General features: G+C 49.9%; 1 pseudogene; it reads left to right on the top strand.

Annotated features, from left to right (window-relative positions):
- Positions 1-12,700: 12,700 nt before the first annotated feature.
- Positions 12,701-14,070, top strand: LOC102018191 (annotated as a pseudogene).
- The last annotated feature ends 39,226 nt before the right edge of the window (positions 14,071-53,296 follow it).

Here is a 53,296-nt window from a genome sequence, read left to right as displayed (position 1 = left end):
AGAGAGAGAGAGAGATGTCATGCCCAGGGGCATGCAGCCAGGAAGCCACTCAGCCAGAACTTGAACCCAGGCAGAACCCTGACCCTGGGCAGAGTATGCGGGGCACCTGGCCTTGGCAGTGAGTGACCATAAAGGCAGTTATGTCTGCAACGCTGATGGCACTGGCGCTCTGTCATCAGAGCTAATGTCTGAGAAGAGGGCTGGCTCACACACATTGGCAATTTTGCTCAGACGAGGTCATATATCATATTCTCAAATGGGACTTGTGGCAGATTCACAAGCACCTCTGAGGAGGTGACTAATGGAGGTCCAGCCCCAGAAGCCAGACTGAATACAGAGGAAGAGATGCCCGGAGGGCTGATCTCCAGACGCTGGAGGAATGGAAAGAGCCTGGCGCTTGGAGTCAGGCTGGCAAAAGTGAAGAGAATGTAAAATCGGATTCTGCAAGTTGCAGACTATTCCTTCCTGCATGTGTGAGTCACAGAGAAGTGGTCATACTGAAGTTATGGGTGAGGATGGATGTGGGTAAGGACAGAGCCCCTGCCACTTGAAAAGTCCTCCTTTTGCTGAGTCTATTTTCACCTGGAAGCGAAACCATCACCTGCAGATGAAGTCAAGATGCATTGACCAGCATTGCTGCGTGGAAGCCACTCTCTGTGGGAGTTACGATGGACAGAAGTCATGTTGCACGGATGTTGTAATGGAAATCATGATGGACAGAAATCATGATGGAAGCTCTGATGAACAGAAGCATGATGGATGGAAACCATGATGGAAGTCATGCAGAACGGAAGTCACAGTGGATGGAAGTCACAACAGACAAAAGTCATGATGGAAGTCACAGTGCATGAAGCCATGGTGAATGGAAGTCACAGCACAGGTGATGGTGGATAATGTCACAGTGGAGGTCATAGCCAAAACCCTGATAGACGAGAGTCATGATGGGCAGAAGACATGATACAGAGAAGTCACAATGGGTAATAATCACGGTACACAGCGTCATGATGGAAACCATGCTGCATGAACTTTGTGATCTGGTCCTGCCTGTCTTTTCAGAGCTATTTTCCTCGGTCCCAAGCCTTCAGTTCTCCCTGGACCCTCACATGTTATAGTCCAACCACACCAAATTCTGGGGATCCTTCAAGCACATCAGGCCTCATGCTTTTCCACCGTGACACTGGCAATTTCCTCCCTTACCTCCTCTTTGCCCTCTGACTTTGCCAATTCTCAAGGTTAAGAATCATGAAAGTCCTTCAGTTGCATGTCGTTGTTCTCCCAAAGCACCTTGACCCTAACACCCCTGTGTTGCCTGCAAGAGTCATTGCTGCCTCCTCCCCTGAGTACTACATGTGGTAAGACTGGAAAAAGCCACAGGCTTCATCTGTGAGAAAGCAGGTGGATGTGTCTGCCACATACCAGTGGACCCATACAGCACCTTGATAAAATAGATGCACAGTCAAATACTCTACTTACCTACTTCGTAGGCTTGGAAGGCAGGATCAGGGTATGGTGCCTAGTACTACTTTTTTTTTTTTTCAAAATCCTCTTCTTTTCCACCTTGGTAGTCACTACCCCCTTAAACTACAAAAGCTCTTTATCCTTCATAAAATAGGTGCACATAATATCACAGTGCACTCTGACTAAGGGTGCTCAGGAGGAATGAGTGTTTCTCTGTCTCATGACAGTTCTTCTGGTAATGAACAGGGAAGCCAGTGGACCCTGAGACCCATGGGCAGCCCCTTATTGGGATATCCAGGCTTTATTTCAGTTAGTGCTGCAGGAAAAAGCATATAAGAAAGACGGAGACGGGCAGGCCTCAGAGACCAGAATTATCGGATCAAGAAAGAGCTGTAGAGCTGCTCGAGGTGAGGCACACAAAGGAAAACTAATTAACCCAAAGGAGTGGCTTCTTGGTGGAAACTGGAGCTTGCACACAGCCATCTGGAGGAAAACCTGCAGAGGAGGCTGTGTAAACAGAGAAGCCAGCAAGCGTCTTGGAGATTGGAGCCCGGCTGAGAACTCTGCTCTCCAGGCCACTGGACAACCCAGCGTCTGCTCTGCAGCTCCAGTGCTCTCAGCTCCATCTCTGCCTGAAGCAGATATGTGAACACCACACGGGGATACCCAGACACAGGTCAGAGGCCTAGGTGCAAGTCTCCCAGGGCGCCTGCTGACAAGGTGACCTTTGAAGCCACTCAGCCTCCTTGAGTCCCAACCTGGCTCTCTACCAACCACCATGCAGGATCACTGTGGGCGGAGGCATCTTGAGGGACAGCCCACTGCAGATCGCAAAAGTTCTGCAAGTCTGTGCTGCTGTGATGTGAACACAGCCACTCGGTCCTTGTGAAATATCCCTGTGAAACAAAGCCATAAGCTCCCACATCACTCATTGCTCATGACCTCAAGTATTTCTCCATTGAGTGTTGAACGAGCACCGTGATGTTTAGCATGAAGCGTCACAGGTTCATGGCTCTTTTATAATGCTCAAGAGGACAGCAGGATGCAGCGTAGAAGACAGGAGTTTTGGAGCTGAGAAGAGCCCTGTTTGAACCACCTGTGCCACTGAGCGATTCTTTCTAAGAAGGGAAAAGCACACCATGACTGGTGTGTGGAAAGTGCTGATGTAGCATCTGATAGGTGAGGCTGCAGACTCACTGGGCCACTCCTTCTTTTCCTTCTTTTCTCAGATGGAAGCCTCTGGTGGCAAAGATCATGCAGAAATGCCTCCCTTGCTAGTCCTGGGAAAATAACATTAGTAATGAGTGGGGTGACTCTTTACAGAGAATGAGACCCTGCGACAGAAACCACAACTTTGTGTACATAAAAAACAAACAAGGAGGTGAAATGACATCGAGCACTGGAACCATAGTCTGGTGGGTCCGTGGTGAGATCTGGTGCCCAGAATGCTGGGTCCTGTGCAGCTTCTTATCGTTCTGACCCGTGGTCTTCTTGTGACCCATCTCAGCCCTCCCTGAAGCCATGTCTCAGCTCCTGTGGTGACTTCTTGTTCATCTCTTCAGCTCCGTTATTTTGTCCTCTCACCCTGACATGCTTATCATACATGTGCTTGCATTTTCTTCTGGGCCCATGGCTCCCATATCTAAAGTGGAGCCCTGAATTCTGCAGTAATGTCCAAGGCTCAAGTTCTACTAGGCATGGCCTGTTAGACAGGTCCAGCTGCATATTCCACAGTGTATTAAATCCATGTGCAAAACCAAAATCCATCAGCAGTCCTCTTATCAGTGCCAGCCAAGCCTCCATCTGGAGCCAGCCCACACTCAATTTCCTCATCCATATTTGTGAACCTGCCACTGCCACTCAGGTTAGAAGCCCAGCTCCCTGCCACCCATAAGGCACAGCTCCCTGCTTCCAGGTCTCATTTCTTTAAAACACCAATGCCTACCCTGCTACATGCAGCAAAAAACACGAACTACTTTTCATAGCTTGTAAAGTCACCCACGGACAGATCTCTCTTTTCGCTGGAGCAGCAACTCATGCTATGCCCACCCCAGCTGTCAACCCTAGGAATGAGGAACTACAGGTCCCCTGCCTCTTCTGCCATCACTCAGACCCGGGACACTGTCCCCATAGCTTTTCCCTGCTCCCCTTCCCTCACTGGCCACTTCCTCCTGGGCTTCACCCCAACAATGGTCAGCAGGAAGCATCCAGGAACCCCTGTGCAGACTGGCTTCACTCCTACAGACATCTCCAGTCCAGAGCCCACCCAACCTAACTGTGGCATTAAAAAGTGTGGGGTTCTCCTCCAAGACCCACTCTTATGACTGACTGGTTCTGCATCTATTTCACATGCATTCTTTCCTCTTGAGTCTCTCACACACTTGAGAGCAAATTGCAGGTGGCTAGGGTTTGCTGTACTGGGTCAAGTGGATAAAAACTACACAATGGGCCAGAACTAGGGCTGTTGGCCAAATCCACAGGGCACTGTAACACTCTGACAACACCACATGCTGCCCAGCAGCCTTGGTCCACTTGTCTTACTCTGTGCTGGGTTATGAGCTCTCTGAGAAGGAAACCTGAGCTCCCATCTCTGCACCTTTGGGTACAATCCCGAATGTGCAGCCGCACATCTCTGCATGTGGATCAGCAGCAAAACTGTCACTTCTTCACTAGAAGTTGCCTTTCCTCTTTGCATCCTCCTGGAGACAAGAGGAGAATCAATTCCACCATCAGCAACACTTGATCTGGGGGCTGCCCTCAGTCCATTAGCAGAATTTCCATCTGTGCCACCTTCCTGCTGGGTGACTCGGTTCGGGCACTGGCATTTCCAAAGGGGTGGCCTCAGGATTCTGATCACAGCACCTTCAACCCACCCTGTCTCCTTCCCAGTCTACAGGTGCCAGGCTCAAAGCCCGAGAGTGACGACCACGTTGACCCCAAGGCCCGGTTCCATCTCTGCCCTGCATTCTACCCATGATTACACAATTAATATCTGAACACAGTTCACTCAGTGATGCTGAAGGCTCAATCCTTGCAGGATTCATTAGGCTTGGTTGCTCCTAGAATCCGCTTAATTTCCAGCCATGTCCTGTCCTATTGAAAAACAAAAATTATTATCTGTAACAATTACACAGTTCAGTTGTTTAATGGAAAATGGATTTGTCTTACTTCTCTTGCTAAACGTGGTTTCACCTTCAGAGGATGCTTCGGAGATCCCCATATGGCCTTTTGTTGGGACTCATCAGGTTTCCGTGGTTTCCAGCTGTGAAGTGGTCCAACTGGTGTGACTTAACCAAGCCCAGAACCCCTCCTCCATCACGAAATCCATCTCCCAGCAGGCTTTGGGGAGCATTTGATGTGCAACTTCACTTCTGATCAACTTGAGACAAGCTGTGGGAATGAAATATTCCATGGCCAGGTAAGTTGGGGAAAGGTTCAGTTAACCAGTTATATACATGTACAGAATCCAACACTTATCAAAGATTCAGTATGCAGTTGAATGTCTGGGCAGTCAGGGGAACTCAGGAGGCAGCTCTTCCCAAACTTTCCTGAGCCCAGAAGCCCTCCCACCCCATGGGCCAGCTGGCTGGATGCTGCTGTAAAACCCTTCTAGTGAGCATCCTGCTGAGCTTGGAAGGCTAGAGCAGCAGCTTTGGCCCTTCCTCCTCCCCCATGGCAGTTCTTGCAACAAAAGGGAACATCACATTCATTCATTCATTCATTCATTCATTCATCCATTCATCCATTCATGCTTCTTGTATTTCCTGATCAGCCTGCAGGGAGACTCCTCTGGAAGCTGCCCCTGAGTGTGTGAGTGTGGTTTATTCAGGAAGTGTTTCCAGAGGAAATTTGAGCAGGAGCAGAAAATAGAAAGCAAAAAGCCAAGCCCAGGGTGTCCTGGGCCATGCCTGTAGAGGGTGCTCAATTGCCAGGCAGAAGGCTCTGCAGGATGAGGCACACCAGCTTCCCCCAGGTACAGGGAGGGGCACCACATCTCTACCAGTGTGCTGTGTGAGGGTACAAGGGGTAGGGTATAAGACTTCTTGAGGATTTTTTTGGCTGCACCAGAGCAGGGAGGGCAGGTCCACGAGTCTCAGGGCAGCCTTTGGATAAACAGAGCAGAGACAGCATGAGGTTCCTGGGTACTGTCTACCCTGGAATCCAAGGTGGAGCAGGTCAGCCTCACCCTAGAATGATCATCACTTGCCTTGTCTCCTCTATGGCTCTGCTCTGCAGCTGTAACCTTGGGCTCCGCCATGCTCTTGGCCTTGTTCTGCCCTGCTCAGTGTCCCTCCTAGACAGGCCAAACTGCCTGAGCTTCCCAAGCCCCTGCATCTCCTTGGGTCACCTCAGCACAGAGTCTGCAGTGGGCGAGGCACAGAGTCTGTGTTTTTGAGGGAATGCAGGAATGAGGGTGAAATGGGCAGACTGCAGAGCATGCCCCATCCCTTGCAAAAGCCTTCAGCAGCTCCCTGGGACAGAGACACACATGCCTGTTGATTCCTAGCAGGTCCCAGAGATGGGACCCTGGGCTTCAGGTCCCAAGTCCCCATTTGCTGCACAACCCTGGGCCAGCAACCTGACATTGTATCTCTTCTCTCACCTGCAAAGAAGGCATTAAATGAGTCCATGCAGCCACAGTGCTTAGAAGAGTAAAACTTCCCTGAATGTTAGCATTATCATCATCTTAGTCAAACACCAAAAGCAGAGAAAGCAGTGCTCATGGACAGTGTAAGGCTTTGCCTGAGTCCTATGCATTTTCTGGAGGAGTACACATCCTCCCCTCAAGCTCTACTCTAGCCTCATTAGACTGCTGTGTTCAATAATTCAGTTTGAGGGGGCCCTAAAGTTACCAGGAAACCAAGATGAACTCATTTCATTTTATTAGCATTTCTCAGAAACCTACAGAAATGTGGCCAGAATACACGGGGCCACCCCAGGTCCTGAGAAGGGGTGGCCTTCTCAAGTCCATGCTGCTACTCTCCAGTCCACAGTCACAACCAACCATGGTCAGACTCTCTAAGTCACATCCCTGTCCCCGAGAGCACTTCCCAGGGAAGCTCTGGGGAGATTTTTCAATGAGAAGCAAGACACTGAGGAGGGATCTGCAGTCTCCAAGTCCCTAGGGGTGCTAGCCAGTGCCCTGTCCTGGGGGTCCCTGAAGGAGATGCAGCTCTCAGTACTAGCTCACCTTGCAGAGGAGCTTTGGAGGAGACACAGAGAACACAAGCAAGCAGATGGCAAGAGGAGCCGTTCCTCAGGATTCTGACAAAACCTAGACTTCTGAAGTCCTCTCAGAGGTGGCTTTAGGAGAACTCATGGTGGGGCCAGGTCCCACACAAGAGTCCATGCTTGAAAGGCTCCTTCTTACCAATGTTTTTGACTATATGTCAGGCACCCAAAACAATTCCAGCTGCTGGGAATCCAGCAGAGATCAGGACAACTCTCCACCTTCTCAGAGCTGACAACAACAAAATGAGAACAGGGAGGGGATGGGCAGCAATCCTCATTCAGCTCCCCATCTGAGTTGGTGGGAAGCTGTGAGGACCATGAAAGACAGTGACAGGGTGTGGGGAAAAGGCCACTCCCCTGAGTTGAAAGCTGAGATGGGGCCAGAGGGGAGAGCCAGCAGAACACCTGGGAGAGGCGAGGAACAGGAAATGACCAGGACTTGCAGGTCAGGAAGAGGACCCAAGGTCTCCCTGAGCGTGGGACTGGAGACCGGAAGTGTGACTGGGGACAGGAAGTACAACTGGAGACCAGAAGTGCTCTCAGCAGAACAGGGAGGGCTGCAACTTGGAGAAAGCTCGTGGCCTCAGGGGAGAAGGCTGGGGGTGGATGTGATTGAAACAGAAGAGTAGTTCCACATCCTCCAGGGCGTCCTTAAGGCATGCGAAGGTGGTTTACACCAGGGGCAGCTTTGCAGATGCAGAAAAGCTGACCATTTGAAATATTGGGGTCAGCAGACACAGCAGTGGTGGGTGGATCTGAACTTGAGAGTAACAAGGAGGTTTTTGTTTGCCAAGCCTACAGGATGCTGAGCCCGGTTACACAGACAAGGGCATGTGTCAGAGAGAAAGCCTGGCTTCTTTGGGGGCAAGAAGGTAAATGGCTCTGTTAATGCAGGAGAAGAATTCATTGATTTTTGGAAGTAGACACAGAAAAGCCATGGAAAGGCCACATGGCCTGGGGGCTGTTATGAGAGCAAGGGCAGCCTGGCTCCAGCCTCCGTTCTTTTCCTCCACTCCTAACATGTCATTGTCTCTCATGGGCTTCTTTCTCTTAAAAAAAACAAAAGCCACCTCCTGCTTTTCTTGGTTGTTGAAGAACACAGGTAGGTGGGTTTTGCGTCACATAAGATGTAACACACCCACTTCTAAAGCTACAGCTGTATCTAGCATGGACCAGTGACCTTGAGCACTGAGTCACTGTGTGAACTTGTGCCTCACCCTGGGCTGTGTGTCCACACAGAGATACAATCCCCATTAAGAGAGATGATGGTCAGCACTAGAGACCTTGAGACACAACAGTTGCGTTCTGGGGGACATGCTAGATACAGCCACAGCTTCAGGAGTGGGTGTGATACATCCTACGGCACACAAAACCCACCTGTGACCTTCAACAACCAAAAAAAGGGGGGAGTGACTTTTTTTTAAGAGAAACAACGACATGTCAGGGGTAGAGGAAGAAAAAAATAGATTCTAGGGGAACTAGAGATTTAATATGATAGAAAATGAAAAATCAGGACATGACATTGGGGTCGCTACTTGGCCCCTTCATACTTCAGTTTTCTTGTCTATGAAAAGAAGAGAGGAAAAAGTACCCCAAAGACCAAATTAAGTTCTGTACCCACAGCATTTAGTACATAGCACGGAGCCTGGCAAAGGATAGGCACCCACGTTATGCTGGCTATTTTTATGACTGTAATTGTCTATTTTATAATGCTCTTCAACAATAGTGAGGAAATGTTTTTGTTTTCCCCTGACAATCCTCAGACCTACAAACCATTGTATTTCTCAGAGAGCTCATTGAATAATAAATAACCAACCATGTACCCCCTAACTGTGAAGCCAGCTCTGTTTCAGGTCATTGATAATGAGGCAAGAAATTCAGAGCCCCTCATTTCAGAAGGTTCCATGGGAGAGTGCACATGGCAGGCCGGGGGCGCTCAGTTTCATCCTGGATCTGGTGTGGACACGGAAGTTGTCCCCACTGACTATGTCCCCAGAGGGCTGCTGTTCAGAGGAATAAGAGAGGCCAGGTTGATGAAGGACCTGTAGCCGCCCTGTCCTCTGATTGACAGGTAGAATGAAGCTAAGTCTCCATGACAACCCAGCCAGGTGGGAATTGTGATCTCCATTCACAGATGAGGAAGCCAGGATTGACTTAGGAAGCCCACGCAGAGTCGGAGTTTGGTAGGCGGCAGAACTGAGATTTGAGTCAGGAAGTTCAGCTGGAAGGCAGCAGAGTCCACCTCAGCTTCACACAGCAGCTTCCATGGTCTGTGGAAGTAACACTCTGGGTGACACAGAGTAGGGGATGAGGTGGCCCCTCACAGAACTGGACACCAGCAGGAGACACAGTCAGATCCTGGGGTGATGCACAGGGCGAGGAGCACAGAAACTGGAGTGGGAGGATAATTTTCAAAAGGAAAAGGTAAGCTTCTTTTAAAAAGAAATTGTGAGCCAGTCGTGGTGGTTCACATCTGTAATTCCAGCACTCTGGGAGGCTGAAGCAGGAGGATTGCAAGTTCCAGCCAGGCCTGGGGCTCATTGTGAAGGCCCTGGGTTCAATCCCCAATGCTGCAAAAGAAAAAAAGGGAAGAGAGAGAGACAGAGAGACAGAGACAGAGAGAGATTGTAATAGTACATGGAACGGACCCCTGAAAACATGTATTCAACACATAATGAGGTTCAGGTTCATTCACCCAAGAGGAGCAAGAGGACCCACTGGCCTTGGGCAAGGCTGAATACACCTCAGTCTTGGAAGCTTGGTGTCAAAGGCTAGAAAGGGGACTCTCAATTGGAGGCAGTGTCAAAAGCCAGAGTCACAGGCCCAGCCGGGGTGAATGACACAACCGTCTCACTGAGTGCTTCTCCTTACCTGGCTAACAGGGCTGGACGAGGAGAGCCATGCATACTCAGCTTCTCTGTGCAGAGGTATGGGGAGCCGTTGGCACATGCACCAGGCAGCCCATCTGCCTAGCTATATGCATGGTGCTAACACTCCCAATTACAGAGCCTGAGTTTGTGACCTTAGAAAACAAGCAATCACTGGGCAGCTTGCAGACCAATAGCAGAGCCACCAAGCCCACAAGAATTTCTTTGATAAGCAGAAGCTGTGGAAAGTGGCTGGACAGGTTCCCAAGTGCTGACCTGGGCCATCATATAATCTGTTTTCCAAACTCCATTCACAGTAGTTCCAGTGGGCAGCTCTGCCTCTACTGAACTGACCTGTGACAGCTCCTGGGTCCTGGGCAGCCTCACTTCACTGACCTGGTCTCCCTATAATCTCCGCATGGCAATGACCTTATTTAGGCGATAGGATCTTAGGACGAGAGTACCCAGAGGACGGCCATCTGAGCAGGACAGATAGCAAGTTGTCTGTCAGTGATGCCACGGGCCAGCTTCCCATCTCATTTCTTTTCTTTAGATCAGAAATAAATGATAAAAAATAGAGAAAGAAATGAAGAAGGGGAAGACCTCAGTTCTTGCAATACATGGGAGTTCAGACACAGCACACTTGGGTATCCTGAAGATGCAGAAAGCTCTCTATCTGTAAGAGAACAGCTCATGGAAGCACCTACAAGATGCAAAGCAGGCACTTCTGGTGTCTGGACAGAGGCTCAGAGAGTGGGTGAGAGTCATTTCTGCCACAGAACAGGCACAGCTGTGATCTGGGTGGCAGAGAGCCAGTGGGCACTCTGGGTGCTGCCCCAAGGAACTGGACGAGCTCCTTGCAATCTTCCTGCATGCCTCACCTCCACCCACCACCTGTGGACAGAATATAGGCCCTTTGGTTTGCAGGCGGCCAGGGAAAATATGCCTAGGAACTGCCCCACATCTGATGAATGACTGACTCACAGGCTTCTTGTTGGTGGTCCCTATAGAAAACAAAAAGTCAGTGCTTCTCTCAGAATGATAGCTCCTGGCATCTTTGGGGCTGCCCCCAGGTTGTCATGCCTGTGGACCTCACATGTCCCACCTTGAAAAAAATGAACAGACAAGCAGCTTCCAGTCTGACTATAATCGTCCAAAACTTTCCATGTGACCTGGGCTTGGCATATATGGAGACTAAAGCAAGTTCTTCCCCTAGGTGCTCATGGGGCAGATTGTACAGGCAAACCAGCTTGGAAATAAAAGGGGTGGACTGAAACAACCCAGGGCTGCAGTGTGGAAGGGTGGGCACTTCCTGCCTTGCAGAAGGCTCTCAGGCTCCTTGCTCTCAGCCAAGGGAAGAAGTGTGCATTCTGAAGCGCCTGTGTCCCAGGGAGAGGATGGTATGCTGCCACCCAGATCACAGCTGGCAGCAGCTCCTTCCCCAGGCTCGGGTGCCACAGGCCCTACCATTCCGCAGGGACATCACCTCCCAATGGCTGCCTCCTTTCTCCATGTCCATCCTGTGACCCAGCACACGTGCAGAGACACACAGCAGAGAGCTCAGCAAGCTCTCAGGACCTGCAGACCACAGGGCTTTGCATCCAAGACTTCCAACTGAGAGTCAAATACAATTGCACCCCTCAGTTAGAAGCCTTGTGTGTGCAGACACAGAACTGAGCCATCTGCGGTTCATTTCACGATTTATGAGCTGGAAGTTCAGCTGCACAGACCTGGAAAAGAGGAAGGGAAAGAGAAATACATGCTCAGAGCAGGATCCTGTAAAAAACACATGCCCAGAGCTGCCCTGATCTGGAATCAGAATTTAGAATCCAGCAAGGCATCCAGTTCTCAGGATTCTGGCCCCCATTCCAGCCAGGCCTCTGTCTCTAAAGCATTACACCTGTGGCCATTTATAATTAGGCCTCCAGCAAGTGGATATTTATCAACACCAGAAAAGCTTGAGCCCTTGTCCTTGGTTGGAGGAGATGGAGCAGAGGAAATTGTGTTCCCACAGATGGTGGGCTTGAGGCTTCCTGATAACCCAGACTGCGGTGGGTGGGGGCTTCCTCCCTCTCCAGGCAAGTCAGTGGTGAGACGGAGAATTCCCTCAGTTTTTCTTGGAAGGCTCTCAGGCTTTGCCATTTTCATATCCCTATTCTTAACAAGGCTGCTAATAAGGCCTGGCTTTAAAACATCTGGTAAGCTTTGTGCAAGACGCCAGTGTTTATGAATGCAGTTATTTCCTAGTTGAGGAGGATGGAAGGTGGAAATCCAACACCAGGTAGTGGCTAAAATGCAAAACCTTGTTTATTGAACCTGCTCAGTTAGGACACATGCTTGTCAGTGTCACTGGCATCCGCAGCCCCTTTCTTTCATGTCCCTCTCCTTACTGGCATTTCACAGTGACAGAGCCAGCCAGGGGAGGCACCTGCTGTTGCCCTACTTTGTAGACTGGAAAACCATGCCTCAGCCTGACTCTATGATTCCCACAAGGTCAGAGAACTGGTGCAAAGGAGAAGCTGGAGGCAGATCACAGCTCCTCTCAGGGGTCGCTCACTGCACAGTGCCACTGGCCCCCTTTGCTGAGCAGAAAGTGGTTGCCGCTTAGCAAACTCCTGGACCAACAAGCGCAGGGCACCTAGGAGCTCTGTATCTAGGGAGAGACACACAAGTATAAGGAGTGATCAAAATATATGGTCAGTGTTAAAAAAAATTTCTTACCACCACCCCTCCCAGCTTCAAACACACTCATCCCATCATTCTTGCCACTTTCTGCAGCAGCTCTGGAGTCCTCTTTCCTAAATATCTTTACCAGGTATGATCAAAAACACCATAAAGGCTGCTGCCCAGTGCCATTCCACAGATGGTCCTGCTCATGAAACATGACCCTGTGTCCTCATCTACCTTATCTGCTGGATCTAGCACTGTGTGAATTTTGGCTCTTCCCAAAAGTCAAAATAACCATGAAAGGTAAATATTTTCAATAGATTCAAGGTATCAAGGCAGCTAGGATAGCACAATCAAAGATACTGAGGAAAGAAGACTCAGAGCTGCTGCAGAAAGTGATAAGGACAGCATTTTTCGCAGTGGGTTTGCCATGAGAGAACAGGTGAAGTGAAAACCACCACTAAATCAAAACTGCCATGGGGAAAGAGAAGACTCATATTAACATCATCCTCATCAGACCCGGGGACTCTGGCAAGTCCACCACCACTGGCCATCTGATCTACAAATGTGGTGGCATCGACAAAAGAACCATTGAAACATTTGAGAAGGAGACTTCTGAGATGGGGAAGGGTTCCTTCAAGAATGCCTGGGTCTTGGATAAACTGAAAGCCAAGCATGAGTGTGGTATCACCATTGACATCTCCCTATGAAAATTTGAGACCAGCAAGTATTACGTGACTATCACCGATGCCCCTGGACACAGAGACTTTATTAAAAACATGATTACAGGCACATATAAGGCTGACTGTACTGTGTTGATTGTTGCTGCTGGTGTTGGGGAATTTGAAGCTGGTATCTCCAAGAACATGAGCATGTCCTTCCCGCCTACTCCCTGGGTGTGAAACAAATAACTGTTGGTGTTAACAAAATGAATTCCACCGAGCCACCCTACAGCCAAAGAGATACGAGGAAATTGTTAAGGAAGTCAGTACCTACATGAAGAAAATTGGATACAACCCTGACACGGTAGCTTTTGTGCCAATTTCTGATTGGAATGGTGACTACATGCTAGAGCTGGGTGCTAATATGCTATGGTTCAAGGGATGGAAGGTCACTCAGAAAGATGGCAAAGCCAGTGGAACCACACTGTTTGAAGCTTTGGATTGCATCCTTCCACCCACTCACCCAACTGACAAGCCTTTGCGGCTGCCCCTCCAAGATGTCTACTAAATTGGTGGTATAGGTACTGTTCCTGTGGGCAGAGTGGAGACTGGTGTTCTCAAACCTGGCATGGTGGTCACCTTTACTCCAGTCAATGTCACAACTGAAGTAAAGTCTGCTGAAATGAACCATGAAGCTTTGAGTGAAACTTCCTGGGGACAATGTGGGCTTCAACATCAAGAATCTGTCTGATGTTCATTGTGGCAGTGTTGCTAGTGACAGCAAAAATGACCCACTATTGGAAGCAGCTGGTTTCACTGCTTAGGTGATTATCCTGAACCATCCCAGCCAGATCAGTGCTGGCTATACCCCTGTACCGGATTGTCACACAGCTCACATTGCTTGCAAGTTTGCTGAGCTGAAAGAAAAGATTGATTGCTGGTCTGGTAAGAAGCTGGAAAATGGGCCCAAATTTTTGAAATCTGGTGATAATGCTATTGTTGACATGGTTCCAGGCAAGCCCATGTGTACTGAGAGCTTTTCTGACTATCCATCTCTGGGTCATTTTGCTGTTTGCAATATAAAACAGACAGTTGCTGTGGGGGTCATCAAAGCAATGGACAAGAAAGCTGCTAGAGCTGGCAAGATCACCAAGTCTGACCAGAAAGATCAGAAGCCTAAATGAATAATACCCCTAACACCTGCCACTCCAGTCTTAAACAGTGGTGGAAGACCTGTCTCAGAACTGTTTCTCCCAATTGGCCATGTAAGTTTAATAGTGAAAGACTGGTTAATCATAACAATATATCTTAAAACCTTCAGAAAGAAAGGAGAATGCTTTGTGGACCATTTTTTTTTTGTGTGTGTGTGTGGCAGTTTTCAAATTATTACTTTCTCAAATCAACACTTTTTAATGGAAACAACTTGACCAAAAATCTGTCACAGAATTTTGAGACCCGTTAAAACAAAGTTTAATGAAAAAAACGTGACAAGGACAGTAGGACGAGTGTGTTCAAAGCAAGGGGGAGGAATTTGAGGGGGAAGATTTTGAGGGGGATTCATGGATAATGCGTTTTTGACCAAAATAAACCTTTTAATTTAACCATTCACCATTGTTTTCAATCACACCTCCATAATGAACCTGCTTCCACCAAGCCCACCTGGTGGCCACCAAGGCCATTGCTGAGCACGAGGATAGATGTCGAGAGCTTTGCCTCCTTGTTCACCACTTCGAGACCTGCAGACACAAGGGCCCTGAGAAGCCATGCTCAGGGGCTTTGACAGGGCACCTGGCAGTGACAGCCTTTGAGGGATGACAGCACTACAGGAAGGACGTGCAGTGACGCCAGCTACACCAGCTCCAAAGGCATGGGTTGTGTTTTCTCAGACAAGGGAGGGCTGGTGAAAATCACCTGAGGATGCCAGGGCAGCCCGGTTGGGTGATGGCTGAAGTCACCCTTGCAGTATGGTGACCGCAATCACAGAATCCCAAAGCAACATGGCTGACACCTCCTTGGCCATCAGGATGGCCACCCTTGTGTCACATTTGAAAGCAGGATCAATGGTGGTGGAGTTGGATCCTGGGGCCATAGAACCAGCAAGTCGCTGGCACCTCTTGGACCCCACAGGGCTAAGGGTCTATTTGCTGCTCTCTTCTACCATCCTGCTCCTTACTAGGTCAGTAGCACTCAGAGATAACATGACCCACAAGATACTAGGCAGCCACCCAAAGGAGAGTACTGGATAGGAATCACTTTCTTTTCCTATCATCTGTGAAAATCCAGTGCTTCTACACCCAAACTGAAGCGAGGTATAAGAATAGAGCTATTGGTATCAAGGTTGACAAAAGCATGTGTCCTTTGTGAGACATGCACACTGCATCCAATTTGGAGACACTGGTGTTCCCCAGGGTCCCTCTGTGGCCTCAGCACCACTCCCAGCCCCTGACACCTTCACCCAAAGTGCAGAGCTAAGAGGAGATGGTGTCATGGGCCAGCAAGTGCTGAACAGCTCTCCACTACCCACTGCTCTTCAGGAACGCCCCTGCCGGTCTGTGGGGCCTGACCTTGACCAAGGAGGGCTTCTACAGATGAGGTGTGAGAAAATACTGCTTGCTGTGTCCCCAAGGAGGCTATCTGTGGGCTTGTGAGTCAGGCTGGATTCTTTCTAGTGCTCTATTTTGGGCAAGGCACATGGTGCTGACCCCCAACCTGGAACAGAGACACCAGAACCTACCACAGACCCCCAGCAACAAGTGTACCCCTATGGGTAAGGTTGTCCCTGTGTTTGAGCTCTTCTCTAGTGACAGGTTCCACTGTGAGAGTGGGCTTGGTCATGCAGCAGGTAGGAAAAGTCAAGTGACCAGTCCCAAGCACCACATTTGAGGTGTTCAGCCTGACTTGCTGGATCATGGAGTGATCTTGACCTCCTATAAGGGCAGATCCAGTCACCAGGAGCAGCCTTTGAAAGAGCTAGAATAAATACTCATATTAGTTCATGCATTTTATTGAAAAGAATCAAAATATGTAAGGGACTCCTATACCAAGAACAAGGCTATATTCATCCAAGGGTTCCTGCTGTGCTTCTGGGTCATAAAGAAAGATCAAAAACCAACACATAACCACCTACTTTTAACTCCCTTCTGAATCCACATAAGCGTGCCTTCCTTCTGTCCACTAGAAGGCTCAGTGCTAAAGCCTGGCCTCTGGAGTTAAACTTCTGGCCCCAAGGGTCCAGTACAGATTAATGCTTTTGATATCTTCTCAGTCTCTGCAACTCCACAGTGCACAATCCCCAGGGAGGGAGGCAAACACATCACCGACAAGATGATCACAGTGGAGGCTGCTACACAAAGAATAAGGTGCACAAACTTCACCACCATTTCCACAACTCTGGTCTGAGGTGAGAGGAAATCTTTCAGTGCAGCTCCCCTGGGAATCAACGTGCAAAATGTGATAAATCATTGCTGGCAGTGATGATACTGACATCACCATGGTCCACACTCTAATGCTGAACAACTAGGAAATATAAAGTGGCACTAAATTTTTTATTCTTAATAAAAATACTCTTAAGATGCCTCATTTCAGTTCACCCAGAGCACATTTGGAAGACGTTGGAAGCATCTCCTCCCTTGGTCACTGTATTAGTCACTTTCCCATTGATGAGAAAAAATCCTGACACCTACAACCTAAAGGAGAGGTTTATTTGGTTCATGTTTCCAATAGGTTCAGTCAATGGTCAGCTGGATCCAAGGCAGAAATGGAATGGCAGGAAGCATGGTGGAGAAAAGCTGCTCACTCCGAGGCAGCCAGAAAGCAGAGAGAGAAGGGAGGAGCTGAGGACAAGACTGCCCTTTCAGGTCACAACCCAGTGACCACCTCCAAGATTCCCACTAATAACACATTCAAATACTAATCATCATAGGTGAATCCACTGATGAATACAGCATTCCATGATCTAATCACCTTCCATAAGTCCCACATCTAAACACATGAGATTTTGGGGCGACAGTCTAGATCTAAACTGTGAAAGTCCTGCTGGATGAAGTCTCTGTCCTGCTTAGCATCTTGGGTTCTGCCAAGGAACCATTTTATGGTGTTATGGCTTGTATCTAGATGTCCCAAGCCTCATGTGGTCAGAGGTGGAGCTTTGCAGAGGTGGCTAGATCAAGAGTGTATGACCCTGGGATTAAGTGTGTGATGCTGGGATCAAGGGTGCATGGTTACTAAAGTAGTCCACTGGTTGGTCTGGCATAGTTCTGGGTGTGGATAATGGGAAGACCCTCCTTGGGTGTAAGCGCTGCCTTCCCTAAGGGTGTGTACCCTGGATAGAATATAAAGGAAAGAAAGAGGGCTGCTGGGCTGCCCTTGTTGTTTACTGCTTCCTGCTTTTGCTGCCTGCTGCTCACCATGAATTATTTCTCCTCTGCAATGTCCCTTCCATGTCACCCTGTTTTGGAGCCAGCCTACTATGGACTGAAACCTCTAAAATACCTGAGCCAAAATAAACCTTTCCTCTTTTAACTTTGGTTTTCAAATATTTTGTTTCAGCAACAAAAAAAGGTAACTAAAACACCTGGGGATTCTCATCTTCCTCTGCCTGCTTTTAGGACAGTCATGTGATGTTTCTGAGCAGGACACAGCCAGGCTAAGAGTGATCTCTGTCCTGTACCAGCTGCTATCCCCTACATCCCTCCTCTCTCTCTCCTTTTCCATCTCCTGAGGCCATAGAGCTGGGAGCAAAACCTTTCACATCCTGCTTCCATCTATGTCAGCCCAAACTCCTATCCACATTGGTGGCCAGACAGCCCTCCCTCATGGGGCTTTCCCATGGGCTATGGAGGCCAGACAGCTTCCCAGGCCTCCACCAACAAGGTGACAGCGACCTGTCCACAGTGTGCCAAACAAACACAGACCTAGACCTCACCAGTGTCCCTTGGTACCAGTTCACCCTCGTTAACACCTGCTGGTCACCAGGCTGACCATGAGGCAAGCCTGTCCCATGATGTGGCTCATGGGGAACCTGTGTCAGAATTCCCAGGGGCAGGTTGCTAAAAATACAGTTTCTTACGCTCCATCACAAAAATACTGTGCTCATCTCTGGAAGCTTGAGCCTGGGAATCCACACCTAAGTGGAAAGAGCACAGGTAGTCAGTATGGCCATGGACATAGGGCAGCCACAGTTTAGGTCCTCAGTGTTGGGGGTACCATGGGGAGAGAAGTGGGGACAGCTCAAGGTTAGGTCCTTGAGCCCAGCTGCAGACCAGCCAGTGTTTTCTTCACACAGTTGTACTGCTGGGGCAGGAAATGGAAAGCCACCACAGACTAGCCCAGTCTCTCCTCTCCCATTCATGGTGCATGCTGTAATACACCTGTAGCACTCTGGGAGACTGAAACAGGGGGGTCACACATTTGAGCTTCACCTGGGCAACTTGACTTGTGTTTCAATGTCCCTCCAAAGCCCAAAGTGGTCATAGGTGGGGCTTTTTCAGAGGTGGCTGGACCTAGAGTGTGTGATTGATTCAGGTGCAATGCTAGGTTTAAGGCTTCTAGGATTAAGGGTGCGTGACTACTAAATCAGTCCACTGCTTGGTTTGGTACAACCCTAATTGCGATATCTAGATAGAATATAAAAGGGGCAGGAAAAAAGCTGCTAAGGTCATTTACTTGCTTTCTTTGCTACCTTCTGCCCACCATGGACTGTTTCTCCTCTGTGATGTCCCTCTGCCGTGCCACTGTGCCTTGGAGCCAGCTGATTATGGACTGAAACCTCTACAAACTGTGAGCTAAATAAACCTTTCTTCCCTTAACTTGTAGGTATTGGGTGCTTTGTCTCAGCAATGAGAAAAAGTAACTAAGATAGCAACTTAGCAAGACCTAGTCGCAAGATAAAAAATAAAAATGGCTGGGGATGTAGCTCTATGCAAAAACTCTGGGTTCAATCCCCACCGCCAAAAATAAGAAACAACCTCATGCCTCAAACAGGCTTTGGCAGAAAGAAAAGAGTCAGTTGTCTTGGTTGACCTAGAACAATCATGGCTCAGCCCTGAGGTGGAGAGGAGTCAGCTTCCAGGAGATGGGAGCCCCGAAACAAAACTGGACTGGATCAGGTTGGCACAGGCTGAGGAGGGTGAGGGAATAGCCATGTGGTAGAAGCTGGCAGAGGACTGAGCCGTGGTTTCTGGGCACATAGGACCTCAGGAAGCCAGCTCAGTCTCCAACATCCAGGCTTGCTCTCTTGGGAGCTTCCAGAGGCTGCCCCAGTGGAAACAAAGGACAGACCAGATGGATGACCACCTACAAATCTCAGTGAATGTCCCAAGCCAGCACGTTGCTCCCACCCTGTCCTCTGGAACTGGCCAGCTAGTGCCCATGTCACCAAGCAGCAGCCTCACCCTCTGTTCTGTTTTGTCACACAATATGCGGATTGGACTCCAAACAACAGCTGATTTTGGATGAAAACACTCCTGTATTTTCAGATGAAATAATATTAATTTGGACAGTGAGCATCTGATCAGAATTCCTTATAAATATTTAGATCCAGTGCCTGGGGAAGAGAGAGGCCTAGCTAGTTGTAATTAATCACAGAAAATGCACTACTTACAGCAGGAGTATCATGGAGCTCAGGATCCTGGAAGGCTCCAGACCCTGCCAGCCAGCACTGGAACAAGGCAGTGACTCTGGGGGCTGTGGTACGATGGGGTGGCTCAGGAGCAGATGCCCTGACAGGAGACCTGCAAAAGGCAAATGCATCGTGGAAGGCTGTGATCCCTGTTGAGATCCAGTGTGGGCAGCTCTGAGCAGCTCAGAGGGGAGAAGAGGGCCAGAGCTGTCATTGCTGGGAAAGTCTGTAAGGCCTTGCTACTCCAGTATTGAGCCCTGGAAGGATTACATGGGTGCCAGACCTCTGGCCTCCACCTCTGCAGGAAGAAGAATCTGATTTACTAAATGCAATTGTGCATCTGGGGAACCATAATTGTTCTGGTTTATGTCTTGATGTCCTTCAAAGCCTCCTGCACACATAAGGAGGAGCTTTTGAAAGGGTGATTGGATTATGCGGGTGGTAGAGCTGACTTGGTGTTAGGACTCTAGTCCAAAGAAGCAGGTCACTGGAAGTGTGACCTAGAAGAATTTATGTGTGACCTGGAAGTCCTTTCCTGGCTCCTCCTTTGATTGCTCTGTGCTTCTTACTGCCATACCATGAGCAGCTCTCCTCCTTCATGTCTCTCTGCCATACCTGTCTGCCCCAGAACCAGCGTACTGTGAACTGAAACCTCTACAATCTACGAGCCAGAATGAATCTCTCTCCCCTTAAAGGATGGGCGTCAAGTATTTTGTCCCAGCAATGAGGAAAGTGACTAAGACAACAGTGTTAAGTGAAATAAACCAGACAGAATGTCAGACATTGCATGGCTTCTCTTATATGAGAAACCCAATATATAAATACATTAGAGAGCAAAATGAAGGAGAAATGGCAAGAAACAGAGAAGCAGACTCTTGGAGGTTGGGAAGGGAGCAAATGATAAAGTAGGGGGCTGATAATGATCAGGAAAGGATATGTATGTACCGACTCCTGCAAATACATAACTATATACAAACACACACTAATAAGCACATTAATGAAAAGACAGATAAAAATATGAAATAAGGGGCTGGGGATATACTCAGCAGCACAAGCACCTGCCTGACAAGTGCGAGGTCCTGAGTTCGATTCCCAGTACCAAAAAACCAAATATGAAATAAATGCCAGAGTGGCTAGTCTGGATAGAATTGTACCCCATGGCTGGAAGGAAGAAAATGTATGAAGTCTTCAACACAGCCAAGCTGCCTTGCATGAAATTAGGGAGGGTGTACAGGATGTGGGGACACACACAGGCCACCTCTGCAGGGACGAGCCCTGGGCTGGGGCTTCCCTGGAGAAGTGTGGGTGGGGGGCATGTGGAAAGGAGAAGAATGCATAAGGCAGAAGGCAGGTTTCATCACAGCAGCTGCAGTCCCCAGCACGGGACCAGCACATCCTCATCACCATCCTCATCTTCCTGACCCAGACTCTCCCCTGGCCCTGAGCCTCATTCTTCTTCTCCCCAGCCTGCTGCCCCAGTGCGTTTAGAACACCTACGCTCCTTCTCCTGCGTCCCTGGTTCCCCGGCCCTGCCATTCCCTTCCTCCAGCTCACCTTCTGACCTGTCACCACAGGACAGGCACAGAGCCAAAACATGAGTCCCACCACCCAGTTTAAAAGCTCTTCAGTGAAAAAGGCCAAGTCCACTGGGGTTCAGCATGCAGGTCCTTGAGCCCAAGGCCTCTCTCTGTGATGTGAGAACCCCACTTTTATACCTGGGTCCTCATGGCTTTTGGGTCACAGTTGTACAGTCACCCGTTCACTAAAACCTACACACAACCCCAAGTCAAGCCTCACAATTCCCTTGCAGTCACCGTGGACACTGACAAGCAGCAGTGACAGGAGCCAGAGGCACTGCTTCCTGGCAGAGGGCTTGGTCTCCACAGGCATTTGGATGAAATCGGCATTAGTGGGTACTGGGTAAAGAGTACCCTCTCTGAAAAAGAAAAAAAGAAAGAGTACCCTCTCTGGTGCAGAGGACCTCACCCAATCCATGTGCACTGGTCTATATCACGATGGGCTGGGCAACTTTAGAAAGAAAGGAGGTTTATTTGGGCTCACTGTGCTGAAGGTGGACATTTGAGAGGCCCCATCTAATAATGGCCTTCTGCTGGCTGAGCCCGGAGGATGCTTGGGTCATCACATGGTAAAGGAAGAAGTCAGGTATGTGTCCCTTCTGATCTCTCACCCTCTCCCTTTAGACCACTGGGATTTGGTGATGGGGACTCCACCTTGATAGCCTTACTGCCTCCTAATACTCCAAAGCCCTGCCTCAAACACCCTGGTCTGATTGCGTTTCCTCCCCAACACTTCCCTATGAGGAGTCAATCCAGTGTGAGCGTCTAAGTCACACCAGGGCACAGCCAGAGTCCCAACAGGAACAGCACAGGGTCCAGGTCCCTGGTGGGAAGGGGACTAAGCAGCTGGGGAAAGGAAAGGGGAAGGGGGATCAGCAACCTTCAGACATGAGCTGTGGCATCTGCCTTCTGCCACCCCACCCTGAACTCTCTGGCCGGCCTCTGCAGTTGATCAGACAACTTCTTAAAATCCTTCTGCACACAGACGCTCCTAGACTAATGGTGGGGTTGGGTCCCGAGGGACCCCTCTCATGCTGAAAATATTCTAAATATACCTCCGCCTTTAGCCGTGCCCAGAATACTTCTGTAGCTGGGCAGAGCCACCAAGCACAAAGCCTGCTCTCCATTAAAGTGGCAAATGTCTTGTGTAATTTATTGAGAGCTGAGCTGAAGGTTAAAAGATGAATGGGTGTGATATTACTCCATTCTAAAGTGGAAAAATCCTTAAGTAGAACCATCCCCCACTAGGGATCCTTTGTGTGTCTATACACACATCTCTCTGGCTCTGAGGCTCTGGGAAAGGAAGAGGGTGAGCCACCCCAGTGTCCCCCTCAGCAGTGTGCAGTCTGCGTTTAGTAACTCAGCATCTGTGCCATTTCATAGAGTAATGACTCATCTAAATGGCTTCCCTGGCTTTGGTGTCCCCACTAACCCAGTGGCTCTTGCCATTCATCTGAGTTTTCCTGTGCACCTCCCAGCCACCCAGTGAAGCCCACCAGACCCCCAAGTCCCTCGCTCTTGTCCCCGCACTGCCCTCTCTTCCACTGTCACATCCTGCACAGAAACAACATACATACATGTGGTACCATCCTCCCCAGCATTAGCCTGGGGCTGGTGAATTCTGTGACTCGATGACTATGTGACACTGGGAGAATCAGAGGAGAGGGGCCCACACGGGAGACAAGTCGCACCTCCCCTGGGATCCTCAAAGCTGTGAGAACTCTGCTGTGTGTGCGTGTCAGTGTGGTTAAGGGGCACTGACATCTCCCCTACAAGAGCCTACATTCTGCCCCAGTGCTGGAAACACTTGGAGAAGTTAACAGCAACGTGAAAACAGGTGTGCTGGCCTCAGGGTCCAGGCAGTTGGATGGTCACATAGGGACACTTTAGCTCTGCAGACTCATGAGGTCTTGGAGTGAGAGATTTGGAGAGAGATCTTCATGGGATCAGGGTCAGAGGTATCCGGAAACTGTGCATTTGGGCTATGGAGCCAAAGGCTATCGTGTGCTGAGGACCACACACTAGAGTGTCACCCTGGGTCTTGGCAGCATCAGCCCCATTTGTCCTCTCCAGATCTAACTCACTGGTGTCTCTCACTGCTCCGGAGAGATCTTGAGTCAGATCTGTGAACGCCTCCAGGAACAGCAAAGTGAGAACATCAAAGAAGCAGATTTGGGTTTCCTAGCTCATTAAAAATGACAAAGCTCTTTAACAATTCCCACTGTCCCCAAGTGCTAGTGCCTGTCAGCAGTAGCAGTGTGTGTCCTCCCTGGGGAGGGGAATGGCAGAGGAACAGGGAGGCAAGAACACCAGTGCAGCTACAGGACACAAACCAGAGAGGGGGTTGCTGAGTGCCCTGGGATCCTCCCAGTTCCAAGAACCCCTGAACAGACTTTAGTCCTCTCTCTCCTTAGAGAACATCTGTGAAACCCCGCTCCCTGTACACAGAGTCTGCACTGGGTTTGAACCGACCCAGGGTCTGTTGCCTCTGGGTACAAATTTCAAGAATGCTCTATTTATTATTTTTGTCATTTTTCTTCTGGAAACCAATGACACCCAGAATGGAGGTGTGAATTATGCTCCAATAATAATGTGTGTTGCAAAGCAAATCGTCTCAGTGTAACAAGGGATTAGCCCATGTACTCTTCATCTTTCCTGTCATTGGGAAAAAAGCAACTTAAAGAAATATCTTAAAGGAGGGGTTCATTTGGCTCACGATTTTAAAGGGTTCAGTCCATGGTCAGCTGCACCAAGAGTGCTCTGAGACAGAGCATCATGGTGGGAGGGTGTGGCGGAAGAACAAGGAAGCAGAGTGAACAGGGAGAGGAAAAGGGTTGAAGATAAGAATAAACCCCTCTGGGTCACATCCCCATGACCCTCTTCCTCCAACTGGACCTACCTCCTAACAGCACATTCCACTGTGTACTTGTCAGTAGATTAACTCATTATGAGTTTAGTGCCTGCATAATCCAGTCACCTTCTAAAAGTCCCAGTTTTGCCTGTGGAAGCTTTTGAGGGACATTTTTGTCTAAGCTACCACATCCCATCAGGAATAACCAGTTCTGAATATCAGTGGAAATAACAATCACAATCCAAATGATGGCCAAAGTTGCTGGTCTGAGATGGGAATATTCATAACAGAGAAATGGTCAGAGAGAAATGCCAGATAGTTTTCACTTACAGTGCCAGCTATGCCACAGCTCTCATTAAAATTGCCACTTGAGACAGACAGGGTGGCACAAGGGAATAATACCAGCACTTGGAGAGGCTGAGGAAGGAAGATCACAAATTTGAGCTTATCCCAGGCAATTTAGAAATTTTGCAAAACACTATCTCAAAATTTTTTTTTAAATTTAAAAAGGGCTGGAGAGGTAGTTCAGTGCAAAGGCCCTGGATTCAGACCCTAGCACAATCAATCAATCAATCAATCAATCAATCAATCAAGTTGGCATCCCAACAGGCCCTGTGGAGCAGTGGCTTCCAGAGAATATACCTCTCAAGTTGCACCATCTTGGCTAAATCTCTACCTGTGCCACTTCCTAAGAATTTGACTTTGAAACTTCAACACAGCTTAATGAACCTGTTCCCTGCCTGAAAGACAGGGTTCACAGGTCTCCTGAGGTTGCTGAGCTAATGATCTAGCCACAGTCATTACCAGTTGAGCAACAGACACAATCTGGCCCACAGCACATCTTACCACCTCTCCCTGCTCACTGAATGTGGAGGAACATTTCCAAACTGACCGTACCATCTGAGCAACTTGGTTGAAGATAAAAATATGTAATATAACAACCACTGTTCATTCCTATCACTTTGTTCTAAAACTCTGTTTCATTCTTTTTGTTTTTGTTTTGTTTTGTTTTTGTCTATGTTGTTGGTATTTTGCTATTGTTGTTTTTTTATTCTCTTTAAAATAAAAATTATTTTATTTTAATAAAAAGTTATTTTATTTTAATTAAAAAAAAAGGAAGAGGGAGGCCTTGTAAACACAGGTGGCAATATGTACTTTGCTACATCCCAGAGCCAGAGCATCTATGAAGAAGGAGGAGAAGGTGGACGCATCCCTGGGATCCTGTGTGTGATGGGGCACCTCCTCAGCAGTCCTGGTGAGCAAGGATAGCAGAATTATCCTGCCCACTAACTAGCTGACAATCCTGGGCTATACCTATGAAAAGTTCCTCAGAGGGCTATGAAAGTATTGGATGGGTTAATAAATTGGGTAGCATTTAGAATCCATGCTAATTCTCCAGTAATATTAGTCATCCATTTAGGTCAAGAATCAGCAAAGTGAGTACATATGTTAGTCTTTTTTTTTTTTTTCCTTTGACCCTGGGACAAAATACCCAACTCCCACAACTTAAAAGAAGGAAAGATTTATTTTTGGTTCATTTTTCAGCCTGTGGCTGCCTGGCTCTAATGCAGGGCAGTATGGCAGAGCTGCTCACATCTTGGTATCCAGGAAGTAGGAAGAAGAGGGTGGAGCCGGGGAGGGAGATACACACTTCCAGGTCACAGTCCCAGTGATCCACCTCTTTTGACCCACCTGACATCAAGCTAACTGTAGCACACCCTAATCCAGTCACCTTCCACAAACCTCACCTCTGTGTTTATGAGGCTTTGGGGCACATTCAGATAAAAATCATAACCGACCGTTTCTATTTGTGTAAACAAAGTCCTGCAACCCAGCTTGCTCATTACTTTTGATGACAAATGCAGTTTCTCATCACAGTGGAAGAGTCCAGTCATGAGCTCTGCAAGCTACATTCATTACCCAGATCTTCACTGAGGAAGTTTGCTGACCCCTAGTCTACATGCATCCCACCTTCTGTATCCTTTCCCCAGGAGGGTTCAGGATGGCTGGATGTAGTCCTAAGCCTGTCATGGAGACTGATGTCTCTTGCAAGTCCTCCAGGGAAAGGGTGGCTTAGGAGACCCTCAGGTGGCTAAAGCCACCTGCAAGACAGGATCCCACCTACAAAGGTGCTTTGAGCCCCTGGAGGCAGGGCCTCTGCTGTGCCTACCTGTGACCTGAATAATGAGGACACCAAAACACTTAGGCCCCCCTCTTCTCACCTTTTAATCTTTAGGACTAGGAACTAGAACTCCAGTCCTTAAATCTTAAAGAGTAAGTTCAATTATCACATAAACACTTAGTGCTAATTTTTTTTAGTTTTATCATCTTTTATGTCATTATTCCAATGAATTGTGTTGACAAACACTGAACTCTAGCTTCAAAGAATAAGGTGCTGGTTTTTGAAGTGTGGTGTTGTTTGATAACAAGATCTTCTCAGAGATCGCAGCTCTGGAGATGGGTTGGAATATTATTCAATCCTTATTTATACATAACCAACAACACAGATCTGTGTATTTAGAAGTAAGTGGACAGATAGACTATCTCATATCATATCATTTATAGGAGACAGCCTAAATAGCTACTGAGATACGTTTCTACATTTCTGATCATTCCATTTCTAAGTACTGCTGATAATTTATACTAAAAAAAGAACTCTTTGCTATTTCTCTTTAACAAAAGATCCTAAGGTTGAGATTTCTCTGGAGTCTCCTTGAACTATCTCTTGGCTAAGTGGCATGAAGATAATAGAAACTGCTTCTTGGCACAAGGTGTTTACAGTATGATGCTGCTGTCACAACTTTTCCTTTACCAAGGCTTCTCTTTGCTCACTTTAAATATGAGGTGGCCCCCAAAGATACATGCAGTGAGGGCTTAGTCCTCATTCAACAACTTGCAGAGGGATCTAGAGAGGTGATTGGACCATGAAGATGTCAAACTTATCATCCATGGATGAGTTCTTGGCTTAATGGCTGCCAGAAGTAGGGCTAGTTGAAGGAAGCAAGTCATGGAGAACATGACCTTGAGGAATTTATCTGATCATAGCTTCTTCCTCTCTACCTCTCCCTTTCTGCTTCCTGGCTGCCATACAGTGAGCAGCTTTCCTCCACCACTCCCTTCCTCCATGACTTCCTGACTCATCTCAGGCCCAGACACTGGAGCCAAGCAAGCATGGACTGAAACCACTAGAACTGTGAGCCAAAGAAAACTTTCCTCTTTTAAGTTGAATTTCTCAGGTATTTAGTTACAGTGATAAAGAGCTGACTAATTTAAGATGGTTGCTGACCTTCCTTTCCACTGGACCTCTGTCACCAGCACCATGCACCCCACTCAGGACCTGAAAGATTACTGCTTTTCATCTTCTAACTCCCCAATACTGACTAAGAAGTGTGCATAGGAGGAAGACCAAGGTTGGGAGCCAATCATGGCCACACAGTCATTTGTTTTCCAAGTCACAGCATGTGACAATGAAAGGTGATTGTTAACAATTACGTCTGGGCTGGGGGTATAGCTCAGTGGCACAGCTTCTGCTTGGCAAGCACAAGGTCCTAAGTTCGATCCCCAGTACCAAAAAAAAAAAAAAAAATGCCTGTGAACAGCAGGGTTGAAGCAGGCCTGCAGGGCTGGAGGAATGATCACCCTAAGTACATGACATGGGCAAAAAGCCAAAGACACAGGAGAAATTGCAGATCTGAATCTCCAGAAGAACATCAGCAAACCCAAAGCCTGAGTTGAATGTCTCCTTGGCATTTATGTAGCACCCTGAGCCTGCATTCACCATGAGACACACATCATTTCTATCTCATTTGTCATTGACTGCTCTCCCTAAACAACTATGGGCAAACTGAGGACAATTCTGCATTTTATAACTTCACTAGATCCTCCTAACCTCCAAAATTATTTGAGCTGGCTTGAAGATCTCTAAATAGTTGTGAACTCTTCAAGTAAATGCAAGTTGGATGGGAAGAAAAGAAATAAAAAACTGGGATAATATTAATACAAAACTCATTTAAGGTGAATAGTATTAAATTGTCAACATCCGATCCATTTAAACTTACAAACATGAAATTTGCACATGGTTTGATTCAATCTTTTCTTTTTTTGACAGAATCTTGCTAAACTGCCCGCGTTAGAGTTGAACTTGCGATCTTCCTGCCTCGGCCTCCCAGTTTGTATTAGGATTACAAGGTGCACCATGAATCCAGTTCTTTGCCCCTGCTTCCACAATGTCTAACACCATATCTTATACCAATTAAGTATTCAGAAAACTTGGAAGAAAAGAAAGGAGGGAAAGAGGGAAGGAACGAAGGAAAGAAGGAAAAGAAGAAGGAAGGGAGGAAGTAATTAACAAAATGATGTTGTTCTGTGCTGAGAAGATATAACTTTTTGGAGGTGAGAAAGGGTATCACACCCAGACAGAGGCCCTGTATTTATTCCATCAAGAGGGAAAGCTATATTATACAAAGGAAAAAACACTAAATTTAGCCAGTCACATTCTGATAGGATACCATGTAAAATCAAGTAAAAATAACCATGGTGCAATGCAAAACTGAGAGAAATACATTTGGCCATTTGACTGATTTAGGAGAATAACCTTACTTACTGCCCTAACAAATAACTCATCACAAGTATAACACTGAAACACACTCAGAATGTACTTCTGACCCATGTAATAGAACTTGGGGGTCAGCAGGCCAGTGGGGCATGGCTGTATGGCCTATATCTTGATGTTCCCCAAGCCTCATGCATTCATAGGTGGGGCTTTTGGAAGGTGGCTGTGTCATAGATGTGTGGTAGTGGATTGGCCAACTGATAGGTTTTGCATAGTTCTAGGTGTGGATGATGGATTTATTGAAGAGGAAAGACCCACCCTGGGTGTGGGTGGCACCAACCAGTAGGTTTGTAACCACGGAATAAAAAGGGAAAGAAGAAGTAGGGCGTACTACTTCCTGTCCACCACGCCATGAGCTGTTTCTCCTCTGCCAGGCCCCTCTGCCATGCCATGTTGCCTTGCAGCTAGCCAATCGTGGGCTGAAACTTCTACTAACTGTGAGTCAAAGTAAAGCTTTCCTCCTTTAACTTGTGGGTGTCGAGGATTGTATCCTAGCAATGAGAAAGTAACTAAGATAGTGGCCATTCAGGGCCCTGGCTAAAGAGGCCCCCAGAAACATAGGGACATGTGTGGTGCTCTCCCAGAGGTAGCTCAGAGCCATTTAACTCCTATTCCACAAGCCTCATGGAGTTAGGAGGTCTCTCCCACCACAGATGAGGCTGGGAACAGGGTTTAGGAAGAGAAAAGTAAGACACTGGGGAACAGCTCAGCAGATGAGAGGCATGGAGTCCTCTAGGGCTCCACCACAGGTGGCAAATGTATTTTCCCGATTCAGAGATGCACTTGATGAATATCCACACACCCTGATGAGACAGGTACACTGTATTAGCATTTTTCATGATCTGGGAGTTCTGGGTGCACAGTCATGGCTATGGACAGCCATGTGGCTGGGAGCACCTGGCCTGGATGGGCAGAGGAGCCAATCTAAAGCCAAAAAACTTGCACTGCATCCCAACACCATATTGCTTCATCTGTCATTCATTCATTCAACAACTGTTTATTGAGAGTCCCCCAAATTCTAGCTTTCCCAAGAGATCTTCTCTCAATGTTCTAATGGGCGTCTCCTCCAGTATCCATGCTTCAGTCTCATCCTTCTTGTTTTAAACACCCCTCTTTCCTGTGCTATTAGTCTTTAGGGGTGGGGGTTGCCTTGCTTATGGCTCTGGGAATGTGCATGTGACCTGGTCCCCACCATGCAGAGCTCACATTGCCCGCCTATGAGTGGCTCATTCAGGATAACCTGGCAACAGGCTGGGCCCTTGAGGTTCCTTCCCAGGTCCTTGCTGGAGGCCACTAGAGCTGAGCCACTTTGGTATCTGGGATATCTCTGCACCTGGGCATGTTTCCAAAGGTGGTGGGCCTGCCTAATCCTGTCTGCTGGAGGAGCCCGAGCTGGGAGGGGAGGGAGCTCCAGGGGATCAGTGTGTGACATATAGTTTCACCCTGTCTCTGAGGACGCAGTTGCAGAGACTGACATCAAAAACAAGTCCTATGGTACAGAGAGAAATGAGCTGTGATTTAAAAATACAATGAATGCTTAAATTTTTAAAAGTATTATGGTTTAAAAAAGCATACCGCCATACTGAAGATCTTTAGCTGCAGTGTCCTGGCTGTCCTAAATTGATTCAAAATGGTTCCCTTTTAAGATCATTTTGACTTTGGGGAAGAACCAGAGGTCGCATAGTGCCAGATGCAGTGACTAAGATGGATGAGGACACACCGTCGTGTTTTTATGAGCCTGCTCTTCTTTTGCATGATGCTCAGCAGCAGCACTCACCATACTTTTTATCACACTTTGTAAAGACCTTCAGGAAAGAGGACTCCAGAGCAGCAGCAGAAAGTGGCAAGAACAATGGGACAAGTGTGTGCTAAGTGAGGGGGAAGATTTTGAGGGAGATTCATGGCAATTCATCTTCTACTGCAGCACATTTTTTAAATTTAAATATTCACTGTATATTGTGATCATTCCTTGTGTAGATAAAAAAACACAAAAGCTATTCTACTGATACTGCCACAAGCTCTGAGAGAGGCATTGCTACTTGCCCTTTATCACCCAAGGTCCCTGCTTCTCATGCACCAGAGCCCCTGAGCATCTAAGGGCCACCAGCCAGACCAGGAGAACCTGTGGGTGCCTGGCAGGTCCAGCAAACCAGGAACAAAGCTGGCCGGGAGGGGTGGGAGTGTTAGAATCACTGGAAGAAGCAGAGGGTGCTTGGGGAACAAGGCTGGCAACACAGCATTAGAGAAGGTGTTGTTGAAGCCCTGTGAGCTCAGAGAGGACGTGTTCCCAGGGTTTGGGGCTGGGAGCACAATCCTGGTTCCAGGGCTGTTTTCCTTAGGTTGCCGCAGACTTCCGTTCAGATGGTTTTGTTACAGACCATTGTTCTCATTCCTGAATTTCACATCGAATCTTCAAACAACACAATAAATATGTCCCCACAGCTCTGCACAAGTATATAATCAGCGATTTCTGCAAATGTCTTCCCTTTATATATTTCTTATAACTTCCAGGGGTTTTTTTCCTAAGTTCTTTTGTAATAAAAAAAAAAAAAGCTATTTTTAACCAAATATAAATACCAGCCATTGTGCTGGTTTGAATAGAGTATTTTTAAATGGGTCACAAGGATTTTCCCATGGAAAGGCCGCCACTGGGTGTGCGGTCCCCAAACCTGACCCAGCTGACACTGTCCCTGTCTCCCTGCCTTGGTGGGTGGCCAGAGGCCTAGACAGCCCGTCAGCCCCGCACAGTACCCCCAAAGGCTATGGTGTCTCTTGGGGTCTCCAGAGCTTTCCCTCCCAAAGCACTGAAGGACAGAAGGGGCTTCCATCTATGGAAGAACCTTGCTGGATCCTTCCATTGTGGAAGCCACAATTGCATATGGCAGAAAATTTAGGGAATGAAGAAAAGAAAGTAAGAAAACCCAAAATGGCCTGTAATCCCAGTGTCCCCAAGTAGCTATAAACCTTCCTGATTCTTCTCCCTAAGCCACAGTGACAACAATGTGTGGGGTCATGGTTGGGGTCATGGTTGGGGTCACAGCTGGGGTCACACGCAAACCCAGCCCGCTGCACGTTCCTTAGGAGTGTGACCCTGCTCACCATGCAGCCCTGCCACTTTTTGCATTTCTTTAGTCCATGTTTATGGCATTCACTGTGGGGCGTTGGCACATGGACAAGACACAGCTCCTTTCTTTTTACATCCCTTCCACTGAGGCCCTTTCATCTTCTTTCCATCTCTTAGTCCCCTTCCCATCTGTCAGACATCTACCTCCCTATTTCCCATTGTGTATCTTTCATTGATTTATTTATACTTTGGGTTTCTCATAAGAGAAACCATATGATTTTAAAGTTTATGTGTCTGATTTAGTTCATTTAACATTATGCTCTCAATGTGAACCCATTTTTCTACAGATGACTGAAGTTTATCTTTCTTTGTGGCAAAGTAGTTCTCCATTGTGACTATATGTCCATCAACAGATAAATAGGTAAAGAACAGTTCTTCCAGAAAGATGGGCCTCAAAGATCAATGACAGTCGGCCCTACTGACTGAAGTGGGAATGGTGGTACTTAGTCTAGGGGATCACTTTGGATTCTGCTTGTGAGTGATTTTGGGGGGACATAGGGATCTCAGGTTTACTGGGGTAGCCTTCTCCCACAATGCACCCAGATTATCAGAGAGCCACATAGGAAGAGATGACCAAGCAGACACTAAGAGACAATCATGCACCTCATTCACCAGATCTGGCATCGTATGACTTCTGGCTGTTCCTCAAAGACAAAATGACCAGGAAAGGAAAATGTGTTGAACCCATTCAGGACACTGAGGCAACCGAGACGGCACAACTGAAGACCCTTGGGAAAGAGGACTCCAGAGCTGCTGCAGGAAGTAGCAAAGACGATGGGATGAGAGTGTTCCAAGCCAGGGGAGGACTCTGAGGGGATTCACAGCGATGTGCCATTTACTGTAATACATTTCTTTGAATTTAAACACTCACTGTATTCTTCAGTTCCATCACAGAAACTCCTGCTGTACAAATTGGGAGGAGGCAGAATGGCTGCAAGTGAGGAGTGCAGGGTCCTGGGGCTGAGCCTAACAGGGTCTTCCTAGAGTACCTCTTTTGAGCCTGTTTGCCACGTAGGAGCTGAGCAGCCCCTTCTCTTGGAGCTGGGGCACCATCACCCCGTCTCAGGCAGGGACATGCCCAGCAGTCCCAACCAGACCAGAGGGACCTCCCTTGTGATCCTGTCTTCCTCCCAGCATGACTGATTGCAGTTATGTCCCTGCAGGCAAGCACAACCTGTCAGCCAGGCCCCGTGTCAAAGCTGAGTGCCCCTGCCTCCCCGCAGTGACGTCCTGGAAAGCCCCCAGCCATATCACTCCAGCAGTTTTTTCATCATGTCAATATTTTCAATAAACAGCCCTTTGCTTGAGTGCTCTTAGGAATATGATTAACATAATTCCCCCTCACTTTCTCAAAATTTGATGTTTACAAGGGTATTTTGGCAAGAGCATAATTCGAGCTGACTGGGACATTCTGCAGGAACAATGCTCCTTTACGTGCAATATTAATATTGCTGCTAGAGTGAGCCACAGTGCTCAGCCATGCTAATCCTCAGCCACTTCTCTGGGGCATTAGGAGGAGAAACGCAGACATTTCCTGGAGGAACAGGAGCTCCCAAACTCTGGAGTTGCCAGCTGAGCCAATTCCTCCAGGAACTGGGTCAGGTTATTTATTTATTCTTCAAGTATCAGTTCATATTTCACTTCTTCCCGGAAGCCCTCTGGCTTCTCTGTCCACTCTGAGTTGAGTTATTCTTTCTCTTAGCCTCCATTGTACTCTTAGTATTTATACTACTGTGCTTATAATACTATAGTACTATAGCAAAATACATTAGTTGATCCAGGTTCTTCTTGTTGTAAATTACCGAGGCTTCTCAGCCTCAGGACTCCAGTGGCAGGATGGTGTCAGCACACGGCAGGCATGTAAGTGGCCTGTTCATGTAAGTAGCATTCATCCCCTGCCCCCTGCCCAGCCTTGCACCGGGCTGGGATTGATTCTTTACCAATAAAAAGAGCAAGACCAAACCATCCACAGGCAGCATGTCTGTGATGAGGTCACAGGGATGATGACTGTGACCTTTCCCTCCTGGGAGCTGATAGGGTCCCCTTCAGCTCTGCAGAGAGGGCTGCAGCTTGGTGCAGCCTGAGCCACAGAAACTAACATCCAGACGCCTCTGACCTGTACTGTTTTCATTTACGATTTTTCAACTTCACAATTGTGGGGAAGCTATAAGCATTCATTAAACCCTGCTTGGAATTCTGAATGTGGATCTTTCTCCAGGCTGGCGATATGTGATTCTGGGCTACAGCAGCAGCTCTCAGTTGGCCCTGAAATCACGAGGGGAAGCCATGGAGATACAGTGTGGGGCATTGCTGAGCTAGGATGTTAGGTAGGCTAGACACACCCAGCGCATTTTAGATTGTGGATACTGTCTATGATAGGGTGGGTTTATCAGGCTGTAACGTCATCATGAGGTCGGGAAACATCTGTCAAAAATGCTTTTGTTTGAACCCCTAAGCTGTGGTGTAACTCGTTATGCGACAACACTGACCAATGCAGTGCTCAACTGTTGATCCGAACTGAATCGAACCGAGGAGCACGCACTGCTTAGTTGAGGATCCTGAGAGTAACAGGCAGAAAGAGCGAGGGGAGCACACTCACGTCAACAGAGCTGCCCAAAATGGGGACACAGTGGGACACAAAACCATTCTTTGAAGCATAAATGTGATAGGTTTAGGACAGATAAAACCACGTCCTGATGACAAAATGTGCTGAATAAGGCCGTCACCTGGGGTCAAACATTACTGAGCTCAAATCCTGTCACGTAGAACACTGTGACCCTGAGAAAATACTTACTCAGCTTCTCTGGACTTTTTGGGCATATCTTTCAAATCCCAAACCTCAGCTTGCACTAGGAATGGCTTCAGGCAATATTTAAGAAATCTCCACCATTGACATCTAATTGCAGAGCTTCAACGAGACTTCGTTGATGCAAAGACCAATACAGCCTCTGCAGCTCTGGGGACCTCTCCACCCTCAGGGACAGAGTGACAGATCCCCATGGTGTCCATGACCCCATGTGATCCACAAGGACTGGCTCTCTGGACCCCTCTGGGCACACAGCGCTCACCAGAGATTATGTAGGCAAATGAAAAATATAAAAGTAAAACGGACTTCTATTTGCAACCACTTTTGATAAATTTGAGGATGAGAGACCTACACGATATCATTAACTACAAGCCCTTTGAGGAAGCATTAATGAGGGACCCTGTTCCCCTTGCCACCTCCCTCCAGAGATGAAAAGCCATGCTGGGCATAGCACACATCTAATTGAGAGCCGAGTTCCCAGGGGCTGTGCTTGTACAAGTGTCAGGCTTACACAGGATCCTGGGAGCCACCTTACCCAAATGCATCCCCACATCACTGTGTGCTACGGCATCCTGAGGCCCGCAACTTCTGCCCAAAGCACCCCTGAAGAGCCAAAACACCTGCAAGGACACACCTGGCCTGGGTCACCACCTGGAGGTGCAGAAGGAGGCCTGTCTTTGTTCAAAGACTGCCCCATTCTCTACACGTGTCCAGCCCCATAGGAAACCTCCCTCCTACAAATTCTCTGATTCTCTTAAACATCACAAATGGAACCTCACACTCACAAAGAAACAGCAGTCTATGTCCTAGTGATTCTGCAGTGCCATGGATTGTGCCGTCCTGGTGGCTGGGAGCTGTGGGTGTGGCTGTCACATGGACTCATGGACAGAAGTCACCTCTCCCAGCCCATCTAGTGTCATCCTGCCACCTTCAATTTCAACTGTGCACTGGATTTTATACCTACAAAGACTTTGATTACTTCATTGATAATGGTGTGATTAATCTTGAAAAACTACTCTTCTCTTTTACATTCAAGGAAGAATGGAGAGCCAACCTCTACCCAGATATAAGCCAAGTGAATAGAAGCCTCAGGGGTCTCAGTGGATTGATGCCTTTCCCATAATGCAGGACAGAAATTACTCACTGTGTAGAATTCAGCATGGGGTTGGCAGTGAGGCTTCTCCACCTTTTCATTAGCTCTTAGTAAAGTTCCTTTTTTTTTTTTTTTTTTGGCAATACTTGCAATTGAACCCAGGGCCTTTACATTGAGCTAAATCTCAATCCTTTTATTTTCTTGAGACATAGTTTTGCTAAGCTGTAATAGAACTTTTGGTCCTCCTGCCTCAGCCTCCCAAAGTGCTAGGATTACAGGCATGCACCACTGAGCCCAGGTGGCCAAGTCCCACTTCTGTGGATTTCTGGTTCAACCACAGCCCTGAAACGACGGGGAGGGCAGTGAACAGACACTGGATGCATCAACAACACAGAGACAGTGCACACCCACCCAGCTGGCCTTGGCTTCTCTGGCTGTGTCAAAATGAGTGTGGGGACTTGGAGGAGCAAACATCAGCAGTATCACACTCCTCAAAGCAGCTATACCCAGGTAGAAAGCATATGAGAACAGAGACGTGGCTTCACCTCAGAGATGAGGATCAGCTGCATCTTGGGGATATTGCAGGTCCCATGGATGCCCCACCCGATTCTGAAGGAAGGACTTATGCTGCCATTGACCCAGCCAGGACCCTGCCACTGGCTTCCGCTGCTGAGGGAGAGGCTCTGTCTGGGGGACGTGAGCGTTGGCTGCTCTGGAATTGGGTCTCCAGCAGTGCCCTTGAGGGGCGGGTGCGGGGTGGGAGATCCTCGGTCACGGTCCACATAGAGGTAGGAATGAGAGCATTGGCAGGGACCAACACCCTGACACCTCCATCCTGCTCTGGCCATGCAACTTTGGGATCCTTATTTTGTGCCTTGGAGCCTCCATGTCCCCCTCATAAATTCACTGGGATTCCAGTTTGGCAAGGAAGAGGGACACTTGCCTCGTCTTTGCATGTGTCCCTGCCCGTTACTCCCCTCATGACCAGCAGATCCATCCATGGAACATCAGCCCCTGACAGCGGTACGCAGTCATGCAGAATGGCACAGGAAGGGATGGGACCTGCCAGAGGGAACCAGGGCTTGGGTGGGCACTGTGGCCACACTGGCAGAGGGCAACCTTGGCCTTGACAAAAGTGTCACCTGACTGCATAGCATGACCTTGACTGGACTCAGAAGGGAGAGGAGGCTGGTGAAGGCGGAGCCCACGCTAGCACCTGTGAAGCCCGAGATCACACCTCTTTTGAGGAAGCCCGATAAGAGCGTGTTACTAGGAGCATAAAAATAAACCCCAACAAGCAATGCCTGGGTGTGCTAGCAGTGGACTCAAGGGGCAGTGCCAGAGGCTGGAAACAGTGACCCGTGCCAGGACCTCCGCTCGGCAGTGTTGGGTGCTGCTCGGAGCACGAACTGCTCCTCCACCTTTGCCAGAATTTGGAACCAACCAAGGGCCACAGGGACCCTGGACTAGTCAGAAGGAGGCTCTGCTTCCTGATCTGGACCCCAGATGGACAATGTGGAAACTGGCCTCCCACGCTGACCTGTTCCAAACATGAGCTGGGGACCAGCTCCTGGGGGAAGAGGGTAGGGGAACCCCCAAACCTCATCTCCAACTTGCAATTGGACAAATCTGTCACCCTTGAGAGAGGAGCAAGTGCAGTGGCAGGATCAAGGCAGACGGTGCATAGACGTCCCCCCCCATGCGTGAAGCCAGGGGCAGGGAGCCCGTGTTTCCCAAACAGGTGCACCTTGGGTTTCTGAACGATGGGCACCTGTAACTGCTAACATGCCCTCTGGCTGCAAGACAGACTTTAGACCATGTCCTGGGACCCCTCCACTTCTAGCTTCCTCTGTATAACTGGGGCCAGGTGCACTGGTGTAGGGGTCCAAGATTCCCCTGGGAGAGACAGAGGCAGGTGCGCTGTGAGGGGATGAGGTGGGGTTTCCCTGGCTTCATGCCACACCACTGCCCTCATCCACAGCCCAGGTCCAATGAGACTGACCTCAGCCTCAGCCACCCTGCACCTCTTCTATTGCTCCAGGCCGTGCAGCAGGAAGTCCAGGGCCAGAACTTAGGGAGAAGTGGGAGCTCTAAAATCCTACCTGAGTATGGTGAGCAGTGACCAGTAGCTCGTCCTGGGTACCCACATGCCACGGGGTGGCTCACTGCACAGACAGAGGTGGATTCTACCCCTGAACACCTAAAGCCAAGACAGAGGAGCCTTTAGCATGAGAATCTTGGAGGAATCTGCGCTGATTAAAAAGCAGATGGGGTTTTAAGAAAAACCTACACAGGCTCCAGGCTTCAGACGATTACAAACTGGTTTCATCTCATGTCACAGATCAGCCTGAAAATGTAAAACAGAATGGGATCATCTCTGGAACGAGGGGGAAGCGCAGTTGTCACAGCCTCACATGCGTAGGTGTGCTGCACACACATGCAGCCTGGGCAACCCTCGAGCAGAGACCCAGCTCCCCACATTCTCCATGCAGGATCTCACTAGGGCTCCGTGGTCCAAGGGATGGATTGGTCTCTACTGAATCTGGCATCACCATCAGCAGCCCGGCCAGGAGCAGCTCTCTGGGAACACTGGGATGGTCAAGTAGATTTCAGCAGTACTATGTGTTAAGAAACAGTGCTGCCCACCTGAGAAGGGCCCACCTGCTAACTAAGTGCCCACCAACCCTGGCGGACAGTCATGCTGAAGTGGAAGGCCTCTTGGAAACCATGCAGGAGGAATCTTGAGTTGCCCTGAGGCAGGCAAGGGCAGCCCCTTGCTCTTTCCCACAGTGGGGTTCTCTATAGCTGTGACTTCTGATGTCCTTTTGCCATCACACACTATAGGTTATCACTCACTCTGTGGTTTTCTATTCCTCCATCTCTGGAGTCCACCTCCTGCATGGTAGGCAGCCACTTACCTGAACCTCTTGGCCTCACACTGTGACAACTTTCTGGCTCACCTCATGCCCAAGGGGTGAGTAGGACACTCTAATGTGCCCAGACCTTGATGTGGGCCGCCAGAACCCAGGCCAACAGCAGGGACCATACCTGTCCACATTCATAAGTGCTCATGGGCAGCGCTGGCTCAGAGGGACACCTAGAAGCATTTCCAAATAGCCAGGATAATGCCACACAGAAGAAGGGAGTGCAAGTCTGCAGAGCCATAAAATTGGGAATTTGGGTGGAAAGCATAAAAAGCCAATTTGGGGAGTCCACTAAAGTAGCCCTTGACATCATGGAAGCTTCAGTGCCAGAACAGATCACAGGGCTGGCTTTGGGGATGCTGAGCTGCCTGGCAGGAGGTGTCCACCATGAGGAGAGGTGGCCAGCTGGCTGCACCGAGACCTATGACTGCCCTCCCCCTTGGGCTCCTTGGTCTCGGGCTCTGCAACCCTTCCTGCTCTAATGATCTGCTCCACAGGGAGCATTTCTGGATGCCTGTGGAACAAGTCAGTTACATTTTAGTAGTTCCTTACTAAAAAAAATATACTGGTAGACCTAAAATGAACTCAAGGTGCACAGATGTCCTCAGAATTCCTGGGTTTCCTAAAATTGCCCAGAGCTCATGACATCTCCTAGTTCCTTGGGATCTCATTGCTGGCTGGGGTTTTGACAATGCCCCTTTGTGAATTCAACCTGAGCACAAACCAAGATTACAGGAGGACGCCCAAGGTCATTGCTCCCTGAGGACAGACTTCAGAAGATCCGGCCTTGGTCCCAACCCGACCTCCCATGAACTAGCTGTGTGTCATCAGGAACCTTGCTTTGCCTCTCTGTCTCTGCTTCCTCTTCTGCTGCAGGAACAGACTGGTGCCAGGATGTGCTGTATTTCAGGAGCTCCTGGGTGACGGTGACAGGGATGTTTGGTGCGCCAGGCTGGAATCAGGGCTGCAGTTTGCTGGCGCACTCCTCCTAGCGCACTGCCTGCAGACAGCGCCCACGCTGCCGCGCACTGAGAGTCCTGGCCCCCTTTCCCTGGTTGCCATGGAGAGCGGAGAGCAGCTAGCCAAGCTCAGCAGCAAGGCAGATTCACAGCCACTTGTCCCACAGAGGGGAATCTGCAGGCTCTGCGCTGGCTCATTAGCCCTGGGAGCCACAGGCCAGGGCTCCCCATGGTCTCTCTGCACTGTCTGGGCCCCATCTCCAGTCCCTCCTCACCCTAAGGCCACCTCTGGCACTCCAGGTGGACCTGCCATTAAGGTACCTTTCATTTTTCTGTGTCACTCTCCCCCCACCCCAGAAGATCCTATCCTAAATCTCAGGTCCACATGACACAGCTGAGTAAGCCAGGTCACGTCCCAGGAGAGAGGTGAGGACAGGACAGCCCCAGAAGATCCAGCCAAGGAAAGGAGAGGAGAAAGCTCAATATCCACCTGGGGTGGCCAGTGCAGGCTCTGTACCTAATTCCTTGCATGCATTGCTTCCTAAACCCATGCGTGGACCCATGAACAGGTGCAGTATTATCCCCACTTTACAGAAGGACAACCTGAGGTTCAGAGAAGCAAGGCAGGCTAGGAAGATCCAATTCCTCTCTTTCAGGATGCAGGGGCAGGATTTTGTCCTCCCAACCTCCAGCCTTTTGTTCTGTAGTGCTGCCTCCCCAAGCCCTTGCCTATGTGAGGGTCCCAGGGACAGCAGGTACTGTCACTGGAAACTGGAAAGAGGGGCTCTGCAGGTGTGACCCCACATCATGACATGGTGGGCCCTGACACAGGCGTCCTTATCACAGAGGCAGAGGGATGCCTCACCACAGACCAGGAGGCCAGGTGAGCACAGGGGTGGGGCTTGGTGTGCACAGCCCACTCCGGTCATCAGCTGTCCCCAGAGCTGGGGAGGCAAGAGGGCTCTTTTCCTGCTGACTCCCTTGTGCTGGCCCATGAAACTAAGTTTGGACCTGTGGCCCCAGAACTGCTGAGAACACTGCATTTCTGTTGCTTGAGGCCACCAATGCAATGGTGATTTGTTAGAGCAGCCGCAGGCCCAGAACACTGGGGACAAGCAACCATTGGCTGGACCCTCCTAAACTGGGAGGTACGATGACCTTTTGTCTTCATAAATGCAAGCTGGGTAGGCAAGGAGGAGGCCCACAAAGGGGCCCGTGCTCTGGTCCCCACCACTGTGTCACAATGTCCCCAGCATTGTGCAGCCACTGTCACCGTCTGCCCTGGGTCATGGCCTGGGGCCAGGTCCTCTGCTCCTGGAGGACAGGAGCTGCCTCTTACAAGAAGACCCCTCAGACCATGGCAAACAGAAGTCTCCAGTGCCCAGCAGAGGGGCAGACAGGGAGCCTGCTGACCAAGGCTGCACACGTGGCCTTGATCTGTGGCCCAAGCTTATCTCAGGATGGCCACTGGCCATTCCTCAAATGGGATGCGAGCCTGCCCCCAGCCTGGCCCTTTACCACCAACTCAGGGGTCAGCCTGCCCCATCCTCAGTTGTGTCTGCGGTCACAAGGCCACCAGATGCAAGCCACGTGGCCACAGACCACCAGAAGCTCCAGGTCCAGGCCTGTTCCTCTCGACACCTCTCTCTTGGGCTTGCTGTGGCTATCTGCTCAATGCGTCCCATCGGGTTGTCCCTTTGTGTGTTTGTATCCTGGCCATCTCTTTTTACAAGGACATCATCATAACGCTCTAGGGCCACACTCATTTCACCCCATCACCTCCTCCAAGGACATCTCCAACAACTGCCACATCCTGAGGTCCCAGGGTAGGGACACAACAGGAAACATTGAAGGACACAGTGCCTCCCCTAAATGGCCTGGTGCTAAAGGGAGGTGCTGTTTTGCAAGAACCCCAAGGTCCCTGTCCCCACCTCCATAGAGAGGACAGTGGCTGGAAAGGGCAGGGATGTCCTAGGGTCAGTGACTTCCACCTGATTTCCCCTCCAAGTGAAGGCTGAGGCCTTTATAGCTGCTGCAGCCTTGGGCCCTGGGGTCAGGGGCTGCAGACCCTCATGAAAGCCCTGCTCTCCTGGTGCACAGAGGCTGCGCGTGATCCAATCCACCTATACCATTTCTTTTCTTCTTCCACTGAATGGACAGAATGGTTGGGACAGTCACTGCAGTGCACACTCAGGGCAGGTGGGGCAGGGGTGAGATCCCACGTTGGCTGCACCTCAGGGAGCCCCCAGGACTCCAGATCTGTTGTCTTTTCTTCATTGTTTTTTCAGACAAGGTCTGGCTGTGTAGTTCAGGCTGGCCTAGAATTCACAATCCTCCTGCCTCAGCCTCCTGAGTGCTGAGATTATAGGCATGTACCACCATGTCCAGCCAGATTTCTTTTAATGTCCAGTTTAATGTCCAGTTTGCTTTCTTGGATTGCTGGTCAGATGAAACCCCCATGCTGGGTCTCCAGAAGCCACCCCTAAAAGGATGGACGATGGGCAGCAGTCAGCCCTGGGAAAGGGTCTAGCCTGGGAGCACAGCACTTCCACGCAATCATGAAAATGTTAGGCTCCTTCTAACAGACAGAAAAGCAGTCTGGCTTTCTTTTTTTTTTTTTTTTTTTTTTTATCCACAAGCACATGGCAGATTCACATTCTGCCCACATCTGAGAACAGGCGCTCCAGGCAGCTGGTCTCCACAGGGCGCGGCTGGTGGCCCGGCATGAGGGAGGTGGGCATGAAATCCGCTGTTTGAAGAGCTCAGCTCTGTGGAGAGGGGGACACCGGCCTGGGGAAGCAGAGCCCCCAGCCTGTGCGTGTCTAGGGAATGGGACTCCAGTGTGAGGTTTGCACATCTCCTTCCCAGCGCCTTTCACACAGGGTGTTACAGGTCCCGGTCTACACAGATCGGTCCTCCGCCTTAAGTCCCGTTGTCTGATGGAATCCGCGGTCTCCTGCCAGGATGACCCGAGGCATCTCCGAACCATCTTACCCTCTGGAACTCTGCTCAGTTTAGACACTGTTCTGATGGGTAACCATTTCTCTTTCAAGCTTTGGTGGGGAGGGGAGGGAGTGCAGATGGACTGGCTGGCTGCAACCAGGACACATTCTGGAGGGAACCAGATGGCCACAGGGCCAGAGCAACCTCTGTCTTTTCACAATAGGACCCCATTTCTGTTCTAAAGATGCCTCATAAATGTACAGAAGTGATTGTCTGGACTGTCCTGCTTCCCCAGGAGGGAAAACCCTCCCTCTCCTGGGTTTGGAAAGTGGGTGGATGCTGATGCCATCCAAGAGGCCACCACACCAGCCTAGGGCTCTGGGGCACAGCGGGTGGGCCTGTGTAGGGGACAGGACACCACCTGCCCCACCCGGGCAGCACGTCTGGAAGGCACCCTCTGGGCAAGATGGAGACTTCCAGGGAAGAAGGGTGGGAGAGCCGGTGCCTACATATCCCAGCAAGCACACTGGCGTGCATAGAGTGACTCCCGGGCTCTTCCTGGCAGCACCTGCTCAAAGCCAGGGGCAGGGGAGCATGGCCTTGGCATTGGGATCCAGCAGAGACAGCAGCAAAGAGCTTGGCCTGTCCCTGATTTCATGGGGGCAGGTAGGGAGTGAGACCTCAGCAAGCTCACGGGGGTCCGCAGGGAAGGTTCAGATCAGATGGGCCTGAGGATACAGGGTGGAGTCCAAGTGTGAGTTCACCAGCAGGTGTCACGCAGGAGCCTGTGCCTCAGAGTGCTCTCCTGGGGCTCGGGTCAGGGCCGGCTGGCCAGGGCCCTGCTGCTGCCACTCGGTCTCTTTCTTCTCTATTTTTTGTTCTCCTCCTTCCCCTTCTTTTTCTTCTTTCTCTCCTCCTCTTCCTCCTCCTTCTCCTCTCTTCTCTCTCTCTCTCCATCTATCTCTCTGCTTTCTCTTGCCCTGCCTCTTCCACTTCCTGTTTTTACAACCCAGATGCATCCGGATGGTGCTCTGCACAGAATGAAGGGGGAAGCAGCCTGCTGAGGACCCCTGTGGAACACGAGGGCTCATCCCAGAGCCTGGAACCCACACAGACCAAGAGGACCTGAGGCCCTAGCCTGGTGTGGGTGCTGCTGAGGACAGAGGGTAAACAGGACAGTGTTGACAGGGATGGGGCAGCAGATGGCTCGGGCAACGCCCCATAAGGCCAGAGGGGACACACAGAGACCTAGCGGGCTGAGGCTGAGCCCAGGATTGTTTCACAGCCCCTGCTGCTCACACACAAGAAATGGTGCACACTCCACACACATGTGCACACTTGTACATCTGAAAACGCATGTATACAACACGGGCACAAGTGAACACACATACATGCATGTATGCATACACAAGTGCATGTGTGTGAATGCATACACATTTAAATGCATACATATATAAACACATGTATGTATACTATAAACTCACACTATCCACATACATGTAAATGTATGCACATATGCAGGCACATATATGCACACGTATGTACATGAGTGTATACACATGTACACATATATAAATGCACCTGTATATGTATATGTTAAGAGAGCCCTGCTGAGGGCAGAGATCTACAGGAAATAGGCTCTGTCTCTTCGGTTCACACCACCCAGGGGCCTCAGCCTCACACCCTCTCCCTAGCAGATCCCGTTTCTCTGCACACTGGAGATGTTTGGCTGATTCCTGGGACAGCAGGATTCACCTCCAAGATGGAAATTATCATCCCGTATGAACCATCATGTGAACAGCGTCCTGCCAAATACATGCCAGGCCTGAGCCCTAGGACTGTGGGCCCTGACCTCCTGTTCCCAGGCTGGCCCAGGTCAACACCACAGAGCGAGCAGAGGGCCGGGGATGCTGACTATGTCCCTGATTCATGTGTTTTAAACAATGTTCGGCCCAGCAGTTGGGACTGAGTTTAGGTCCAGAGGGCCCAGCCTCTGTGGGAAGGCCTTGCAGGGCCTTGCTTCCTTTCTCTATCCCCGCCAGAGCATGGTCTGTCCTGGCTCCCTTCTGCCCTGCACTGCGTGAGGACCCAGAGAGGAGGCCTTGCCTTCGCCGAGGACGTCTCAGCCTCCAGGACTTTGAGAAATACTTTTCTGTTCTGCATAAATTACCCAATTCTTGATGTCCTGTCACAGCTTCACAAACAAGGATGAGGTCAAAGCCACCACATCTGGAGAGAACTGTGTAAGGATAGAGGTCCAGGGGGCACTGGAGAAGCCCAGTGCCCTCTCCCAGAGGTGCTCTTAGAGATGCAGATTCCAGGCCCCAAGCCCAGCCTGCAATCAGCATCTGTATTTGAACAGGATGCTTAGGAGCTCATAGGTACACAGAGGGGTGAGAAACTTGAAGCCGGCTCCAGTTTCAGAGGAAGCACCCTGATCTAACGGCAGAGCAGAGGAGAAGAAACTTGGGTTGTGGGGTAGCCAAGACTTTCATGGCCACAGCTGGCTGCCACAGGGCAGAACCCCAGCCTGCTGGTCCTGTGTTATGGGGATTCTGAAGGAAGAAAGCACAGAGGAGGCTTGGCACAGCCTAGGGACTGCCCAGTCAGAGAGGTGGCCTCGGGGGGTGGCAGGGAGGACACATGGTCAGAGTGCTGAGTCCCAGGCTAGGACTTGGAGTGGGGAAGGTGCAGTTCCCAGAATCAGTTACTGAGAGAGGATGGCAGAAGGCAGTAGGACTGGTAGTTGTGGTACAAGGGCAAACAGGAGGGACGTGGCCATCCCCAGAGTGCAGAAGGTGAAGACAGCTCCACCCGAGGTGGCGAACAGAGGTGTCCCTTCGCTGTCTGACTTGGCCAGTCTGAGCAGAACCAGGTGGGTGTCACGGTGATGCCATGGCTGAGGTGGGCTGTGGCTGGCCCGTGGGGGCTGTGGAGAGGGCAATAAAGTGCCGTGTGGGTGGGTGTTGTGGGGAACAGCAGCGGTGCCTGGTGGGCCTGCCGGGCAGGAGGTCTGATGGGGAAGAACTTTGCACACGGAGTGCAAGGGTAATGGGAGGATGGCTTCCAGGTGGCTTGGAGAATGGATTCTATGTGTTATGTAGGGGAAATGGGCACAGGAAGACAGGGTCACCCAACTAGAGAGGGCAGACCAATCCCCGTATTCAGAAGGGATCGAGACAGTAAGGACACAGACCTGGGTCTCAGCACTGGTGGGTAAAGGGCCTCGGGGAGTGGTCAGGACCACCTTGGATTCCTGGATAGAGGTGGTGGGGACTGGGTCCTCCCCGAAGAGGGGCAGGTGTGGGATGACGTCAGGAAGGCCACATGCCAGGCATCATTCAGGGCTCTATGAGTCCGCCAGAGCCTCCAGCAGAGAGGACCCAGGGCCAGGGCAGCTGGGGTGTGGCCTACAGCGCAGGAAAGAAGCCGGGGCAGGAGACAGAGGCAGGACAAGGAGCAGGTGCAAAGAGACCAGGACTTGGGAACAGGAAGAAGGGGAGCCAGGGAGAGTGGTTGGAGCCAGGAAGCCGGATTGCCCTGGAGTGTGGACAATGGTACCTGCAGAAGGATCCCCTGATGGGTGGGAGAGGCTGTCTGGTGGCAATGGGAGGCCCTAGGAGTCCCCTCCCATGCAGAGAGCACTTTCCTTTCAGTTTCTCGACTGCCCTGTGGTCTAGAGCTTGGGTTACAGGGCTCACACTAAGAGAGGAGGACGCATGAGTGATACGGGCTCTATCCTGCCAGCAAGCAGCAGCTTTGCCTCAGCAGAAAGAACCAGAGAGAACCAGGGCCCCTGCTCACCCTCTCTCCACCACACCAGGACTGCACAGGCACACACACCTGTGCATGAGTGCTCACGTGCACATGCAAGCACAACCCATGTATGCACCTCTACATATGTGCATACCCCCATGCGTACACAATGACATGGATGCTTGTGTGCACACACATGCATGTCCGCCACACAGGTATGAACACACATATGTACACTCCAAGCATGCACACCTATATATGTGTGCTCTCATGCATGCATACAGTCACACAGGCACACACATCCATGTAAGCCCATCTACATTCATATGCTTGTGCATGCACACACACACAAACCCTACAGATACATGCACACACATGCACAACCCCATGCCCACCACACGTGTGCACACATGCACACACAGATACACCCACAACTCGGCGTCTACCTCAGAAACAGGGTGTCCCTGTCCCCCATGCCTCCTTCTTTCCCCCCGCCCCAGCTGCACCCTCGCGCACACACAGGGTCTCCCCAGCCCCGTCCTGCCTGCTGCGGGCTGCTCTCCTGCCATCTGGTCACAGAGGCTGATAAGCATGGGCAGGCCGCCAACTTGGCCCCAGCTCCACTTGGAGGCTGGACTGGCAGATAAATTGGTCCTGGAAGGGGGCGAGGAGGGGGAGCAGGAAGAGGGGGGCTCCCAAGGGAAGCTTTCAAATTCATCTCTCCGCCAAGTCGAGCTCCAGCTTCCCGAGGCTTGTCACGGCACTGCGAAGGCTGACAGAGCGTCAGCCGGGAGCGGGCAGATGGTGCTGGGAGCAGGGCGCGGGCCAAGTCGGTGGGCAGGGACCCATCAGAGTCTGCTGGCGCTCTGGCCGCCAACCTCAGGTGCCTCTAGAGGACATCCAGCTCATCCCGGCTCTTTCCTGACCTGTGAGTGGCACTGACCCGCATGTGCAGAGTTTCCCTGGAGGGGACCCAGGCCTGGCCCTAGGGCTGCCTCTGCACACTCTGCGGGTGATGGTAACCGCAGCCTTGCACAGATCGTGGCTGACACTGGTGGAAGCCTCAGAGGCTGGCACTGTGTCCCTCACAATGTCACTATGTCATGAGATGTGCACAGCTCTGCCTAGATGAGTGAGGTCTGTGGTCTCTGGTATTGCTGGGGTCACTTTCCTAAAGTCCTGAGATAAGAACCAAACCCTCCTAGGACTTGTGGTGAACATGCAAAGTCCTGCAGGGTAGAGACTGGCCTGGGCTCCCAGGTGTAGAATGAGGACCAGTGGGGAGCCCTGCAGATGGCCCCAGCCCTGAGACAAGGCATCCCTGGGTGCTGCCCGTGTGTGCTGCTCCTTGGAGCTGCCATAGAACCACAGGGCTTCTGGGAACCCAGGTGGAGCTCACAGTGCCCATGGCCAAGCCCCCTCAGCCTGTGCCATCTGTCTCAGTGGCACTGACAGCTGCACCTACCTGAGGTCTGAGTCAGGCTTGTGGGTAGCCTCTAGGAGGACAATATCCAGCAGAAGTCAGGGAAATGTGTATCAGTGTATGTGAGGACTTCTTGTCTTGGGTTTGAAACCCATATTACCCATTCCAGAACCCAAATTGTCCTGGTCACTTTCCCATCCACTCGGACACAATACCCAACACCAGCTACTTAAAGGGAGAGATTTATTTTGGCTCACAGTATCCAGTGGGTTCGGTCCATGGTAAGCTGGCTCCAAGGCAGGAATAACATAGTGAAAGGGCCTGGTGGAGGGGAGCTGCCGACATTATGGTAGCCAGGATACAGAAAGAGAAGGTGTATCTTCTAAAGCTATGCCCCCCATGACACAATCAGGCTCAGCTCCATAGTACATCCAGCTATAAACTCGTCCATGGATGAATGCACTGAGGAGTATAGCACCCCATGAGCCAATCGTCTCCCAAAAGTCCCCCTCAACAGAGAGGACAGTCTAGACCTCAGCCACAACACCAATTTTCTATACTTAGGATAACATGCTATGAAAGGTGAAAGTCGTGAAGAGTGAGTGTGTTTCCACCCTTAACTGAGCAACACGGAATGTTTCCTGTATGTGGTATAGGTTTCCTACAGTGAGTGCTTCCAGGGAATAGTAAACTTAGTATTCATGTAATACACTGTACACCAGCTCTATACATGCTCCCTTGTAATGCTGTAAAACCCAGGTGGAATGAAGAGAATAACTTTCTGCCCCAAAGTCCCTGAAACATTCCCAAAGTTCTAAGTCTTGAAGCCCTTTCATGGCTTTCTGGGTACCACACAACTCTTATGGTTACTAATTCAGTGAACAAATCCTAACCAAATAAAAATGTGCTCATTTATGCCCTTTGATCCAGACTAGCACACTTGTGCAAAAATCACTAGAAAATTAATGTGCTTGCTTGCCAAGGCCATGGTACCATGGCCAACACCCTGCCCCTTTCCACAGCTTCATGTCACAGAGAAATTCAGTGCTTGCAAGGACACAAACAGCGACAAACCACAACCATTCCTCAAAAAATCCTCAGCAAATTTGTAAGAAATGGTGTCATTGATGTGCACTTGAAGGCATGGCTATGCTGTGGAAGAGTCAACTGAGGCCTCCAGCCTTGACCAAACTTGCCTACAAATGTGGCTGCCATGGTTTGAAAGCTGGCAGCCTTCCTTTCAGAGTTCCTGTGTTGAAAGCCTAAGCCTGTATGATGGATTCCAAAGAGGGGCTTCCGGAAGTAGATTAGGTGGTGACATCAGAGCCTTCATGATGAGATGAATGCACTTGTCAAGGACCCAACACACTCCCAGGCCCTTTCCTTCTTGTGAGGACATGGGAAGACACCATCAATGAGCCAGCATCAGCCAACATCTTTGTCCCAACTTCCACCTCCAGAACTGCAGGCAGACATTTTTGTTGTTGACAAGCCTCTCAGTTTATGGGCGCTTTACAGCAAGGCAAACAAAATAAGACAGAAAATCCATACCAAGGCTGGGGCCTTGGTGCAACACAGTCTGAACATAAGGAAGTAGCTTTGGAAGTGGGTGATGAGACAGCGTGGAAGTGTAGAACTCTATTCCAGGCAGAAGTCTGGGCTGGACCCTAAGGGCAGTTCTGGTGAGGGGTCTGCTGGAGAGGGAGCTGCAAGAAAACCACAGCCTTCCTGGACAGCATTCAAATGGTCAAGGAAAGAAATGTGGGTGACAAAGGCCATTTGGAGGAAGCTCAGGTACAAGCAGGACTGTGCCATTGGGCAATGGGACCAAGAATACTCTGGTAGCCACAAAGTGGCGAAGACTTTGACCAAACTGTCTTCCTTCCTTCCTTCCTTCCTTCCTTCCTTCCTTCCTTCCTTCCTTCCTTCCTTCTTTCTTTCTTTCCTTCTATCTTTCTTTCCTTGCTTGCTTTCTTCTTTTTAGAAAGGGAATGACTCTTCTCTTTGTCTCACAAAACAGGTTTGCTTTCACCAGCCCACAGTTGGAGGGGAATTGGTCTCAGAAGGAAACACACCTGTAAATCTCCAGCGCATTTGATTGGCTGAGACTTTGTACTTTAGATTCTTGAGCTGATGCTGAATGAGCTAAGACTGTTGGAGTTATTGGGATGGAATGAATATACTCTGTGAGAGGAACAATAATGTATGCGGCTGAGGAACAGAGTGCTGTGATTTGAATGTGTAGATTCTTCCAAAATGTGTGTTGGGACTTCACCTCCAAGGTGTTGGTGTTAAGAGATGGGCTTTGGGGACGGGATTAAGCTGTGAGGGATCCGTCCACCACACGGGATGAATGTCCTTATAAAAAGGCTCCAGAGACTTTCCTGATCCTCACGTCTTATCTGCCATGTGGGACACACAATGAGGGACCATCTTGAAAGCCAAGAGTAGTCTTCAGCACTGCAGGAAATAAATTTCTATTAATTACAAGTCACCTAGTCCAAGGCACTTTGTTCAAAACGCAACTGGACTAGGACAATTATTTTTTTATGTATTTATACAAACAAGAAACCACTCGGTTCCCTAGGGTTCAAGTACGATTCGGAAGCAGGCAGTTTAACACTAGCCTTAGAAGGAAGAAGACAAGCAGGTGTCTCCCTGAGCTTTTAAAAAATCTTGAACTCTTGTAGTTAGTATATTGATTCCTCCGGCTAAGAACATACGTAACGTCATGAGCGAAAGAGAGCACACCCAGACTCCGTTCTTCCCCACGGGCTCTATCTCAGGGAAACAAACCACTCCATGCAGATCTGTCACAGGTCTCTGCAGATGTGACCTCAAATCTGTGCAGATATGGTCTCAGGTCCTTGTAGATGTGGCTTCAGGTCCATGCAGATGTGGTTACAGGCACAAATGCAAGAGAAGGAAAGCGCTTGTGCACCTATAGTCAGCATACTCACCCACACAGAGCAAAATGCGCGTGGCTGTGGCCCAATAAGTCCTCTCCAGGGAGCAGAGTGGACCAGTCAGCCTCAGCCACAGTCCATGCATCAGGTCACTGCTATGCATCGCTGCTCACCTGGTGACAGATCCCCCAGGAGACAGAATCTTCCGTCCGTTACTCAGGACTCAGGACATAGCGTGAGTCCTTTAGTCCTTTGGCTTCTGTGGTGATGTGAAGGTAGCAGCGTCTCCTCCCCTGCATGGGCAGAGAGGAGGAGGTGGGAGTGGATTGTGTGGGTCAAGGGGAGAATGGAAGGGGCAGGACAGGGAGACCCTGGAAGGGCACAATGTGAGCCTGTACCCACTTCCAGCATGACAACTTCACCTTGGCTATGGTTTGGCTACAATAAAATATCATATTTTAACCCATAAATCTGCCAAGGCCTTCCCACACCTTTGCCGGCTGAGCTCTCAGACACTGGGTGGAGGGCCAGAGCAGTTTACCTCGTTGTCCCCTCTACTCACGGCAGGCTGAGACAGTAGGATGTGTGCAGGGCACAGGGGAGACTGCAGAACCCACCAGAGGCACAGGCAAAGCCCTACTGCAGCCAGATTGGACCTGGTCCCTCTCCTGCGTGAAACTCCCACAAAACAGCACAAATAATGGTACAGCCAACTTTTCCTGGATGCATCAAGCAGGCATCAGATGGCGCCTCCGTCTCATGTGTAGAGGGTGTGGCACAGATGCCTGCAGCACCCCTTGTCACACAGTTCACACCCTGCGGAGGCATGGAGGAGGTGGACCCACCCCGAGGAGCAAGAGCACCATGCTGAACTTTCCGTGCCCACCCTCTGTCTCCCTCGCACATGGGCACACATTCCTTGTAGGCAGAAGTGACAGCCTGTGATGCTGTCCCACTCTCCCTACCTGTCTCTCTGTCTGGAGCACACATGCATGAAGGCACACGCCCACCCACATGCACACTGTCTAGGGCTGGTCCCTGGGGGTGTTAATGCACCCTCAAGACTGCTGTGTGCACAGTGAGGGTGGTGAGCAGGGAGGTGACCCTCTGCAGAGCCAAGCAGGACCTTACCACCTTGCCCAGCTTCCTTGCTTGCTTCACACTGAGTGGGTCTCAGAGAGAAACCCTTCTGTTCATGTCTGGTGTCCTCCTCTCCCTCACCCTCTCTGGATGGTGGTAACAAGATTCAAAGAGTGGGAGTCCCAGGGCAAATGACAGCCAGAGAACTGGGGGAAAGTGCTGGCCTCTGCCATCCCTCTGAATAGTAGCTCCTGGGACCCTTGTCCCTGTCTGGGAGGGGGATATGGCAGGTGTGACAAATTCCATCTCTGGAGTTCTCTCTCATCTTTCACACCCAAAGCCTCTGCAAGGGCTGTGTGAGTTCAGCGAGCCACTCCCAGGACCCCTGCACCCTAGGCTCTGCCTTGCATGTCTGCACACAGATGAAAAAAAGAGGAACTGTGACCCCCAGACTCTGCTTGGGATCCCCTAACCTATGAGGCAATGCAGCAGCTCTTGTGACCACTCCTGACTCACAACACTTGCACACTCACAACACCTGTATGCAGAAATATTTATACACACATGCACACTTGTACAAGGCTCACCTGTATGCATGCATACACTCTCATATACACCCACACAGACATACCTGCACACACATACACACACTCATGTAAACATATCCATGTATACTCATACACACAGGCATATCCCCAGGTATGTACACTCATACACACAAGCACACCTGAGCACACAAGAATGCACACTCATACACACACTCACTCACACAGAGGGGACTCTGTGGTAGAGAATGGAAGAGACAAGGGAAGAGACTAGGGAAGAGACAAGGGCATCCGGATAATTGATTTAGCATCGGCCTAGGGCAGGAACGTGCACAGGATGTGGGAAGTTCGGTTGGCTTCTCCGTCCCCAGAGAACACCTGGCCATCCCTTCTGCTGTTGTCATCCCGGGAGCTACTGCTCGCTACTCAGCCCTCTCCTCAGGGCCCACGGCTCCTGCTCACCTGAGTGTTGACTCCTCAACACCAGCAGCTGCAGCTGCTGTGCAGACCTCACCGGACAGGTAGCACTGGACATGGTCCCACATGGAAGTCTTCCTGCAGTGCTGGCACTGTTGCAGAGGAGGGCGCTGAGACCCACTGGGAGAGGATGTACCAGTGCCACTCAGGCACACAAATGGGACCAAGCTAAAACAGCAGGAGCCTCTGTCCTGCCAGAGATTGGGTTTGCTGGGTTCTCAAGGCAACCCACATGGTTGGACAGCAACCAGGACTCCTGCTGTGGGGATGGTGGTCTCTGCCCAGTTCCTAGGCTTTGCTAATAGTCCACCATGTGGCCCTAAGGCTTGGAGCAGGGTCTCAATACCCACATCCTGACCTGACCTTGATGCCACCGATCCTTGGTCAGCTGACTCCCACGCAGACAGCCAGCGTGAGTCTGCCCCTGCGCACTGCTCAGACTCATAAGACACAAATCTCAGCTCTGATTTCCTCACTTTACAAGTGGGCACGGAAACCTAGAAGCCCAGTGTCCACAAGCCAGCCAGTGCCAGGGGCAGCCCATCTGCAGCAGACTTTGGGGCTTCCTTTGTACAAGGAATTCTGTGTCTATTCTCTACCACAGAGCCCCCTCTGTGTGAGTGAGTGTGTGTATGAGTGTGCATTCTTGTGTGCTCAGGTGTGCTTGTGTGTATGAGTGTACATACCTGGGGATATGCCTGTGTGTATGAGTATA

The sequence above is a fragment of the Chinchilla lanigera genome, unplaced genomic scaffold (genome assembly GCF_000276665.1).
Source record: "Chinchilla lanigera isolate Chin_1 unplaced genomic scaffold, ChiLan1.0 scaffold00086, whole genome shotgun sequence".
NCBI lineage: Eukaryota > Metazoa > Chordata > Mammalia > Rodentia > Chinchillidae > Chinchilla > Chinchilla lanigera.
Note: the sequence above shows the minus strand (reverse complement) of the source record. Positions and strands in the feature narration are given on the sequence as shown.